Source organism: Leguminivora glycinivorella, chromosome 6 (assembly GCF_023078275.1).
Source record: "Leguminivora glycinivorella isolate SPB_JAAS2020 chromosome 6, LegGlyc_1.1, whole genome shotgun sequence".
Lineage (NCBI taxonomy): Eukaryota > Metazoa > Arthropoda > Insecta > Lepidoptera > Tortricidae > Leguminivora > Leguminivora glycinivorella.
In genome coordinates, this window is record NC_062976.1 from 14,069,925 (window position 1) to 14,142,013 (window position 72,089).

Below are 72,089 nucleotides of genomic sequence, written 5' to 3' on the forward strand. Positions count from 1 at the left end.
TCAGGTTGTTTTTATAAAATCGACTTGTTGATTCAAATAATATATTGCCGATTCAAATGACAAGTAGCTTGTTGTTTGAACCAAAGAGCACGTAGGCGCTATTTTAACAAAAAAACTTGTTGAACGAACATGAAAACTGGTTGTATTTTCTCTCAGTGTAATTGGACGTAGTTACGCAATAACGTTCCAAATGTTCCAATCCACATGAAATTGTCATTAAGTTTTAGACCTTGTATGAAAAACAAAAGTCTTTCATTTCAATGACAATTTCAGATGGATTGGAACGTTATTGCGTAACTACGTCCAATTATGTGTTCCTGTTACACCTACCCTACGCAATACTACTATTATATATTCTGTGGCAATACTTAAATAACAGTACTACATATGGCACTATACTAAATAGGCTACTAGACTTATATCTAATTTGGCACAATAAATGATTGTCTTCTGTAGTATTTGATATAAAAAATCAATATTTATAGATTTTGGAATTAAAAGTGTATAATGACTACGTATTTTCGATAAAAAATGTGTGTATTTTTTTATTTATTTTGGCTACCGAAAACGCTGTCAGCGATGTAGCGACGTCATCGAATTCGAACCTTACTGCATGTCAAAACAATCACTGACATATTGAACTTTATGCCTTCATACTTAAAAAGTCAACCAAAGTTTTTTTCGAGTAGAATGACCTGATGCGCAGATTAACATGACTGTGTTGTTTTCGCCTGGTTACGTAAAAATGCACTTTAAAAATATTTTTTACTGTGTTTAAGTCATAATAACATATGGTAATATTTTATTTTGGTTAATAGGACAGTACTTAATCATATAAGACAGACTTTAAAAAAGGGTCAAGTAGCCTATTATTAACCGTTTTCAATTAAATGTTATAGGTACAGAATTAGGTGAACCAATAAGAAATTGAAAACTATTTATGATGGGTGAAAACCTAGGTGCTTTAAGCTGATGTTTGTTAAAGATAGCTCAGAATAATTAACCTTATTAAGTTCATTATAATATTGTTCATCAAAGTATCAAGAGGTTTCGTAACCGGCCACCTCGGTCACGGTCCCTGGCCGCGCGAGACAGTTCGGCATTTAGCTCATTGTAACCAAGTTATTGACTCCTATCGAACCATCTTACGCATTTTCCTGGACGCTACGTGTTCTTCAATTCTAGCTTTCAAAGCAGTGTCTGTCAAAATCAATCTGTAAAAACTATGAAACCTTGCCGTAAAACGGACTTAATCAATTATTGCTTTTGTAATAAGAGGAGGATATTTTGACATCTATATAGTTTTTTTTTAACTTTGTTATAGAGTTGAATATTTGTTGCGAAAATATGAATATATTGCATAAGTATTCTGTCGAAAATCAAACTGCTACTCTTCTTCTGTTCGTGTCAAGGTTTTTTAACCGCCGCCCCAAATCTCAAGGAAGGTGGTTCTCAATTCGTCTGTATTTTTTTTATGTTTGTTCCACGATATCTTCGTCGTTACGGTTTTGAAAAAAAAATTTTTGATTGAATGTATATACATACAGATTGGTCCCATTTTTACCAAAATCCAGTTCTGATGACGGGATCCTAGAGAAATCAAGAGAACTCCTCAAATCTGAAAGGCATACATAGGGTGATTTTTAGGGTTCCGTAGTCAACTAGGAACCCTTATAGTTTCGCCATGTCTGTCTGTCCGTCCGTCCGTCCGTCCGTCCGCGGATAATCTCGGTAACCGTTAGCACTAGAAAGCGGAAATTTGGTACAAATATGTATATCAATCAGGCCGACAAAGTGCAAAAATAAAAAATGGAAAAAATGGTTTTAATGTTTTTTTATGTTTTACCCCCCCCCCCTACATGTAAAGTGGGGACTGATATTTTTTTTCATTCCAACCCCAACGTGTGATATATTGTTGGATAGGTATTTAAAAATGAATAAGGGTTTACGAGAATCGTTTTTTGATAATATTAATATTTTCGGAAATAATCTCTCCTAAAGGAAAAAAAAGTGTGTCCCCCCCCCTCTAACTTTTGAACCATATGTTTAAAAAATATGAAGAAAATCACAAAAGTAAAACTTTATAAAGACTTTCTAGGAAAATTGTTTTGAACTGGATAGGTTTAATAGTTTTTGAGAAAAATACAGAAAACTACGGAACCCTACACTGAGCGTGGCCCGACACGCTCTTGGCCGGTTTTTGTGTTTTTATAAGAACAGCATGCATTTACATACGGAACAGTGACATTCGGTGCAGCGGAACTGCTGATGATGGTCACAACGGAACTTCTCAAATCTGAACGACACACTTATAGTGACTTTAGTATTTTTATAAGAACAGTAGGTATTTAAGTTCAGAACAGTGACATTTATTTGTTAGGAGATTTGTTCTCTTTGTTATGTTTGTTAAGCATGGAATTGAGGAAACTTCTCAAACCTTAACGGTATACGTATTCGTGTTTCCATCAAATAATTAAAGATTTAAATTAAAAAAAGTTAAAAAAAATACCTTCACATTTCTACATAATCCAACATTCGCAAGTACCTTTCACCAGAACCCCATAAGCAGCGGTTTTTTTTTCTTAAAAAATATTTTCATGCAATTGAAACGGCATTAACAGGACTTACAGGACTGGTCAGCGCTGGCGCTGCTGTTGCTACGAGTATTGACCACTATGCAGGTATTTATTACATAAATCGAGTAAGCTATTTTATAGCTACCGTTGCCGTGCAACAGTTTTAGTCCTTAGTTAAGCTATTGCGCTGTCTACTTAAAGTTAATTTTAAATATAGCTATAACTATATTCTAAAGATATCCGAGCAAGGTTTAAGAATAAATTGCTAATGGTTAAATTACTTTTACATTACTAATGAAAGGTCGATAAAATCTGTTTATGAGAGAATATCTCGGTAACCAGTAGCGCATCAAAATCGATTCGATACGCCGCATAAAATAGTGGGTATTTTATGTGTTCATCAGACAATCTCAGTTAAAACTTTAGTGCAATATAACGAAGTCTAAGAAATCGAGAAATTATCATGTGAATGATTATTAATGTTGATCTGTGCATACGAATGGAAAGTAATACTTATTCATGAATAAATTAGCGCCTAAGAACACTATTGCTACCTACCTACACATAAAGAAAACAGGAGCTCGTACTTACTTCACAATTTCAATTTCCAAATGATTTGCTACATTGTGATGGTAGAAAAAATTAAAATAGATAGATAGATATAATACTCTTCATTGGCACACCTCAGCAAAAGATACAGTGGAGACAAAACAAATGAAATTAAAAGTTAGTATTGTAGCGGAACAGATTTTTTGGTGCTCGTTTTTTACTTAATGTACTTTGAATAAAATTGAGGTTGCTTCGGATTAGATGCAGATTGCAAAAATAAATATAGGTTTAGAGATTTATGCCACTGGAACTAATTTAAAGTCGACGTTAAAGTCTCATCTCACTTTTTTAGATTTTTCCGAACGAACCCCCAAAAAAGCCAAAATGTACGCACGAATAGTTAATAAACGTGCTGAGGTTTTAGCTGCTCTCAATAGTGTACCTGTTTGATCGGCATATCGTTGCGCTCGCTCTCGATTTAAAAAAATGATGGTCACGTCCCCACCAATTTTATGGGCCAGCCAAACGACCACTAGGAAAATTATAAAAAGCCATTCATCTGGTCTAAACGAATATCTTAACGTCGCCCGGAGTCGAACGAGGACGTGAGATGAGTTTTTATTTTAAAAAGTAGCAATCACTCAACGCCGGAATTAAGCACGCTTGGGTCATTGTACATAGTGATCTTGTAAAATTGGGATGCATGACGAAGCAACATCATTTTAGTATTGCACTAATTTACATCGTCAAAATCTATAGATGTATAGAAATATAGATAATTATCAAACATCAATAGTCTTAATCGACAAATTGCTATCGATGTATCCGTTAATAAATAATAGGTGGGTGCGGCGGGCGCGCTCGGACGGTCGCATTGTGTTCTCTATAATAAATGGCAACAACAGGTGAACAACTTATTTCACTCATAAATAGCTTCATGGGTGGAGTGCAATATGTATCAGTCGCCTGCCGACTTCCGCCCATTTGATATCAAATAATATTCCCGTGACAGATCGCGTCATACTGTGCTACCGGCCGCCATTGTTCAAGCGATCAGTCACTTGTCATCGGCAAACAATCACATAAATGAACATAAATATTAATCAGTACCCGAATTTAGTGATAGTTGTAGTAATCATGAATGACGGCCATTCAAATTACCTGTACTATTGCTGGTCTCAACATTAATAATGGAAAACTTGACGGGAAATATTTCGTGCGGTGAAAACCATTATATAAAATAATTATTCATGGCGGCAGATGCCTGAAAAAGCCATCGATATTCGACAATTCATTTATTGTAATGACTGTGGCTTTATTGGCGTAAAGTAACTGAATTCAATAAATATGCAATTTTATCTCTGAATAGTAATTAATATAACACTATCGTGCTTACTTAACTAACAATAGGATACATAAAGGCTTTATACATTCAACATGTACTTTTCTCATGTACTTTCGCAAAATCAAGTGGTTGACACATCTGTTAAACTTCACTATTCTTGTCCTGTAAAAGTAACGCAAATATAATTCTTGTTTTAAATAAAGACGGGAAAACAATTATTAATTTCTGCTACTAGACTGGATTAACAGGTTACCACAACTTGTAATTCTGCAAACCGTACAAAAAAATGTTTATACCAGCGAATTTAAAAATCAATATCCAGCACTCATTTATAAGTTAGTTAACTTGCAACACTTCCTCGTATGCATATTAGATAGATCCACCTAGCCCGGCGCCCCCCACAAGTGTTCAAAGCGGGCGAAACGACTAGTCAACCCTTTGCCGCTCACTCGCTCGTGAAATCACTCAAATACTGAATATTTTAATCTGAGCAGATAACGAGCTCGCAATTCTATTAGATGGAACATAGCACTGCGAGGTTAAACACATCCCCTACTGCGTTGCATCGCGGCCGGGTACGCCCGTGCCACTCGCACATCAAAGCGAATGTTGCGTTAAAATATCTTCACCCGGCTTTATTGTGTGAGACCTAAGAACGGGATTCATCATTGGGAATTAGAGTAGTATTTGACGCGGCCTGTATACGTTAAACACACACATGCATATTAGGTACACGTTTAGCAATCAGATGATTATTCATATATTTGTAATCTGTGTTTATCATATCACATCTCTGTACACTTCAGGGAAGTTCAAAGATCCTAATGGAATGAATTGGCTAACTTTGAACCTGTTAGTTTCATATGTAGTTGCTATTGCCTACAACATCATCTATAATTATCATTGAAACTGATCAAGCATTTTGAACAAGTAGCAGTAAGATAGACATATAAGCACGTATAATTTATTATTGAAAATATTACTTTACTACGCATTGGTGAGGATGACTTTGATGTGTTGTATTGCGAAAGCGAATTTACATATTATATTTTACTAATTTTTACTCAAATCACTGGAGACATCGCGTCTACTGTAAAAACAAAAGACAGAAGCAGGTAAGTAATTAAAGACAAAAATACCATATTACCCACAAAATGTTCAAGTCAGAAAATATCCCGCAATAGGACAACCACCCCATGCGACAATAAATAAATCTTTCCGAGTTCACTTCATTTTAAAAGCAAGTATAAATATATCACGTCGAGCAATAAAGCTATCAAATATTTACTAATCTGAAACGGTGAGAGCGAAGCGAACCCTTCTGGGGCCGACTCATAAAATAAATTGAAATAGTCGCGCCGCCCCCCAAATTAAAATATTCAAATGGGACGCACGCGCAAGAAAATTGAAAATTGTCGTCTATCGCCCGCAAATGAAACCTATAACTCCTCATGTGCACTGGCGGACAGTAAAATGGGTATGCTTACGTAGGGTACAACATTACAATTTATCAATGCTTATTTGTACAAGAGACGTAAAATAAACGTTGAGTAAGTAAACAGAATATTTTAAATAACCTAAGTGGGTTAGTTAATAGTATATATGTTACTAATTAAATACATACCTACGTAATATTGTGTTCAAGTTACCTGCCCTTCACATTAAGAAATTGTTTCTCATTGAAATGTGTTATGTGTATCAAATAAGATAGTTGATACACTTGAAGTTAACAAATTCCAGTAAATAGATGTATATGTATACACACTTACGAGAATATATTACATACACATAATACGTAGAATGCAGTAAATCAAATATTAAATTCTAAGGCAATATTGATAGAACCTAATGCTATTAATTTAATTTTAAATATGATATAAGAATCAGAAAAATAATAGGTAATTAAAAACATACAAAAGAAAAGATACAGAAATACCTGTTTCAAATTTTCAAACAGAGGTCCCAAGATTCATCAAAAATCAACTAAAACTTTGATTGAATAATAATTTACGTAGAGCTGTCTCCTCGTAATGCACTGATGTGTATTGTTGTAGAGGAACGCCTGTTCGATATCCTGCCGAATAATGCCATAAATGGTCTTCAGTTTTATGACTGCAATTTGGCTCGGATCCATGAAATATTTGTTTTATGCAAGAATAGGTTTAATAGATTCTTCGCAGTACAAATAAATGAATATCAGTTGAGATCGTATGCCTAATCAATTTTAAAATGTGTTACTTATATTAGTGATTACTTTATCCTTCTCTAAATTTAATTATGGAACTCATATCAAGCAGAAACGTTTGCGAGGGATAGGTTTTCATTTTATTTAATAAAGGGAAAATGAGAAAGATCTGGCAAGACGTCAACCTGTGACCGTTTGAACCGTTTAGACTGAACCGCTGTTCCAAAAGGTAGTACATTGGAGTCTTGCCAGCGGTGTGAATTTTTCTCTTTCCTTGATTTAAAAAAAAAGTATTATTAATTAGGGTATCATTAATGTGCCCTATTGGATTGTTACTGAGACTGCATTAGACAATGTAGCGTCCTTATATACAGAGTGGGGCCTGTAACAAAGGCGAAAAATTGAACTCTAGGCTATTCTCCTTATACTGATCAACATTTGTTCGGCGACTTTTAACAATAACTTGTATTTTGATTTTTATCACCCTTGAGACTTTTTTCTAAGAGGTAATGTATTGCGAATTCTGTTAAGTCTAAAGTGTGACAGACAAAGTCAATGACAACAATAATGGCGTACATTGAAGCTAATATTTATTTTGTATGAAAAATTAAAAATTTAAAGACATCATAATTTTTAAAAGTCACTGAACAAATGTTGATCAGTATAAGGAGAATAGCCTACAGTTCAATTCTTCGCCTTTGTTGCCCCACTCTGTATGTTGCGTCCGTATTTGTCACCAAAACCAATTTGTATACCAAGAAGCCAAGGGTGCAATTGCGTCAGCAATTGAACTATTGGCTACAGGCCCAGCGTAGGCAAGTCGCCAATCGTTCACAATCCGTAGCATACAGTTCTTTTTCTATCACTCTTCCGTATCAGTGCGTCGTGCCGTATCAGTCAAAGAGAAATAACTACGATACGGATTGTGAACGATTGGCCATGCACTGTTGCATAGCATCAATCGGTCATAGGTACCTAAAAAGATTCCATTTTCGGTTACGTTGATAATTATAATTATACTCCATTTGAAATAATTAAATTAAAATTATGTATTACAATGTGTTTTTTTATATTTCTCTTAAATTAGACACATCATCAGGCTCATAATAGAAGCATGTTGCTAAACTATCAATGATTCTAATCATTGTTATATTATGATTATAATATATTAAAGGAAAATAAGTAAAAAGTTTTCTCTTTGTCATTATGTATGTCGTACTTGCACGGGTATGTCAATAAGTCACAAGAATACGTGAGAACGGTGACCCCTCGGCAGCGGCTTCCGTTGTTTTGTGGCCGGCGCTGATTTTGTGGTTTCGCGTAACTTGATAGACAGAGCTTTGCTCGCACATCCTTAGTCAGTGGAGCGAGACGGGATCGGTAATGAACTTTCAATCCTTTTGTTAGGTATGAATGGTTTATTGTTGGTAATTAATCAGTCAAAGTCATATGCGTACTTGTCACAAACATAATGACTATTCTGAGATACTTCCGCTTTAAGTGATATCTATGGAAAAATAATATATTTTATATTAATATTGTCTTCGGTTACCGCGATAGTTACTCATGGAATAAAACTGAGGGATGAATTGTAAATTCATTATACGCGATTTAATCCGTTTCCATATTTTATATTATTTGCAGTATATTAACCGGTTACTAACACTGACGATATATCAAATAAAGACTAATTAATTAATAAGAACTTTATTTTATTAAAAGTTACAAAATCCCAGTCGGCCATTAATTTCTACTGTATGCAGTTTTTTGTTATTTGTTCGTTTATTTCAGATATGACCGAGCTATCTCTTTCATTTTTACAATGCCAAAGACTGTAATACCTTATTCTGTATATGTGGAGATTCGTTAGATCGTATCGTGTCGCATTGATATTACCTACATAGACTGAAGAGCGATATAGAGTTGCGTATCGTTCGCATCGGACCATACGCGACTGGTCTCTTGTCCATGTCGTATTTTTTTACGCAATCAGTGTTAATTTTCTAGTAGAGTCACATTACCTACTGGAATTTTCACGTTTTACAAAACGTTCTAGTTCACTAATATCGTTCTTACTCGTATTACTCGTATTCCACACTGAGAGAAATTTGCATTGTGAATTTAACAAGTTCGACTTGTTGCGGTTTATCCGTTTTAATCAGCCAAACGTATGTTTAAAACAATATGTGTCAGGTTGTTTTTATAAAATCGACTTGTTGATTCAAATATATTGCCGATTCAAATGACAAGTAGCTTGTTGTTTGAACCAAAGAGCACGTAGGCGCTATTTTAACCAAAAAACTTGTTGAACGAACATGAAAACTGGTTGTATTTTCTCTCAGTGCATGTTAAGTGAATAAATACAATATACATACTCGTACATATATCAAAATCTATGACTCGATATAATTCGATAAGGTGGCAGGTACAAGTGGTAGAGGTATCCAGCATCCGGTGTTTGTGCAAGCGATACCCTGGGAACCCGGCGTCTTCCGCCGGCGCGGCGCGAGCGCACCCTCCTTGCGATTTGAACCCGAAGGCTACAATACCCTAGCTAGACCGATATCGGTCGAAGCGTGACGGGCGAGCGATCAACTAAGAGCCGATATAAATGGACAGCAACTATTATGGGACCTAATACTTGCATGCTGATATTGCTGATGTACCTATAGCAGTTGGTCTCTGTCTCTATCATAGGCTCTAAATAATAGGAAAACGAATATGTTATTGAATGAATACTAAAAGAAAGACGGAAAATACTTGTGTCGTACCTCTCTTGCCACGTCGAATGATGATTTGATGATCCCTATGCATCTAACCAAAGGTCACTGCTTGCGCGTACGAAGTAGGTTGTGCATTTGCATGGAACAGACTGACAGGTGCCAAAAATCGGAATCGTCAGTGGTATGGATCGATCAAACGGATTAGAACGTAAATGTCATTGTCAAAAAATTGTTTCTTTTGAAGAAGGCAAATTGTTGTTAGAAATTCTAAAATGTGGTTCAGTCACCAACATTAACATGTTACTCTTCAAAGACCGCAAAAATATCTGACACGCTTTTATGTGTAGAACCTTAAGGTATATTTTTTATTTAATGTTATTGCTGGTGACTGTACTACTACTAATCGTAATTCTGCGTGTGTGTCAGTTTTAACATTATGTTGGATAAAATTGGCAAAATATACCTATATTATATAGCACAGCCAAGGTAAGAAGGAGTTTTATTATATATTGTCAGGTTTCTTCACCATTTATAGTTGAAATCATTTGCGTTGTAACTAGTTCAGAGAGGTTACGAATTGTAACAAAAATGTCGCTGCTTCATTGTTAGGCAATTTATTATACCTACTTAAATATTCAAATATAATGCTACTTCTAATTCATTGCATTGACGCAATAATACGTTCGCAACACGAAAACAACACTTGTTTAGCATTCCAATATTTTATAATGACTGACCCCGTTTGGCCTTTAGCGAAATAAAGTAACATCAATTTCTTCGCATTCGGAGATTAAAAACGTTTGCTTCCATTCATAAAATTATTAATGTGATCGTAAAATTGGGTAAATTTTATTGTCTCGAAGGCATAATGGGAAACTAATGTAGCGTGTTATTATTCAGATCGGCTGTAGCCGTAAAAATACGAGTGCTTGTGTGAGATCCAGGCGCGAGCCAGCGTTCCCAATGTTCCCACCGCTGCTCCAGCGGAACGGAAGCCCCTTCTGCTATTTGAATATCAAACATATTTCGGTCATATTTCATTACAACAGTTATGATATTCTTCCTCTTCGTTTTTATTGTACGTGAATTAAATACTATAAGGTAGCAGGGGGCAAAGTTCCCAAAATTTGGATTCCGGCGACGTGTACTGGCTATTGAATAATAAAATATTTTTTTATGCAGGTTGATACTTAGACTGTATTTGTATTGTAATCAGCCGTTGACCTCAATGGTTTTATTAAGTCATTGTAGAGTGGAAATGGATGCACATGCTCAATCTATTTAGGATGATCAGTTTTTAAAAACTGCATGAGTTTTTTTGCAAGTTTCTTGATGATATGAATAATTGCCTAAGGCCTTGGCTATTGGTTTTGTAGCCTAAAAAAGAATATAAATCAATTAGGTACATTACAAATAATACTTACTTTAATAAACTACAGACATCGACCAAGAGATTATGTAAACTATTTATTATAGTTAAATTTCGTTTAGTGCGAGAGATAAATTACAACAATTTTCAAATAAAATCTAATGAGTAATTTTTCAAATAGTTAATGAAAAGGAAATTCCTTAACGAATAAATAAACACAGGTACAAAAACCGATTGTATGCTAATCAAGCGTATGGTGTCGCGATAGCATGCGTCGTTATATTTAATCTATGAAATGTTAGAAATCGATTGCGTATCACATGCATGCACATGTATTTTACCATGCTTTACGTCAAAAAATGTGTTGAGCGTGTCAAAATCATAAGATTGATTATACTCTCAGTGTTTCAGTACTATCCAAGCCAAGGTATAGAATTCTTTTTGAAGTATCCAGAAATTAACTTATTTTGAAGTATTCAGAATTTAAAATAAGTATTTATTCTTAAACATAAAACTTCCTAAAGCTAAGTGCTTTGTAAGCTTTATTAAACAGCAATAAACATTTATTTCAACTTGTACATGTACATACTATTATTTTTATGCATTTTAGAAACCGTTCGTGCATAAATACTGAAAACTCATTTTTGTCCATTTCTTGAATTTTGACCTGGCCCACCGGGCTATATCAGTGTCGGCCAACTGGTGGCCCCCTTGGCGTCCAACGTGTAAAATATAAGGCACCTTGACAGTAAGTTAGTAATGTCCTAAATCTATACTAACATTAGTCACATATTTTGCATAAATAACTGAGCTCTGGGAATTGGACTAATTTGATGGCAATCGAAGTTTTCACAGAATCGCACAGAGCACTATGTGTTCTCTGATCAGGTTACGGTCAGTGGGTATAGCGCAAACGCTGATATGAAATATTATCATTACCAGATGCTGGGAGCCAATGAACAGAAGTGATCTGCTTACTCTTGTTTTTTTTCGTATTTAAGTCTTTAAATGATAATAATGTGATGTTTATATAGGTATACAAGGTACAATTAGACACCTGATGGGACCAATCATGAAATCACGTTTTTTCCTATACGTATGGAAATAAAGAAAACATCGAATAAATTAACAATACTTATACCTGAGTCCAGGACCCGTAGCCAAATGGCATTTCTGCGATGCGAAACGCCACCGAAACACTGCAGAAAGGTAGTCTGGCTCTGTCGCGCCAATACGCAAGAGCGATATAGAGATAGTTTCGATAGTTCGTTTGTGCATTCGGCTAGGAAACGCTGCGTTACAGTACCCAGTTTTGTCGCACTGTCGCGTATTAGTATTGACCATGCAGGAAAGCATTAGTCACGCGATACATTATATAACATGAGGCCATCCCTTTCGCACTGATGTTTTATCGTTTATCGCGCGACCATGCTATCGGTGCAGAACATTCGTTTTATTAATTATTATCGGATATATTTATGTAGAGCCAAGAACCTTACGACCGTTCATAGGCATTGAGTCCCACTGTCGTAATTGGTATATATGAGAGGTCGAAAAAGTATTTTGGATGCGACAAATAAATATTAATAAAACGGCGCAATGGTCTTTCTTTTCCGTGAGAAAAATACGCACGAGACAATATTCTTTTGTTTTTTCTTTATTGTTATTGCTGTAAAGCATTTAGTGAGTAGCGTTGACGATAAAACATGTTATTTTGTGTGACAAACCGTCTGGCTTCATGAGAAAATATCGACCCGCAGATAGTGAAATAAGCGAATTATTGGTCACTCTCTAAACGGAAGGGAACCAACAGAGTTATGGAAATTATTAGTACTCGTACTTTGTTAATGTTGACGCATTCCCATTTATATCAATGAATTGTAAATAGGTAAATATTTTTAAATTTTATCATGTTATTTTGTTAATTACTTGTCTATTACTAATACATAAGTAGGTTTAAAGATACTTAAATGCCTAATGTTAATGTTGTAATAATTTATAGGTATAGAAAATAAAAGAAGCCATATTCCGATGCCATTCTAATTTAAAAAAAGTTTTTTGCAAAAATTTCATTTTTGGCACAAGCTTTTATCGCCGACTCTACTTTTCTTTCAACAGTCATCTACTGCTCTCCGAGTGGTTTCTAAAAACCCCTTACTCGATGGGGATAGGTACGACGTTTCATGACAAAGTTCCCATGACCACCATTCTGCTCCATCATCAGATCAGCTTCATGATACCATAATATTGCATTGTCACGTGATTTACATATGTGTGCAAAATTTCAGCTCAATCGGAAACCGGGAAGTGGGTCAAATTTAGCTTCTACGTTTTGACGCACACTATAACATACTACAAGGCAAGTTGAATAAAAGCTTGTAATAATAATAAAAAATCGTCTTAAGTGTAATCTGCTACCTACTTAGTTTTAATTTAAACATTTCATGTAATATTAGAACTAAATGTTCGTAGTAAACGTAGATGTTCTAAATATGTTTCTGATGTTAACCGATCAAAACTTACCTATACACATTAGCATCACGCTGGTTCATTCAAACATCCACCCATCCGTATGATAATGTGACGAACGATAAATTGGCCACTAATAAGATAATTGGGCGCGCTCTATAGCGATGTAAATCAACATCTTAACAGCTGTGTCCGGACTCCCGTCTCCGCCATTGTGGCTAAATCATAGGCGCCAGCAGAGCTAGCATGATTGGCGCGAGATTTCGCTCGCGACATACATTATTCAGGGTAACCCGTCCTTATATCATTAATACAATATTAGAAAGAGACGTGTGATGACATGTATGTCACGACAAGATACTGTTACGCCAATGATATGCTAGCCCCATTGTAAGCGTTCATTTGGTACTATGTTGTGACTGCTATCGATCTACTACGTCAAGATCTGAACGCAATCTATTGCAATTGTCCTTTTCGGTAGGTCAATATCGAAGATATTTACTTATTAATATGGTATTTTAAAACGATTAGTGAATCATTAATTCTTCAAACGTGATCATGGTTAATAATTATAAGTAGCGTCTACTTGTTTATATTTAATTAGTTATTAGTATTCTTCACATAACTGTGGTGGTGGCGTGACAACTGTAGGTTAACACCATTATCAGATATTTATTTGTGTTTTTATTTTCAATACATTATTTAATATATTACCGTATGGTTACAATATGTTTATGTCGAATATGAATATTATTTCCGATTGCTTTCTAGTTTAATATTCTCGTCATATGTAGGTACTTACAACAAAATGTTTATTTTATTTAAACACAGTAGGTACCACAGTATCTGATTCACCGAGTTTGGAGCGTTCGAGGTAAACAATCGATTAGTCTTCAGGCCGATTGGCTATAGTGGACATTTTATTGTCTTTCGAACATTTTATAACCGTTTTATTTATTTAATTGAAATTGATGGGGCTTATTAGAAATAGTGTGGGTCGATAAATTGTCATTGAATTGATGGCAGTGTATTCTAACGAGGTGGAGTAGTCATTTTATATAATTTTCTTTTGGTACTTTTAATACTTATTTTTCAATATATTTACAAATATAAAATATCTTTATTTACATGAACATATTTATTTACATAATTATATAAGAAACTAAAACTAAACTTAAAAGCTAGCTAATGTCTAAAATAGGCCCTTGAGGCATTGTACCAAGGATACTGGCGACATTTCCTCGCTGTATCGCAATGCTGATACGTTGCGCGAGGAAGTCGCCAGCTCTTCGGTCACCAGTTACCTCAACCAGACGCTTCGCGATTTCTGTGAACAACTTGTTCGCGCTGGGACCCCATGGACCTAGAGTTTCTACGCCAAAGGGTACAAAAAGGTATTCTTTGCCAAGACTTTTGTATTTATTACGTTTCAAAATTTCGGCACTTTCTGCCGCTGCGCCCACTTTTATCTTGGTCCGTTGGAGGTGAGACGGTGCCAATGTGTCTACGCAGGGAGCATCCCATACTAACATTCGTCCCATACTCCAAGGGACCAAGGACACTCCATCAGGCCTCTTGCCATCATCTCTGATTATGCCAGTCGGCTCAAGGAGAGCAGGCACATTGATGGTTGCAAGGGACCGACGGATAATGTCATTAAGCGACGCATGTCTCGAAAAACGGCCTGCACTTTTTTGACAAGATAATCCATGGTGTCCCAGTCGGTCCACGTCCATGCCACAAAAGCATATGTGTGTGGCGTACACATCGAAACCCCAAGTCGCAGGCCAATCGCCAGTCTAAGGGAGGTCGGATCCAAGAAAGTACCAGTGTTTGGTGAGGGATGGGCATGTAGCCAGTAACCAGCTTCCCGGGCTCCGACCACCAAAAGCCTCGCGTGTTCTGGACCTGTGAAGTTGTTGAGAGAAGTTGTTTACAAATTAAATTTGTTATCTCAGGCTACAAATTTTCATAGATCCAAGGTTTTCCCTAACCTTTAAATAACCTTCTCCTGTGTAATTAAAGTGTTACCTAAGGTAGGTATAGGTACTATAAATAAATTTTCATAGATCCGAGGTTTTCCCTAACCTTTAAATGTAAGAATTTCATCTCCTGTTTAATTAAAGTGTTACCTAAGGTAGGTATAGATACTAGTACTTACTTAGTTACCTCTTAGTTGGGCATAGGCAGTAGTATATTTCCAAATTTTCCAATTATTTTTTGAAAATAATATAACTTTGACAAGTTTCGAAATTAACTAAATTTTAACATCCTCAATTCCTCATGGCCCTTAATTGGGCATACCATGACAGGACGGTAGCAATTTTGATGTCATCTGTTTAATATATTGAGTTGGCATATTTAGACCTGGGACTGCAGTTTAGTAAGCCCGTATGTTTCCCATAACACTAAACGTGTGGAACATCGGTAATAAGTAGGTATGATCGCCGCATGACAATCGGCTAAGCATCGATACCATCGGCATTATTTGTCAACGCTTCGCTGCGTTACACAAATGCTTTTTAGGTCAACAGTCGATTGGGAAACGACGATATGTCCATGTAGTAAAATATAAATAATTTGTTTGGATCGAAATGAGGGCCATTTAGAAACATGAGGGTAATAAAACTAGTGCGTGTCGTGTAAACTCGGTCGCAGGGTTTCGGACGCCGTATCCAGTTAACTGAGAGCTGCGGATCATCAGGCGTGTGTGCGAGGATCGCACAGTTTTGGGAGCCGTCTTAAGCAAACGTACAATCGTTGACACTCCATGTTGGACGACACGCAATTGGCACTGTCGCACCGTGATAGCGATGCGATAGAGAGAGAATACTACGAAACGATACAAGGCGTCAACGATTTCTCGCTTGGCTAGAGGGCCAGGGGGGCTCTCAATATAATTGGCGACGACATGGTTTCGTTAGCCGATATCGACGGACAAAGCATAACGACATTAGCATTCTAGGCCTGATGGCCGTACGTGTCCTATGAGTGCGGGTGATATTCATACTTACACAGACATGGCATTAACATATATGTACCAGTATCTCAGTTTAATTTTATACTTTCAAAATTATACCTACAAAAAATTTTAAACCCAACCTTTCATTGTGCCAGTAGGTACTATCAGCTGCAAAAGTGCATGGCGAATTTATCAATGAATTCATTCATTTTTGCTGCTGATAGTACTTAACACGCTAATGCGCAATACTTAGATGACATCATTTGTCATATTTATTGATAATGAGTTGAGATGAGTTGACATCGATTGAAACAAACAAACAATCCAACGGACACACAGACAGGCGCGTCGAGGGACTTTATTATATAAGGTGTAGTGATAAGTTAATATTGAAAGTGTATTCGTACGATCGTAGTACCTACTAGGTAATAGGTATGTACGTAGATCTGAATATTGTTTCAACTTCCCAAATTAATAATTAAGTATGCAGGGCGTTGGAAAATGCACAGATTAAATTACATTTTAAATATAAAAGCTTTTGGATTTCCGTTCCAATTTGTGCTGACGGCCAAATTCATTAAATTACAATATTGCATTATTTGCTTTCTTTATCCAATATTGAATTAAATGGCAGTTGAATCGCATAATGGGAAAACTAACTATAATCTAACTAAAGTGTTTTAGTAGCAGGTTAATTTATGAACAATAACAAATAAGGTCCTTTTGTTAGCAAATAACAGCGTTATATCAAAGACATATGTAACTCCGTATAGACGGATAAAGTCTGAGAAAAAAACGTACCTCGAAGCCCTAGAGAAAAAAGTACGGTGGCCTAGATGGCGTTACACCTTTGGGGAACGCTCGGCTAGATGGCGCTAATATTACCCAAGTAACAATTTCTGGTCATATAGTGGTCGAGAGCACCAAATTAAATCACATTAAATGGTCCTATAAATAGTCTATATTGGTACTGTAGAGCCGATTTGGCGCAATTATGCAGCCATTTAGTGATATAATAGGGCTATAGCAGTATCATATGTGACGTTTAAGGTCTATAATGGTGATGTGATGATGACTATTGTGCTAATTTGTTGACATAGAGGACACAGTAACGCTATTATAGTATCAATTTATGCTATATTAGCATTTGAGATTCCGTTATACAGGTTTTTTGTTCTGTAATAGCAGTTGCCGTCCCTTTTAATGCGAATGAATGAAATTTCTAAAATAATTTAATGTGTGTAATATTTAACAAAAACTGTTCTAAACGAGGAACTTTATGAAAAGTGGCGTGTGAACTTGTGAAGTTTAGTGTCAATCAAAATAATTTGGATTTCGTATAATTCCATCATTACTGCTAAAAGGTATGCAATGGAAATTTTACCGTTAAAAGAATATTAGTTTAATGGAGTATTTTAAGTGCGCCCTCGATTTATACCTGTTTTGAATAAAATAAATAAATATAATTTAATACAATAAAATTATTGGCACCATAGTTTCTACTATGGATCCAAGAAGTAAAACATACGCTTTTATAGTTCGACAATGTCACTTATTGTGCCCGCCATTGTGGATTCAATTAGGGTTGCATGAGACTTTAACTATGATCCAGTTTAACCCATAAGTTCTTTATATAGAAAACAATACTTGTTTTCAATGTTTTACTATAGAAAGATCTTCTAAACAGTTTTTTTTTTATAAAACATATAGTAAACTCAGCTATAACGTTATTGTGTTTTAAAAGAGATACCGAAACCATTATTCCACAGTTCAGTGATATAAAAGAGTAATTGTGACGTATACGGCGATGAGATATAAAAGGCATTAGAAAACGACTATTAACGCTTTTCAAAGCTATATAAACGTATCCTGAAAACTTCATTATACAGCAAAATAGCTCTATAATGGTATTCATATCACTACTACAGTGTTAAATACTGTAGCAGTGTTTTCCAAAGCCACTATATCCCAAAATAGTGGTATAGTTAGGTTTTAATTTCTGTTAAAATACGACTACTAAAAATACTATAAGCGGCTTGTTGGGAACCTTAATAGCGCAAATTGATAGCATAACAGTGATTCCTAACACTATTATACAATAATATTGTTCTTTAGTAGGTTATTTGATCCTGTTATAGACCAGGCCTATAGCGGCTCTATAAAATGGTGATATAAACGTTTACATCACTTCCTAATAACACCTTTTAGCTGTATAACACAACAACTATAGCGGCTTGTCGGGAACCTTCATAGCGTAAATTGATTGCATAACAGTGATTTCTAACACCATTATATAATAATATTGTTCTATAGTAGTCATATTTGATCCTGTTATACACCAGGCCTATAGCGGCTCTATAAAATGGTGATATAAACGTTTACATCACTTCCTAATAACACCTTTTAGCTGTATAACGCAACAACTAAAGCGGCTTGTCGGGAACCTTAATAGCGCAAATTGATTGCATAACAGTGATTTCTAACACCATTATATAATAATATTGTTCTATAGTAGTCATATTTGATCCTGTTATAGACCAGGCCTATAGCGGCTCTATAAAATGGTGATATAAACGTTTACATCACTTCCTAATAACACCTTTTAGCTGTATAACGCAACAACTATAGCGGCTTGTCGGGAACCTTAATAGCGCAAATTGATTGCATAGCAGTGATTCCTAACACTATTATACAATAATATAGATCTATAGTAGTCATATTTGATCCTGTTATAGACCAGGCCTATAGCGGCTCTATAAAATGGTGATATAAACGTTTACATCACTTCCTAATAACACCTTTTAGCGGTATAAGCTTATAGAGCTAAAAGGTGTTACTGGAGGCTTTTATACGACAAGCGGTCACGCCGAAAACCTTTATACGACATCTATAGTAGCTTTTGGCGTCGAAAACCAAAATTATAGCACTAAAATGTTACTTGGGTAATATTTGACATTTTAACACAATATATCATGCTAACAATATGGGACACATCGTCAAAACTGTGGTTCAAAAGTTTTAAGCTTGTGCCGAGAGATGGCAGTCCATGCACTGTGATTACACATTTTACTTTGACAGTAACTCTCTATAATACTCGATCCTCTTTGATTATATTATGTGTTTTTATAAAACGTCGGTGAGGCGGTAAGCAGTCCACGTAGCGGATGGCAGCCACGGTGCTCGAATGATTTCTGAGTAGAAATAAATAGTAATAGCAATTTTTTTTGTATTTTCAATATTTTCATACATAACAATTTGGTTCTACTCAGTTATCCCTAATATCGGTCATATTGAAAGTGTGCTAAAATCAGAAACATACTTGTGCCAAGTTTTATGGGGATCACTTATTAAAGTATTTTTTTCACAAACAAGTAAGTAAGTGTCATTAACACTGCTCACTAATTTAATTTCTAATTATTCCAGAAAAACTAAAAATTAACAATCGTTCTAGAATTTAGTTCCACAGAGATCTGGATATTTATGAAAGGAGCGTGTTACAAAATACTCATTCATGAATATGTTATGAAAGGTCTAATGAAAATGTAATAGGTGTGATATGAATTTCTGAGAGCGCTATTCCACGTTGGCGTCCACGTGATCCTATAGAATAGAATGGCACTGGCCACAGTACCAATAATTTTATTATGAATCTCTTGATCTACGATAATGCCTGATCACTTGAATATTTGCTTACTGATGTCTACAATGAATGTGTAGTGAAATAGGCCAAGTTGTACTACATTGTGTACGATTGAACTTCTCCGAATTGAACGATTTATGTACAGTGTTGAAGTGTTTACAGGTAACGGAAAGGTCAGCATAGGGTTAAAATGGAAGTCAATTTGGCCCTTGCAAATCGATTATTTCAATTACAACAGTAAATTATTTTCATTAATACCTACTTAATAAACTATGTTTTGTAATTAACCTTTCTCGGTATTGAACATTTTGCATATACCACGTATACCACTTACGTTGTGCCATCAAACAGTAAGTTGGGAGCTTATATAATAGCAGTTGCAACTTATAACTTTTTAGAACATCGTTGTATTTTAATTCATGGTAATTGAACAGCCATAAATTGTTACCAATATTTAACTATCAGTCGATTCTAAAATAATAGTCTATTTCTACTAAATCACCTGTTTTGTTACTGTTTTGCGATCGAATCTTGAAAAAATAACTTTGACTTGCCAAGTAGATAATATATTTGAGAACCTGACCTGAACTGTCAAGTGCGTTGAACTTGAAATACTTTATTTAGTGACAAGGTTGCTAGGATATTTAAAACAATACAGATATATCGCGAAATGCTTTTCCTTCGTATTTTGACGGAAACTCACGAACGTTTCATGCTATTTCATAAGTCCATCAAGCAAGATTTATTTAACATATCGTTAATATCTGCTTTGAAACAAAGCGATCGTACATCAAGTAATTATGTACCGTCAAGTTAATATTCTAACAGTGCAATATATTCCGAAATATGTATAATTAATTCAGTAGCTCCGTGTTCTCAATAAATTACCCGGGCCTCGTAGATCATTCTCTATGCATTCTGGTGCTAATTAATTTAACGCTTTCTTTCTAGCAAACAAGAGGGGAGTGAATGAAATTCCAAAAAGTGTAAATGAACGTGTAGTGTATAAGTTATCGCGGGGCTCATTAAACACATTCCGACGTGGCTTCATAAGCGAGCCAACAGGGCGCTCGGAAAACTCGCCACTTGACTAATAACGATAACATACCGGCTCCTAATAAGCTCTTTGATGCGCTAGTCGCATCAAAGAGTTTATAAGCTTTTTACCTCCCGAATCGCGATTCAATGTACGTCAAAAATTAGCTCTAAATGCGACATGGATCAGACATTTCAGCGTCAAAAATGATGTCTTTTGTCAAATAAAACTGTCATGTCATATTTGACATTGACATATCTGATACATGTTATAACTCCTATTTACAGATAATTGTTGACGTATATTAAAGTTCGAATTAGGCAGTTGGTCGCATGCGGTGGCCGACATCCTGTTTGCTGACGAGCTATGAGCGAAATGCTTTAATGATAAAAGCACGAAGGATTTTATTTAGCCTACGAATATTTGGACACATATTGTCAACATAGCAAAATACAACATACAGACAGTATAATTAGAACCCCTTTTGACACTTAAATGCAAGAAATATATCGAGCGGATTTTTACCCTTGTCATGGTAGAAACGCATATTATAATCATTTTGATGTTTATTTATTCTATTATAACATTATACATGTTTTTTGAAACTATACCGTTAAAGTAGCGGTCGCTTTTCGCTCTAGGCTTGATGCCTGTGCGTTTTTATACCATTATTAATACTCTTTAGCCGTCTAGGAACGTTCCAAGAAATATGTCGGCGGAAATATTTTTCTGATTGACTTGATCGAGTGGATTAACTTTCATGCGACGAGAGAAACTTAGATATATATTTAATTTTAAATATATACGAAACATGTGGATTCGTTACATGTTCATAATATTTATAAATTGATTATTTTTTATTGGCTACCTATAGGTGGAAGGGTAGATAAGGTAACGAACCCAATCATGGACAGTTTAAGAAAAAATTTCGCGTCTTTTTGATATTTCACTCATAAATGTAAAAATTCTACCGCTAAGCGTGTTAAATCTTGAATGTCCAATCCTTCTTTTACATTTCAAGCGTATTGCAGTATGGATACTTCTATTGGTTTCTTCATAGTTAACAAATTAAAAATAGGTGTTTTTTCTCCAATTATGGACGGCAGTTCTCCAGTAATGGATCCCCCATTATGGACAGTGAAATAAGTTTAAAATTTTACTTTTAAAGCCAACTGATACTCAATGAGTCAATATTATATACCATAAATGCAATTAGTTTGAGTTATTTTAACATAGGATTGTTTCTTGTAAATTTTGGTTTTGTAAATTGTTCCTTGTCCATCATAGGAGGTAGGCAGTTTTTCGGTTCCAGTAATGGACAGTCGCAAAATAACACCATTTCTTTATATCTCTGGAGCAACAAACTAGTATGTTTTATACCTTATCTCATGCCTAATGCAGTAAGTAAAACGCATTCAAGTTTACACCGAGTATTATTTTTTTATTCTTTTTTACATGAACTCAACTCTCTTAGCAACATTTCTAAGAATTCGTCTTGATATTTTTTTCAGTAAACTGATGAATTTTATCTTGTCGCCAAATCCTTCAGAAATAACCGAATTAATTGAAACTTCAAAATGAAACAGTTCTACAACTCTAGTTTATGGTACATAGCCTTCAGTTTTTAGAAACTAATTTTAGATACTTATTTTTAAGGATTTGTGTTTTTTTGTCCATAATGGCATCACCGTCCATTATGGGGTATTTCACCTTAAGTACCTGCAGAAATGTTTATAAAATACATATCAGCGGACACAAATATCTAAATCCTAATTGGACTTTAGCCTAAAACATCATAAGCTAGATCATAGGATATTATCATCATGATTATATTTATCATTTAATTTTTTTTTTTTTTCAAAATAAATTAAAATTTAAATACATCAAAATGGAGTAAAGATTGGTTTAAATTTGAAAATGTATTTATTTATTAGTGTTATTAACTAGAATATCCAAAAACAAATTGTTTATTCAGAACAAATCAGTTAAGATATTGCGAAAAAATCTTTAAAATCGAGGTCTGCTCTCGACTGTTTCCTCCTTTGAAACTTAATCAATCGTAACGAAGTTTGAGAATTTGAATAACAATGAAATAGTCTGTGTTGGACCGTTTAGTTTTTTTGGCTAATTTTACACTTATCTCACCCAGGAAACTGAATCCATCTTCATACAATATGCTCCCCCTGTATCTTGTGCTCGAGTATGACGAGTGGGCCAGCGTAGTGCGCGCCGTCATCTCATGATATACTCGCCACATTGTGTGGTAATTTCCTCTCCCCGTTTAATTGCCGGCCCACTGTGGTCTGACAGTTGTAAGATAATTTATTAAGACACCTTGATGGCGATGCGTACGAAAATTCAGTCAGTCTACGCGCTTATTTGGGTATGCCAAAAATAAGCTTTAATGTGAGTATTGCAGATTTGGAAACAGATTTAAAGAGACTCCCTCAATCGTATAATTATATATCTTGACAGCAAATCCATTCATAATATAAACCAACAACAAAATTGCCATGATAATTTAAGATCCTTATCATTTCATTGTGACTAATAAGGTACAAACATGAGACTGTTTGCCTTGCGTGCGCAATATTTTGCAATTATAACTTTCGAATTACATGTACATAATTGACGCCTCGCGATTATCGATAATAGTTCCATAATCGATTAAATCCCGATGCTTGGGCATTCGATTCCCGTGCGACTCTGTGACTAATCGTTATGATGACTCTTTTTTTAGCATTTCACAGAATGCATTCCTATTAGTACTGTCAGTTATAAAAATAATTCCGCAGGTGGCGAAGGGCAGTGGAATGTTCCTCTGCCGGCCTAGCCAAAGTCACTATCGTTAACACTCCTTGGCGATCGAAACGCATTTGGTTCAATCGCGCTTATACGGAAGAGTGATAGAGAGAGATAGCTACTATACCAACGTGATCGATTTGCAACTTGCCTAAGCACCCAGTTGAGATAGTTTTTACCATTCAGGAGCGCGCCAACAAGTGAACTCTCAGTAGCTTTCAAGTATTTTAATGGATACTTATAGATGAACGCAAAGCAAATGCTATGAAAATTACAGGTTTAATAGAGCTACTAGAATTTTAATAACTTATATAAGTTAACACAGATTGAATGTTGGTTTTGTATTTATACGTGGCAATAGGTGCTTAATATGATTTATGTTAACCTTTAATTTAAGTAATTATATGAGGTCGAATCGGATCAGAATAATAATATTTTTATATTAAAATTATTACATATTTTCTTACGACATAATATCCCTGGTTAAGAGAAGAAACGTTCGGTGCAATTTTAGTTTGCTCATATCAAGCAATATCCATACTACTATAAAATGGGAAAGTGTGTGTGTCTGTTTGTTTGTCCGTCCTTCACGGCGAAAGGGAGCGACGAATTGTCGTGATTTTTTAAGTCGAGATCGGTGAAGGGATGGAAAGTGACATAGGCTACTTTTTGTCTCTTTCTAACTCGAGCGAAGCCGCGGGCAAAAGCTAGTATTACATAAAAGTGTATGAACCGATTCACCCCGTTTTCCCATACGCAACAGTCTACCCGACTGCTGTTATTTAAAGCACTGTTCAAATCATACAATGTAATAAATTAGTTATGTTATAAAATTAAGTGGCGTCAGACAACAGAAGTCATGAAATGACTTAAGCCGGAGTTAACAACATAAATGCGGGCTTTTAGACTTTTTGTTGACACGACACAGCTACGGCATTTCCTGCTACCGTAAGATATTAAAAAACGACAGAGGGAACTTGAACCTTAGTAGTAATTATTAACGTTCTTTACTCAGTGACTCGATGCTACCTATAATTTTACTTTTTATTAACTGATGATTAATTTGCGTTATGAAGATTTAAATATCTGTTGATATTAAACTTCGTCTATGACGTCTATTCATGATGGTGTGACGATATAGCTTCTTATTCACCTAATAGTTTCTTAATGTGTTCGAAACACTTAAAATATCATCACAAAATCATATCAAATTTATACTGGATGAAAAATAATATCATTAATCGACCAGACTAGCAAACGGCATTTGAGTTATTAAAGCTTGAATATTCTGTTGATATTAAATTTCATCCACTCATAATAGGGTGGCGATAAAGAACCTAATAGTTTCTCAACGTGTCAAAAACACTTAAAGTGTCAGACACAGAGTTAAATCCACACAGATAACAACTGGTCTGGCCTACTTCGTAGTTATCCTGCTTGCTACGCCGAATGTCATGGGTTCGAATCCCAGTAAAAGCGTGTAATTGTGTGAAGAGCACAATTGTTTCCGCGTCAAGGGTGTTTTCTATGTTTGCAGCAAGTTGTATTTATTTGGTGATGGCTGAAAACTGCACCAAACATATGTTGGAGGATCCAACAGAAATTAAACCTTATTTTTGTCTATGTAGCGGTTGCTATGGAAACGTTTGGTTACAATATAAAAAATGTCTTCTTGAATTCCTTCTTGATTCATACGTTGATGTGAGTACATAAAATAAATGGTTGTTCACCCGGCCACACATGGAATTATTATTTCTCGCCCACTAGAATCAGCTGCACAGCTCTACAACATTGGTCCTTCGAGAGAGAAAAAGGACGAAGACTTAAAATTCCGTGTTGCTTTTGAAATGGTCGGCGATCGACGTGTTCAACATTTAAGCGACGCGAATAAATAGGAAATAACATACCTATTCGTCGCATCACATTCATCGTGCATCAGAAGATCGCGTGCGACGCGAAATTAATATTCGTCGCATCGCGCTACATCGCTAGCCCTGCGCTTAAATCCTCGCGGGCAGCGAATACCTATTGTTTTATACAAGAAGATCGCGTGCAACGCGAAATATATTCGTTGCATCGCGCTATTTCGTCAGCCCTGCGCTTGAATCCTCGCGGGCGGCGTACTTCTTTACCATAAAAGGAAAATACTTCGCGTGCGACGCGATTCCCATTCGTCGCATCGCGCTTCATCGTCGGTCCTACGCTTTCAACTCATCGTGGACCTACATCTTCAAGACACTTCACGGGCGGCGCTAACTCATTCGTCGTATCGTGCAATTTTATAGTGAATTTTTACAGTTTTTATGCGTTTTATATGCTTACTTTATATTATTTACTTACTCTTGCTAAAAATGTCATACGCCGCGGTTTGTGAGCTTTTGTATTCGCCGCCATTGCCGCCATCATCGTGAACTTGGTGCTGAGAAAAGTGGCGCAACTTCAGGGCGCAGCCGCGACGCAAAGCAAGAAGTCGACCAATCAGAGCACCGGTCATCGCAACGTGATTGGAGGACAGCTGATATCGTTCGTTCTTTCCATTCTTCCACTTCATTCATTATGCGCAATACTTCATTCTTTTATTCTCTTTGGCTTCGTTATTTTACAAGTTCATTTTAGAAAACGCTTTACGCCATTTTGATATAAAATGTTATATTTCGTTTATTAACGCTTGGAAAAGTTTTTGCGCAGATGAAAGTTGTGTTTTATATAATTATTAATATGTGAATCGTTGTTGTATGTGGCTGTTCAAAACCGTAGTCACATCTAAGTCTGCTACAATGGCTACTCAAGAGCTTAAGAAGTTACGTACAGCGCGAGGCTATACAAAAGCTTCCATTACTCGCCTGTATACATTTTGTAATAATGACAGTGATGTAGCTAGCAGTGCTTTATCGGCGCTCGATGCCAAAAGAGCGAGGGTGACGGAGCTCTTCAAAGAATATGACAAATGTAACAAAGAAATTCTGTCTTTGGACGAAGAGGATGCGGAGGATGTCGAAGACTTTGAGGATAAATATTATCATATACTGACAGTCCTCAACGAGGCAATTAATCGTATATCCTCGCCCTCGTCTGAATCTCCTGCCGCCGCATCATGTCAAAATAACTTTAAGGCTAAGTTGCCTACTATAAAGATAGATGTGTTTACGGGTAAGTACAGTGAATACACTGCTTTTATAAGCTTATTTAGAGCCATAATACACAACGATAAGTCACTTGATAAGGTTCAAAAGTTGTATTATTTGCGCTCATTTTTGACAAACGAACCTTTTGACTTGATTAAGAACCTTCCTCTGGTTGAGGCTAGTTATGACGAAGCTCTTAAGCTTTTAGAGGAAAGGTACAATCATTCTTTCAAAATTATCAATGAGCACATCAATTCCTTGCTTGACATAAATGCCTTGGTCAAATCAAATCCTGTAAATTTGAGACAATTTGTTTCCCAGATAAAACAGTCTTTATCTGCTTTAAAAAACTTGAATGTTAATACTGAAAACTGGGACCCCATTATATTAGCGATTTTGTACCGTAAACTAGATTCGTACACGTCGCGGGCGTACCAGTTGGAGCGAGATGACACCAAGGACCCAACTATCACCGAGTTCCTCTTGTACCTGGAGAAGCGAGCCTTGGCACTGGAGAATGCTGAGCCGTCCACGTCGGGGAAGTCTCAACACAAGGCTGTGGTAAATGTGACAGCGACCGCCTCGACTGTCTGCAACTATTGTAAGTCCAATCACAGATTATTTGATTGTAGTAAATTTAAAATGCTAACTAGCACTGAAAGAATAGCTTTCAGCAAGAACAACAGTCTGTGCTCTGTTTGTCTTAACAAACACAAAGGTAAATGCCGCTTTCATTTCCGGTGTAGTACTTGTAAGGAAGCTCATAATAGCTTACTGCATCCGGGCTCGGCTAACCAACCCCAAGTTTCTTTGATTTCAAACTTGGGGCAAAATGGAGTGTTGTTACCTACAGTCAAAGTTAAGCTATATTCGCGGACAGGTAGTGAGGTTCATGTGAAAGCTCTCTTAGATTGTTGTTCACAAGGTTCTTTGGTGACCACTAAATTAATAAAGATTTTAGGATTGACCCCAAGCAAGGAAAACACCAATATAATTGGTGTCAAAGAGTTGACTACTGACACACAGTATTCTATACCTTTAGATGTGTACTCATTGACCAGACCTTACCGAGTCACAGCGAACTGTAATGTCATGGATAAAATTACATGTAAGCTTCCACAAGACAAGCTTAATCTAGACGCTATCAATATACCTGATGGGATCACTTTGTCTGATATTGATTTCCATCAGCCGTCTGAGATCAATTTACTATTAGGCGGGGACATATTTTTCCAGGTCCTGCTTCTGGAGCCGGTCCCTGGGCAGCAGCAGGAGTCAGATGAAGACCCAGCGAGTCCTCATCCTACAATTGTAAATACTAAGCTTGGCTACATCATCGGTGGTGCTTTATCACGACAGCAAACCAGTGACAAAAGTAAGGTAACACTTTTATGTACTCAATGTGACTCAAGTCTTAACGAGAGTCTACAAAACTTTTGGAAAGCAGAAAGTGTTCCTGAACCCTTCTGTGAAGGCATGTCTGAGCATGAACAGTGTGAACGCTTATTTCAAGACACAACTGTTTTGAAGGACAACAAGTTTCAGGTTGATTTGCCATTAAAAATCCCTTTGAGTGAAGTCAATGATGTGCTTGGAAGTTCATTTGATATGGCTTATTACAGGTTCATTAGCCTCGAAAAAAGATTGCACAAAAATATAAATTTGCTATCCGATTATGAAAAGTTCATCGATGAATATGTTGACTTGAAGCATGGGCACTATATTGATTTCAATCAATTGGATTTTGAGAATGATCCTCTATATTTTGCATCCCACCATTGTGTAATTAATGACTCAAGCAAAACTACGCGTACTCGTGTGGTTTTTGACTGCTCTTTGCAATCCAACAAAAAGGTATCTCTAAATGATATTTTGCTAAATGGAGGTCCGGTACAAAAGGAGTTGTTTGACATAATGCTTTTGTTCCGGCTAGGCGACTATACTTTCTCCACAGACATACGGCGCATGTTTAGATGTGTTGATATTAATCCGATGCATGCCAAATTGCAAAATATATTGTGGAGGAGCAATCCTACCGAGCCTCTCAAATGTATACAATTAGATACTGTTACTTACGGGCAAAAAAGTAGTACATATTTAAGCACTCGATGCTTACTTGAGCTTGCAGATAGGTATGGAAGTGAGTACCCACTTGGAGCTTACATACTAAGAAATTGCACCTATGTAGATGATATGTGCTTTTCAAACTCTGATTTGAATGTTATAATTCAAGCAAAATTGCAATTATGTGAGTTGCTAAGTAAGGGTAGCTTCTATACACACAAGTGGGCATCCAATGATCAGCGAGTATTAGAGGGCATTCCTAATGATAAAAGGCAGTTTGATGACTTAGACTTCCAAAAAGATAATTTATATTTAAAGACTTTAGGTTTAAAGTTGAATATGCAAAAGGATTGCTTTGTTTTTTCCTGCCCTGAGGCCTTTAATAAGGAAAAGCCTACCAAAAGAGACATATTAAGTTATATTTCAAAGTTTTATGATCCGCTAGGTTTTATAGCGCCAATTATCATGAAGGCTAAGGCTTTCATGCAAAAAATATATGCTGAGAATATAGGTTGGAACCAGGTTCCTTCAGCTTTGCTGCTTCAGGAGTGGCGTTCATTTGCTTTTAAGTTATCTCAAATGGAGCCCTTCATTATTAAAAGGAACCTGAACATCCCCTCCAAGGCTCAATTGCAATTAATTGGGTTTGCTGACGCATGTAGCACTACGGGTTATGGTTGCTGTGTGTATCTTCGGGTGGTCGACGAACAAGGTAATGCTACGCTATCATTACTTTGTGCTAAGTCTCGCATCAACCCCCGCAATAAGGGTACTCTAAGCATAGCCCGCTTAGAATTGTGTGCTATGTTGCTGTTATCGAAATTAATCACTCGAGTTTATGATACGCTAAAGGCGCAATTAAATATACAAGATGTATATCTGTTTTCTGACTCGCAAATCGCGTTAGCATGGGCAAAAACAGAGCCTTTAAGGCTCCAAGCTTTTGTTGCAAATCGGGTGAGGTTGATTCGAGATCTTACAGATAGATGGCGCTGGCTGTACGTCTCCAGTGAAGAAAATCCTAGCGACTGCCTGAGCAGAGGTACAGATCCAGATGAGCTGCGTCGCATACCTATGTGGCTGCATGGACCAAGCTTTCTACAGGACGGTAAATATAATTTTGATGATAAAACTAGCCCTCCTGCGATCGATGACCTACCTGAATTGAAAAAGCAGCCCTCCAGTGCTAAGGTGACGCTAGTTACTCAAAAGTGTTCAGATCCTTATGATTTTTTGGAGAAGTTCTCTGATCTGAACAAAATGGTAAGGGTAATGGCTTATATAATGAGATTTTGCTCTAACTTGAAAATGAAAGACAAGAAAAATCTGAAATATCTCTCCGGTAAGGAGCTTCAAATGGCATTATTTCAGATTATAAAATATGAACAAGGCATTTATTTTAAACACGAAATTGACAGTCTCAAGACTAACTTAGAAAATGTTAAAGGTTCACTCAACTCGTTACATCCATTTCTTGACAATCAAGGTTTGCTGAGGGTAGGTGGTAGAATAAAAAACGCGAGTGTGTCATACTCTCAAAAACATCCTGTCATACTTCCGAGGGAATCTCGCATAACAAAGCTTATTGTAAAGCACGAGCATCTCAGGATGTTACATGCTCCGCCCCAGTTATTGATGTCAAGCTTAAATGAAAAATATTGGATTGTAAATGGTCTTAGCTATGTGAAACATATTGTTAACAAATGTTTACCTTGTTACAGAATGAAGGCTCAGTGTGCGAAACAGCTGATGGGTTCTTTGCCACCTGAAAGGGTCACAGCCTGCCGAGCATTCCAGAAAGTCGGCATCGACTTTGCAGGTCCCATAACAGTGAAGAATTCTCGCGTAAGAAGAGCTTTACAGACAAAAGGCTACATATGCGTTTTTGTTTGTTTTGTGACTAAAGCCATACATCTGGAGCTCTCTTCGGACTTGACCACTGACGCTTTCCTTGCATGTTTCAAGCGATTTATAGCTCGCAGAGGCCTGCCGACCGACGTTTTTTGCGATAATGGTGGATGCTTTAAGGGGGCAAAGAACCAGTTAGTTGAGCTGTACAATTTAAGTTCTTCGCAAAATCATCAGACTCTGGTGCAATCATACGCGGCACAGCAACGTATTAACTTTCATTTCGTGCCAAGCTACTCACCTGTGTTTGCTGGTCTTGCTGAAGCTGCTGTGAAGAGTTCAAAGTACCATTTAAAGCGCATATTGCAATCTTATGTACTGACGTATGAACAGATCAATACAATTTTATGTCAGATTGAGTCTACTCTTAATTCTAGGCCACTTTTGCCTGTAAATGCAACTGATATTAATGATTACAGTTATTTGACGCCGGGCCATTTTTTAATTGGCACGTCTATGACATGTCTCCCAGAAGCAGACTTGACCGAGCTACCTAGTAATAGATTAAAATTCTGGGAAATCTGTAATAAGGTCAAAGGTCACTTTTGGAAGATATGGCATAAGTACTATTTAAATGCATTACAATGTCGTCCTAAGTGGCGTGATAGCCAACCAAACGTCAGGGTTGGATCCTTAGTAATCATGAGGGAGCCTAACGCTCCTCCCATGACGTGGCCTATGGCCAGAATTGTTAAAGTGTATCCTGGTGATGATGATAAGGTGCGCGTGGTAGACCTTTTGGCACCGAATAAAAAGGTGTACAAACGATCATTAAGTGGTTTCGCTGTGTTACCTATAGATTAATTTTGTTGTGTGTATTCTTATGCATTATATTGTAATTGTGCAGGTTAAGTTTAAACCTTAAAAAGGTTATTATTTATTTCATTACAAACCCTCGAGTTGTAGGTACCTTATCTTGTTACAAAACTACTCAGAAGTTATGAGTGTTAATTCATTGTTTTTTCTTGTTTCTCAGCTTATAAGGATTTTGCTGTTATTCTTTTATGAATGATCTTTAACGCTATTAATAGCTTCTCTAGTTTGTAATTAACAAAATCATTTTAAGACTACTCTTTATTATTTAATTTTGATTGTAAACTTACATTCTGAAATGGATTATGCCATGATGCTGGGTTTACAGTCTATGCCTATTTAAGTAGCATGTTTTGGAACAACTTATAGTTATTTAAAGCGAAGGTTTTCGGCCCCGCCCCAGCATGTTGGAGGATCCAACAGAAATTAAACCTTATTTTTGTCTATGTAGCGGTTGCTATGGAAACGTTTGGTTACAATATAAAAAATGTCTTCTTGAATTCCTTCTTGATTCATACGTTGATGTGAGTACATAAAATAAATGGTTGTTCACCCGGCCACACATGGAATTATTATTTCTCGCCCACTAGAATCAGCTGCACAGCTCTACAACAGATTCCACGTCTGCTGATAGCAGCTGGATGTTGTCTAGCGTTATCAGATCGACGCGCGGTCGCCGACGCCACACGCCCGCCACGTGGGAATCGCCATTCATTACTGAGAAATTATACTTACAACATATTATATCGTACAAGGCTTATAAAACTGGCATTTACTTACGTTACGTTCATGTAAATCCTTCTGAAATTCCAACTATCCAGCGAAACTACTTACAAAACTATGATACTGATTTTAAAACGGAGGAAAACACCTTATTTCAAGAGTACCACTGTAAGGGGGCCAATGCAGGCATTTGTTTTGTACGTTTATAAGTACACCTGACCCTAGATCCAGCCAACCAACGAGAGTTTCTCTAGAGTCTTGTCTTTCTCAAGTTTTGGTCTAGAGTCTCGAGTGTCCGCAAAATAGACCAACGGTCAAATCAATACAATTGGGGCAGTTATCCCATGAGCTAATTCTAACTTGCTGTAGTTTTTCTTCTCGGCTTTCCGAAATTTTCATAACTGAATATTGTGACTTTGACAAGCAGGGTGCGTAGCCGAATGGCACAAACGCTCACGAAACGCAACTCTAGTAGATATCTATCTCTATCGCTCATGCGTCTCGGCGCGAGAGAGCCAGACTACCTTTCGCGGCGTTTCGTTTCGCGTCGGAGAAATGTCATTCGGCTACGGGGCCTGGGACCAACATCGCTGTTGTCTGTCTTTCAACATTTCGATCTGTTGGGCTTTATTGCCTACAATAGTTATAATACAGATTGGAGAACTGGCGCAGGACGGTACTTTTAGTCCGGACTTCATGGTAGTGGATAATCCGATAGGATACATAAGTATCGTACTTATCGTAAGTACATTTATATTGAGAATAACCGAAGATGATTCGTAAGTGGTAATTTTTGTACTTAGGTACACTATCTGTATTGTAGTAAACTCAAAGCACAATCCATGTTGAGTCACAAACAGACAGTCAGGTTAAAATTACCTGTATTTAAAGCGAAAAGCATTCAATTATGCTAATTTTTATGGGTCTTTACGTGGCGTATCGACTTAAAAAGTTAAACATATGCTGCGTCCTAGCTTCATATTTTACAACCATAAAAACGTATATGGAGCAATATGTGCATAAATGTCAATATTTATCCGAGTTGGCCGCTGTATTCAATTTATACGTTTGCGCGCCTAGCGCGGCGCGGCGCGGCGCGGCGGCCGGCGACCGCTCACAGCGGTATACCCGACTTATTACGTCCAGCATCGTAATTGTCGATTAATTATCCCGATTTCAATAAAACATACGACTCACAAGTGAAATTGTATAATTTTAGACCATAAATACTCACTAATATGGTATTACTGCCGCTGTGACTGTCGCGAATATTCTTCTATGCCGCACCCATTAAAATATACACATAAATGCATAGTCTCAACGAATCATGGTCACAAAATATGCGAAAACGTGATCGCATTTGTGATCCGATAAACAGGTCCTAAATGAAAAATGAGAGGCGCGGGTACGTGAAAGTATAATGTGGTCAAGTAGGTATTTTATGTGTTCATTAATGCAGGCCTGTGTTAATAACAAGGCAGCACGTCGTCGGTTCACAGGCCACCAGGATCAACGCACACATTTATATTCCGGCAGCCTGGTTGTGGCGTTTAGATTTGGATTATATTTGGTCATTATCATGCAGCAAGCAGTCCCGGCTGTTTGTCTCATTTGGAAAACAATGTAAAATATTACAATCATTACCGTCCTTCTCACTGGAAAATATCCAACCAATAAGCTGATCGATTATTCACATTCACGACTCGATTCCAACTTTAATATACATATGTCAAATATTAAATCCATATGCCACCTAGAGCAAAAGCTAATTAAACGTAGGTATTTTAAACTTCGAATGAAGCAGTGTCTTTTTTCCGTAATTCTCGTTACTTAACCCACTAATTTTAAGAAGCCTGGAAGGAATCCTAACAAAACAGTGAAAGAACAGTAGGTACAAGGGTACATACATCTATCTATCCAGCCCTCGCTCAAGTAGTTATAAAACCCTGAAAGAAAATAATATATATATTGAATGCACATTTTAAACAAAAGCTTTTTGTTTGCATGCAAGGTATCATAATGATATTTATTCTACTGATATGATACTGATATGATAAATTAGCACATTTGTTCATATTAAGCGCAATTTGACATTTGTTCCAACACAATTAGTCATCAACAGCGAATAACTACGGCCATTCCGATGTTAATACGCTCGGATATGGACAAAGTGACAAAAGGACATTAAATTAGAATGAGGACAAATGACAAATTATAATAATGGGACACACCTGCTATTCTTTTGATCCGGCATTTCTCTCATTTATGACGTTAATCGAGCGAGCTCGAGTGTTCACACACATAGTTGTGGACACAAAGCAGCGCACTCAGACAATGCTCTCGCTTTATTAATATTTTTTGTATCGCACAGAGATTCTCTTTCATCTCACTTAATTTTAGATCAAACTATAGTTCTTACATTTAGATCACGTCATTATTATGGCTGTTCAATTTGAAAGGAGCAAACTTAATTGAAATGTTAGTGCATTGTGATCGTTAAAGCTTAAGACAGCAAGGAAGAGATTGGTGTTAGTCGTCATCAGAGTTAAGTTTGATAATGTTGATGGTTGAAAGATAAATAATAAGCGGCATTGCTTACAGGGCGATGCGTGGTTGTCGCGTGGACGGCGGGTCGCAGCCGAATTAGTGAATCGTCGCGGCGGCGCGGGCGCAGGCGGCTTTGTCTAGCGGCCTCTCTCGCACATTAATCTCGCAGCCGAGATGAAGCGGTATGCATTTGTCAACGTGTCCGCGATTAACTCGGAGAAACTCTATTGTACTGAATCAATTCAATTATTAAATGAATGAAGATATTTATTAAGAATTAACTATAATAAGTAGGTATCTATTGATGGTAGAAGAACTAATCAGTGACAATGTAGAAAGGACGACAATGACGAGTTGACGACTTATGTTAGATAACAAAAGCTTAAGCCCACAAAACTATTCTCAATATCATACTATCCAAAATAGAAATAACTTTTTGTAATTATCGGTGTGGTAGTTGCAAGCGCTGGCATTTGTTTTTGATGACATGAGTGATATAGGCCTCCGCAATTCTTTTATGCCGACAGCTTCCTTAGAAGCCAAAACTATCAATAATGCTGCAGAAATTGGCATTCATACAAGTTAGTTTTAAGCATATTCTCTTTATTTACTTGTAGATGCATGTGCCGTACATTGTATTTTTCCCCTCACTAGCTCGGAAACACGTGTTTTGTCCTTTAATACCAGCGGGTAAAAACGCATTTTATCCACTAGTGGGTAAAGTACTTTGACCATGAATAAAGTAAAATTGACTGCTTTAAAATTGATAAAAGTAGGTGAATCTAGTAATAAAGATGATTTACCACCTGTGGAACTACTGGAAGCAGTGATAAACGCATTTTTTGCGTTGTAGTTTCCTCGCTATAGTGAGGGGAAAAGTTTTGTGTTACACTCGGGTGCAAATGTATTTTACTTCTCGTGTGTTAAAAAACTCGCAAGTTCAGGATTCTATTTTCGAACCACTCGCTTCGCTCGTGGTTCAACTATAGAATCCTTTCACTTGCTCGTTTTTCAATTCCACACTCGGCGTTAAAATACAACTTTGCCCCCTTGTATAACAAATAACTATTAAGAGGTTAACACGCACTGCTTTCGCAGATACAGATATACTAATGGGACAAATAACTCAACCTTTGCCAAAACTAATAAATAGGTATGTCTAATGTATTAGGAATGACCGGCTTTATACTTATGTAACTATCCTAATGTAAACCAAAAAATTGTGCTAGAAGTAAATTAATTGTTGTATACTGACTTGTTTCCTTCCTTTTTTGTTCGATATTTCACGATTTCTCTCAATATCTACATTGTGTTTATTTATAATTTATAATCCTTTGTATCGAAAAAATATTAAACAACACGGTCATACGACTAACTCCCCGGCTACGCCCCGAGACAAGCCGAGTATGCGAATAAATTAGTCGGTCGTTAGACGGTCGGCAAATAGCTATCTCAGAAATATTGCGTGCATGAATAGCGTCCCGTATGACGGACAGCAGAAAGGCCTGCCCTTAAACTCGCCTTGTATTATTTTGTCATTATTAAATTCCCCTGTCACCGGTCACCGGCGTGTTCTCATTTCTCCCTAAGAAAATATTGTATGCAAAATTATATGACATTTGAATGAAGATTTTAAAGGTCGTATTAAGATTTGTTTGCGGTCCGGCAGGTCTGTTTACTTAGGTACATTGTGTGTTTAACTATTGTTACAATAAAAGTATAAGTCCTTACTTATATTTTGTCCTTACATATTGGGTAAGCTTACGTAAAAGTATCTAGAGGTAATATTATTTTTATTTTATACTACTGCAAGATATTTGTAAAATATATTTTAGCCCAACTCTTGTAAAACTAACAACTTCTCGATCAAGCGAGGCATCATAATAATGACAATGATCAATATAATGACTTCAACAATAGTTTATCCAACCTCATTTTAATTAAAACTCACCAACCAACTATCCTCTAATAGCTCAGATAAAAATCCTCAAAATGCTGGGATTTCTGGGGGACTGCTAGAGTTCGTTCAATAAACCGAAGCAAGATACTTAATATTAAGCAAGAGACTCTTTCCTATTCTTCATTAGAAGTCACATGTATTCTTATCTATTTTTAATCGTTTCGACAAATATCAATCATTTAACTTCAATATCTGAAGTAAAATAAACAATTGCAGATTGTCATCTATTTAATCCAAATTCACATCTACAAATACCGCAAACACACCCAGTACAGCTATATTCAGCATAATTGAATCTAAACCCGCAACAATAGCCCAATTGCAAATCTCGATAAACGACACTCAAATTACCGATCACTCGGACATAATGGCGGAAAATGAACGAAATGAGCTGGAACAGAAGAGGCACAACACAATCGCACTTGACGGGCAATCCGCAGCGGCGTCGATGCGTTATCGACAGCTCCTCAACACGCCGCAAAATGAAATTTCTTGATGCTGTCAATCATTTTCCCCTCCGAATCTGAAGGGAATCCGTTCACTTGACTTGTAAAGAATGAGCGAGAGCGATTTGTAGTATCGGTAGAATGAATTCTGATTTAAAAATAAATGTATCACATCATAATAACTCAAGAAGAATGTGATGTCTAAAACACATCTAAAGCTACCAATAGGTATAAGTAATGGTGCAAAATGAGCGAAATGAGTTGGAACAGAAGAGGCACAAGACAATCGCACTTGACGGCAATCCGAAGCGGCGTCGATGCGTTATCGACAGCTCCTCAACACGCCGCAAAATGAAATTTCTTGATGCTGTCAATCATTTTCCCCTCTGACTCTGAAGGGAATCCGTTCACTTGCCTTGTAAAGGATGAGCGAGAGCGATTTGTAGTATCGGTAGAATGAATTCTGATTTAAAAATAAATGTATCATATCATAATCACTCAAGAATAATGTGATGTCCAAAATACATCTAAAGCTACCAATCAGATACGTATAAGTAATGGTGCAAAATGAACGAAATGAGCTGGAACAGAAGAGGCACAACACAATCGCACTTGACGGGCAATCCGCAGCAGCTCCTCAACACGACGCAAAATGAAATTTATTGATACTGTCAATCATTTTCCCCTCTGACTCTGAAGGGAATCCGTTCACTTGACCTAAGATTTTAGTAGTATAATTTATATTGACTAGGTTTATATTACGAGTATTTTGCTTCTAGCTAACCTAACGTTAATATCATGAATATTTAACCAAATCCACTCTAAAACTCCAAGGTACACGTATTTTCAGAATCTGCAACCTTGTCTGCCAACAAATCACATTGTTGTTTATTTATTTTTTCATTTGCCCTGCCATTTTACATTGTGATATGGCAGAATATATAGTTTTAACCATGATTCATGAATAGGTAAGGTAGGTAGGTAGGTTTCATCACACTCGCACACTAAATGTGCTATTGCACGCAGGCGGAGCGTGAGTTATAGAAAAATCGTTCTCCCTAGGGAGTTAAGAAATTTCTAGTACAGTATTAAATTTTTTTTTACCTTTTTGCATATTTTTTATAATGCAAGTGTGATGAAAAACATTGTGTGTAACTAGGGAAGTATGAATATTACTAACTAGAGTCTTTAAATTCGCTCCAGCAAGCCGTCGTGATTTAACTTACTCTCGTTAGTAATATTCCACTTCCTCCCCTTGTTGCACAATGTACTATTTTATATTCTCTAATCGCTCTCCGGTTATGACATGCAACACCGTCAGAAAGTAGTGATGAACGGATACTCCCTCCGCGACCCCGTTTTCACACTCGCACGTAAAAAACACTTACAATAAAATAACCTGTCGGGCATATGTCACATCCTTCGGAGTATTCTTTTCTGCAAAAATATAACATCAAAAAGGCCAAATACAACCAGATTATAGTACATTACGATACAAGTGCGAAAAAGAGGAAGTTCGAAACGAGTGGCGATAAATTAAAACACGACCGAAGGAAATTGGACCGAAACATGTCGAACGCTATATCGACTTAATACGTGAGTAACCCGCTTAAAATATTTTTTAAATACGACCGAAGGAGTAAAAAAAGCACCATCTGTACTGAAAAAACTTATACTCCTATTCGTGTTATAGCTTTCCTTTTACACGTTTATTTTTAAATGATTTATACATATATAAGCGTATTTAAAGCGTTATTTTAAGCATATTTAAACACAAATCTGTGAAATAGATGAAATAGAGCACTTATGTCGAAACGAGTACCTAAATAAAACATCAATAAACCTGTTACATGCCTTAGAGTATCGCACCTAAAGTAATGAATACTGTAAATTATACATTAATGAACATGAAGGACGTGTCCTGCATTTTGCGTTAGCTATGGTCATTAAGAATATTAGTATTTTTTATGGGTAGTTTAGAGATTAAAAGTATTTATGTTTTACTTTGTATCTCACTCATAATTATGTATAATACTGTAATATTAGTTAAAAGATTCTTTTCAAGTAACTAAAGAGAGAAATTGGTAGATAAATTCAGATCAAGCTGAGTTTACGACAATTTAGATACCACAGATTGGACAAGGGTTATTTTTAACATCAAATGTGTATTAAATTATGATGTTTACACTCATGCGAAGTCTGCCCGATTGTTGTTATCTTAACTTGGTCTGACTATACATTCAGTGTTGTTTTTTTTTTATTCATTTTCAAAATTACATTTAAATTTCCTCCTACTTATTGCATCTGTGTTGTCATCAGTGCCGTCGCGTCGTATCGGTATTTAGGCCAGCAGCACTTTATACAATGACGTTATAAAACATGCAGGTGCGTAAAACTTGGTTAAAGTCACTTTAAAATTGTCAATAAGTTACAGTTTAGCACCCAATAATCAGCGACGAATTGAAATGACCTTAATCTTCCGGAACGCGCAATTCAGATAAAATTGTTGGTAAACGAATGTGCAAGTAATGCGCGTATAGCGTATGGAAGTCGCTGCAATGAATTGCGCGCTGCGTACCGCGTACCGCTACCGCCTCGCCTCTCCACTAGAGATCCTCCAATTTGTGGTTTTGGCCGAATCATGAAATCTGTACAATGTACATAGGCCATACATTCAACAAATATTAAATAACTAAGTGGTTTGCATACATCTGTCGTATTTTCATATTAGATATTTAGGTGTAATAAATACCCAGTGTTCGACCGAATAGTAGATAATATTCGGCTGAATATCGAATATTCGACCAAATGGACGATAATCGAATAGTGGTCGAATATTCCTGGCATCCCTACTCCCCACACAGACGGAAAAATATTCCAGAATTGAGATTGATGTCGCACGCATGTGCAGACGGCCTGTCTGTATGCAAAACAACCATACCTAAATTTAGAAATAATTTATGTTCATACTCCGCGATCATACTCGTAGATAAAAATAACTACGCATTACCTTGCTTTAAGTCGTTAATTATGCCTTTCTAAAAATATGATACGAATACTTTTTAAAGTTAAATGTTTATACAGGAGGCAGTAGCAATAATATTAGCTTAGCACCTTTGCATAAAAACTTCTATGCAGGTGTGTATAATTCTTTGTAGCTGTACCTACTTTCAAAAATACATACTTGATAAATAGGGTTTTAATTACTTATAATAATTGAATTCTTATATTAAAACAAAACTAATTGTCAATTAATAATTAAAATGAAATCCCACTTAAGGGTTAGGTCCCACGCGATAAGAGCGTTATTTATACACCCTCATCTCACAAAGGAACCGCTGCCGAATATCACCCATAAATATTGGACTGAGGTGTAATTTTTCACATACCACGTCTCCCAAGCGTCGCACCTTTAAAATAAATGCAAACAAAATTTAATAGGGAGAGATGCACGGGATTGCGAGCTTCGCGTAAAAATAAACGATTGTCGACCGATCACTGTGTTATTTTGTTGTGTTACTATTGATTCATTATTGGGCTTGTCATGATACGATTATAAAAAAAAATAGGTTTGCAATGATCTCAGAAAGGGGAGGTCTATTTTATTTGTAAACTTAAAGATTTTTTTCCAACTATTATTTTCTTGTACCAATGAATTTCCTGAGTTACCCTGGACTTCTTAACCTTAAGGGTACCCTGACTATCAGTTCACCGGACGGTAATGGCCAGTTGAGTGTGTGACAGGCCGTTACTGCATTAGATATTTGGTACAGTAGGTAACGAACTAGTACTAAGCTACATGTACATAAAAGTGTCACAAATGATGAATCTACATCGTATTTGAAATGAAAATATCAGTGATTAAAACATGCAACAGCGTAGCGCCAAAATAGCTGCTACTCAAAAATCCGAATAATATAAATAATGAAGATATTATGATAGTCTACGGTAACTTTTGAAACTTTTTTTTTTTTTTTTTCAAATAAATATATTTATTAAATATTAAATTAAACACAAAACCATATAAACTAGTAATACCTAAAACAATAACATGAAAACTAAACTAAACTAAACTGTATCACACAGTTATTCGGTCAATGAAGCATTAGTGGGTACTTGTGCGGCACTCGCACAGTAAAAAAATGGAATTCACTGACGCGTGAATTTGAATTCAAGAGTCGTGTGGGGAGCCGTTGACACACGGTAGCATCGGGCAAAGAGAATGAATGTAGAGGATTGTTTCAAAGTAAAATTTGTGGTTAAATTGCATTGACTCCCATCAGAACTTCATTTTACCTTTACCTGATATGTGTTAGAATTATTAAAAAAATATATTAGCGTCATCTAACCGAACATCAACAAAAGGTTTGGCGTCATCTAAACGAGCATATACAGGCTGATTTTGTAAATACTTAGTCAAACTTTGTATAGTGACTTTTAAGGTCATAATGAACAACTTTTATTATGCAATAAATCGCAAAAAATATCGGCTGTTCCATAGAAATGAGCGGCATCACGTCCGACGAAAAGTATGAAACACCCAATTTTTTTCGGGATTTCAGCATTGGTCCCAAAATAAATGCTGTTCATTATGACCTCAAAACTCTCAAAAGTCACTATAATATAAAGTTTAGCTAGTACTTACAAAATCACGCTGTATTTTATCTACGTTCTTATCTTAGACTTTATTTGTCTTATACGGAGTTATGTTGTCTTCGCATCGGGACATTAACGTCGCTTAACCATAATGTGAAATTGCGGCTCCTTTGCGTTGTTTTTGTTGTTTTCCTTATAGGTGCTGCTCATCAATAAAACTTAGATCATTGTGCAAGATCTAGACGAGAAAGTGTATATATACTCGTACTTAGTTATGGAGTTGACTATCACATTCACCATAATATGAGTAACTAAGCATGAACACATTTGAGTTTTACTAGAATAGATTCTTGTATCCCAGAGTATTATCATCAAATTATGTAGTCACAGTCCTTATTATACTGCCATCTTTCAACACAGGATAAACATTTTAGAACCTCAGTTTTGACAATTTGATATATATTCTTTACCCGATATAAGTTAACATTGTTGTTGCCACCGTCGAACCAATTTTTTTTATGTTTACGAAGTTAATTTTTCTTATAGGTACGAAGTTATATAGATCATTGCCTACTTTTATAAATCATATCTCCTCGATCTCTGTAGTCCAGTTATAGATATGAAGCTGTCCAAAAGACAGAGCGGGGTCGTGCATTTATTTACGATTATTGGTTATAGACAGAGTTGAGCGACGGTTGGACTCCCGCGAGCCTCGTAACGCCTCGGACTTCGGGCTTTCACTGAGGGTCCGCGTTTGACGGATATATCCGTCTTCGGGGAATACTTCCTTGTTTGCAAAATTATACAATTATAAGTATATTTCAACACGAGAATAGCCACGGCAGAGTTATATCTCCATATGATTAAAATAAATACAAAATATCCAAGTCTCCAATTACGTACATTTCTCATATCTATGCCTACATTGTAACAGAAATAACAATATGGCTCAACAATTACTCAAACATAGATAATCGTTATTAAGGAAACCCTAAACTCCTCTCATGTCTATCATAAATCAACGCTGGCCTAAGAAAAACCAATATCAATTTCTTATTTCCCATCCCAGAACACAAATGTCAGGAAAAATGGCCAATAAATACTCCCGACCTATTTGTCACAAAATAATCTGAAATCCAACAAATAATACAGTATCAATAAAAAAGAGGATAGAGACATTGCACGCATTCGTAATAAAAATCTCACCATAAATAACGATCATGAAATATAATACACCTGCAATCTTCGGGAAATGGGAAAATCATTTTCCGAGGGCGGGCGCGGCCGCCGTGATATTGTTATAAATGTACTTTCTGAGGGCATCAATAATAATGCTGGCCACTCGGCTGGACGCACCGCGATAGTGAAGAATGCCGCTACTAGATACATATTTTCCGTTTTTTTTTGTGTTATTTTGTAAAGCATACGGAGTACTGAACTAATACGGAACTTGTACGGAGTACAATTGTACATATTACACGATCACTTATGTTGTTTTTTAGGTTTGTTTAGATTAAGTTAATATTGTGTCATGAAAGTCTCGATATAAAAACAAATATTTCTTATGATAAAATTACAAACGGTCATTATTATAGACTCCATCAGTTTTTCAGTGCATAAAAAAGAAAGTTATAGTTCAGTGCATAGGTACTAAGTAGACTAAGTAGACATTTCTTACACAATGAAGACACAGATGTGAGTAGCGTAGTTTTTCCCCTAACGCGTGTAGCCGCGGCCGCCGCTGGGAGTCATTTCGTCCCGACAGCCTGTAAATTCTCCATTACGCGATATGAAATATGCCGCCTGCGTTGCGCCCCGCTTGCGCCGTTTACGAGCCAAGCCATCATTTCTGATCCACCTTACTTCTATTCTTAGTACAACTATCTGTAGTATCGGTACATCATACACTAAGTTGCACAACGCACATTAATTGTTCCAATGTGAGTCACTTTGTATTCAAGCACATCCACGAGTAACAACGACCTCGTTTTGGCAGAATGCGTCAAGTAAAATAATTATGTAAACGACCCCTACATTACAATATTTTGTGATTTCAACACGAAATTCGGCTTTTGTTCTCGTACCGGTGTAACGACTTTCCACGGCCACTAAAACGATATTATTTCAATTAAGAGTCTGATTTAGCTGCGTCGGAAAAACTCAAAACAATGAGGTGTCGTAATTGTCGGCGAAATAATGCGCAATGAAGCGTCTGATTTGTACGCTCTCCACGTACCACGCGACAGTTTAATTAAAACTTATACCCATACTCATCTCTACGAAAAAACAACCATCGTTTAACACTTTACTAACACACACCTCGCACTCTCAATAATGGGTAAATAAATTGATATCAGTCAAAAATATTTTGACTAAGAATAGATGCATGATGACTGCTTTTAAAAGACACGTATTAACAATTAAACATGTCGTCGGTTGTCTTGTAAGACATCAAAATAAAATCACTACTATTTATGCATTTGAGAGCGTATTAACGACAGGCACTGCTCTTATAATGTAATAAATCGTCTGGAAAATATAACCGTCAACGCTCTGTCATACGCGCGTCGAGCGTTGCGGCCGCCGCGCTGCACCGCGGTCGCCCTGCATCCATACACCATAAATTGTAAGCACGTAAATAAAAATCTGGCGTTCCATATTTTAAAACTTTATTTTAATAGCTTACTATTCGAGGATAAATTAAGATGTGTTTATTAGCTGCACGCTCGTAATAAGTACAAGAGTTTCCTTCATGAGTTACTGCATGCCCCCATAAATCTGTATTCAAATCATCATTTTAAAACGCGTATTCATTTGATGACGATAAACACAGTTCTGCATTACAATCTAAAGTATAGAATTCATTGCCATTCAAAGTAGTTTTAACATTGACGGTAAAACTGATTTCAAAAAAGCTGCAGTAGGTATTGGTAATTATCACACACAGAAGCCAGTGTGAAACGACTAAGAAGAAGAAACTCTGATAAAGGAAACTGAGGCTAATTTCATTAAAGTATGATGGACTCAGTATCGGTGTCCTTTAGTTTATATATTTTGGCTAAGATTTGATAGATAGAGCCTGTATTTTTTTTTATAATAAAAAATAGTACCTATCTATACCTAAGTTCTTTTTGGGTACTAATGACAACTTTTGTGTGATGATTTTCTTCGAATTTACTTATTAATTAATTTTAGTTAGACACAATTTACGTGCATTTCTACAGAGATTATTCGTATTCATTTATAACGAAATCTAAGTACGCTGAAACTTTGGTCTAAACTGTAGGTACAGTACAATGGATTTTAATTTTAAACGAGAACATGTTTTACCATAATCTTATCTTATCTTAAATCTGCGGGGGCCCTTACGGATACACTTCGACCCATCGGGATCTTTTGTGCAATTACCCCCTACGATCCTAAGATCCTTCAGCTATTCAGGAGCTTCTCGACCATTTCCACGTATCGGATGATGAGGCTCATGGGTAGCTCTCTGAAGTCCTTCGGTGCCAGGTAGCCTGCTCCGAAGTTCTTCATTCTTTGTCTGGCGAGGGCGTGACATTCACACATTACCATAATACTACGAAGACTTTCGTCAAGCCGTAAACAATACGTCAGAATAAGCAAAACTACCATGCATACAATAATCAGAGCGGGAGTTTATGTGCCGGAAACAAAGTATTACAAAAAGTTTTTTACAAGCTTTTATTAAGCTTCACCGATGCGAAACAGTCGAGTCTTTTAAATCAGTTTTGACCTGTTTACATATTGACAATAATTCTACATCGCAGGGAAAAGTGGACTGTAAAAACAGCATCACGGCGTTTACCACAATGTATGAATAGAATATCGTATTTAATTACTGCTTTAGCTAGATGGGTAATTTTAATTTTTGTGGAAGTTTGCTAAGTGGTAGCTCACAACAGCTGCCTTACCAATCAATTATGTGTCACATATGAAGACTATAAACTTGTCGCATGTTATACATTCTTCCTGTGCCAAAAGTCAGCATCATCCCGCCACCTCTACTGGAATTTTAACAACAATATATTTCAACGTGATGTTAATCTCAATAAATTGCTTAAAATGAAAATATTTAATGTTGCGCCTTCAACAGCGCGAACGCGCAGCCCCAGATCCGCAGCACATTCGCGGTTTTGATAATTCTTTTGAAAACAATAGGCGAAATTAGACATAGTTGTAATTTGATGGAAATCTCTTTGACTCGCTGCCAGAATGACTAATTCTTGATAACACATCGTGATTTTCATTTCACTGCAATAATTCTCGTGCTGATAATTTTGGTGGCAATAATATAATGGATAACTGCGGTTGAGCTAATTAGATAGTCTTGATGCCATTATATTTAATCGGTCTTGACATAGACCCAGATTATATTGAGTGCAAGAGAGATACAGTAAATACATTTAAAACAATAGGTTTTTCATATGTGTATAATACCTTAAACACATATCTGATCTATCATGTAATTTTCCACGTTATTCAGTAGACTTTTTTTTAAGAAATGTCACTTTTGACATTTCCTGATTAGTATCATATAATCATATTGCAGTAACATCTTAATCACATCCTAGAAACATTGTTCGAATACGGCATACAGTGACCAGTATATTAATAAATTCCATCCCTTGCCTGACGTATCCATGTAATTTTGCAAACCACTATATTTAATAACTTCAGGTGTCGTAAAACTTTTAAATTTTCTTATTGTGTGAGGACTCCATTGTAGTTAACTGCAAGTCGTCAGGTCACTACAGGCTTCTTGACACATTCCAGCGACACTCGATAAAATGGTTATTGTACGGTATGGAACAAGGTTATCGTAAACCAAACAAATAGCCAGCTTTACGAGCCACTCGTCTCGGTTTTCCATTTGCATGATACGAGCACACCATGAGAATACCACGGGTAGGGTTATGTCCCGATATGTGTCTACAAAATGATTCGTCTGGTATAAATTTGTTTATAGTGAATTTATTTGCGCACTAGCGGAGCTCTTGGCGACTCCGCTGCTCCGTATTCAAGATGGATGCCGCACTGTGCTTTATCAAAATGGACTGGTCCATCATGATAAAACTCAGTGTTATTAGAATACAAATATAATTGATAAACAATCAAAAATGGATAATATTATTTAGAGAATGACATACACAGGCATTCTAGTGTTATGTCTTATGGGTGTTCCAGCGCAGATTATAATAGTTTCAGTTTGTCCAAAAATAAACAGGATTATTAAAGAGAAGCCATACGGATACCACATAAAGTGAATCGCCAGCTGCCGCTCACCGCCGTTTCATGTTAAAAGAAGTGATCCTTAATGCTAGCCCACTGTATCATGTTTCCTGTTATGACTTCAGGGTACCTAGCCACCGTCCACAATCGCTTACGCTTCATAAACGTATCGTAACTAGCGCTCCCTGTCAGTCTTCTGGTGTGGCGCGACAGAGCCAGACTGAGTTTGGATCGCCACGTATCGTCAACGATTATCATGTCGGCTACGCCGGCTGTTATGACTTCAGTTTTTAATGACTCTTTGTTGTTTAAAAAACTCTTACAACTCTAAATGCGTCGACAAAAACAGATAATAAAACACAACGTTTAACTTTTATTAAATTACGACGACGTAATGTCGTTCGTTACCTCGATATTTATGTGATGTTATTTTTATTGTGTATAATATTATTAAAATAAAGGTTACCTGTTTAATTACAGAACCTTAGTTGATACGGAAACTGGTTATAACAATGTATTTTCAGATATAAAGATAGAGTAGTCGAAGAAAATATCGTCACTACTTTTAAAAAAACTTGTATCTTCGTCTGTCAATGAAAAGAAAATTGTAGTAAGTATGTATGGAATGCATATAGACTTACTGCGTTTTAACATTGAGGAACAGCGAGAGATACGAGATTTTTTAAAAGTATTGACGATATGTGTGTAAATATCTCTATATTATGAAATTCATGAATTTCACCGATCCTCGAAACTACTCAGCTAGTTTTGATAAATATTAAGGTGTCAATCGTTTTATCACGAGTGTGACTTGGACTACAAAGTCTACAAACTTTAATCTACCTTTGAGAATGTTTAGTCTGTTAAAAAAACCTTGACAAGTTACAATTTACAACTAGTAAAACCTGATCTTGACACATATTCTGTTGGTGCATAATTTGAATAGGTTTAGGTACTTAAATCAAATTGAAAAAAATATAATAAACCTAAAAACGAAAATAAGCTTTCAGCAGGGATTTCCGTGCATTGACCCGACCGTTGATGAATATGTTTTGCATGGCCATTATTAAAGTAATTAAAAAAAACGCATGGATAATTTAAAATATATGCTTTACGTCAGTAAATAGTATATGTAACGTAACTAACAATAAATATGAATTATCACGATGAAACAATAAGGTATAAGCCAGATGCTAAGCAATTAAATTATATTTGAATAGTAGCATTGTCTTACAATTTTTATTCATGACTAGCTTTTACCCGCGGCTTCGCCCGCGTAATAAAAGTATTCTTATTGAAACGTTTACAAAAAATAAGATTTTCATTTGGATCCGTAGGTTTTTTTGTAGGTAAATCTGTCCGCGATTATTTCGATTAAGGTAAAGCGGGGCAATTGTCGACTGGAGGGCCATTGTAACTGATCTATTTGCTGTACGGTCAGCCAAGAACCTTACACCGCTTTTTGGCTGACTGTACCTTACACATATTACTATTGTTTTAAAAGAAATTCTTGCAATGATTGTAGAATTGTTACACAGCGACCACAGCGTAGGTAGTAGGTACGAATATGTATGTATTTTACCTATATAAATATTTATACTGGGGAAACTTCATACAACCCACATAGCCAGTATCTCGACGCTATGGTCGCTAGGGTAAAAATACTTCCTTGCATTATCGCTTACAATTTTTTCCATTTTGCTTATACTTATTGCAAACGTAAACACATAAAAGGCAAGCAAACAACGATCTTCTTACAGCACTTTGAATGTAATAGTTATTACGGATGCAGGACACTCGCCGATGCCTACTTAAATACTAATTCCTTCCCACTGAGCCACCTGCATTTTACACTGCCTATCTCTATCCTTGTCCCCGACCCCGTCCCCGTCCCGTCCCTACCCCCTACTCTCCCTATCCCTATCTCCGTCCCCGTCCCCTATTCCTATCCCTATCCCTATCCCTATCCCTATCCCTGAACTTTGAAAAATCCTTTCTTAGTGCTCCTCTAAGGAACTTCCGTGTCAATTTGAAATCTGTTGAACCAGAAGTAAAGATAAAAACTAAACCTATACTTATGGCTATTTTAGATATTTTAATCCCGTTTCACAACAACAGGGGGGAAAATTTCTTTTCCACCTCATTAGATTTTAAAATCGTTGTATTTATCGTGATCAGCGACCCGATAAACCATAAAAACGATACCCATATTGTGTTTTTGACTTTACCCCCTTTGCACCCCTTTAGGAGTAAAATTTTCAAAAAAAACCTGAAACATGTATTTAGTCATATGTCTTTAGGAATCCTCTTGTGAAGTTTCGAATAAAACAGTGAAACTAACATTGTTTCCCCATACAAACTTTGAACCCCCATTTGACCCCATTAGGAGGCGAATTTTGAAAAATCCTTTCTTAGAAGTCATCTACACTATATATAAGGAACCTATGTGCCAAATTTGAAATCTCTAGGACCAGCGGTTTCGGCTGTGTGTTGATATGTCAGTTAGTCAGTCAGTCAGTTTCTTCTTTTATATATTTTTTGATATTTAAACCCCATGGCACTATAACAGGGGAGAAGCTATTTCACTTCCACCTCGTTAGATTTTAAAAGCGTTGTATTTATCGTGATCAGCGACCCGATTAATCATAAAAACGATACCCATATTGTTTTTTTGACTCACCCCCTTTTCACCCATTTAGGGGTTAAATTTTCAAAAAACCTGAAACACGTCTTTAGTCATATGTTTTTAGGATCCCTCCTGTGAAGTTTCGAATAAAACAGTGAAACTAACATTGTTTCCCCATACAAACTTTGAACCCCCATTTGACCCCCTTAGAAGGCGAATTTTGAAAAATTCTTTCTTAGTGCTCATCTACACTATACAGAGTGGGGCCTGAAACAAAGGCGAAGAATTGAACTCTAGGCTATTCTTCTTATACTGATCAACATTTGTTCGGCGACTTTTAAAAATAACTTGTATTTTGATTTTTATCACCCTTAAAAGTTTTTTCTAAGAGGTAATGTATTGCGAATTCTGTTAAGTCTAAGGTGTGACAGACAACGTCAATGACAACAATAATGGCGTACATTGAAGCTAATATTTATTTTGTATAAAAAATTAAAAATTTAAAGACTTCATAATTTTTAAAAGTCACTGAACAAATGTTGATCAGTATAAGGAGAATAGCCTACAGTTCAATTCTTCGCCTTTGTTACAGACCCCACTCTGTATAAAGAACCTACGTGCCAAATTTGACATCTCTAGGACCAGCGGTTTCGGCTGTGCGTTGATATGTCAGTCAGTCAGTCAATATCTTCTTTTATATATTTTTTTGATATTTAAACCCCATTGCACCAAAACAGGGGAGAAGGTATTTCACTTCCGCCTCGTTAGATTTTAAAAACGTTGTATTTATCGTGATCAGCGACCCGATAAACCATAAAAACGATACCCATATTGATTTTTTGACTTTATCACCCCCTTTTCACCCTTTTAGGGGTTAAATTTTCAAAAAACCTGAAACACGTATTCAGTCATATGTCTTAAGGAATCTTCATGTGAAGTTTCGAATAAAATAGTCAAACTAATCTTGTTTCCCCATACAAACTTTGAACCCCCATTTGACCCCCTTAGGAGGTGAATTTTGGAAAATCCTTTCTTAGTGCTCCTCTACACTGTATAAGGAACCTACGTGCCAAATTTGAAATCTCTAGGACCAGCGGTTTCGGCTGTGCGTTGATATGTCAGTCAGTCAGTCAGTCAGTCAGTCAGCTTCTTCTTTTATATATTTAGAAGATGAAGAGATGGGTTATGGTAACTTGGGTAAAGGTAGGTAGCTTTTAAATCGATTATATTACCTATTTAGACCCCTTATTGGGATAATTACCTTTATTCACTTTTTGTTTTATTTAATTTTTTATTTTGATATGGGAATAATGAATACATTTACATATTTATACGAAGGTACATGGTATGTAAAAACTCAAGTGATTGCTTAATAGAGGTACAATATTCATTATTAACATTGTCAATCGAGTCAAGTCGATAAAGGTACTTACACGATGAACGTATCTACAAAGCTCCCCGTCAGCTAATAAGAACAGTGGCAATATCTCAATGTCCTAGATGCGAGCAGTTAATTAACACATGACAAGGATATAGAAATCCTTATATTTTACAGTATCATGTCAATAAAGGTACTTGCACAAGCCACGTATCTAATAGAGGCATGTTCAGTGAGTACAGTTAGCAAGCAATAAAGCGCCTCGTCAGCTAATAACAACAGTGGCAATATCTCAATACCCTAGGTGCGAGCAGTTAATTAACACATGACGTGGAAATAGAAATCCTGTAGCGGAGCGGGTGCGCGCGCGCCCGGGGCGAGTCGCACCTCCTCGCGTGGTGCACGCTGCCCGCAGTAGGTCAGCTAGTACCTAATACATCAACATTACGAGGCCAATAAGGTACATTATTTACAGATATCTAAACAAAACTTATTACCAGAGATCTGTCAACTGGGCGTCATTCTACTTAATCTAAATAACATAACAACATAAGGTTCATAATTCTGAAAACGTCATACAAATGACGTCCAACTGTCCGATCTCAGCTATTACATAGTTCTGGCATACCGCTCATCAGGTTCTTAGTTCTAAGTCACTTTTGACTACAAAGTCGAAAGACGATGGAATAGGTTAGGGATGTCAAAGGTAGCCGGTTATGTATTGTACATAAAATCTCATTTTATTTTATATATTTTTCTGAATTACATCTCCAAATTCTATTTTAAGGAACATTTTGTAGGTAAATAAGCTATCGTTCATTCATTTTAATAATTTTTATATTACAGAAAGTATATTACGAACCGGTTACTTTCAAACGGAACTAAATATTAAATAAACATCTGCGTTTCAATGGACTTAGGCCGATAGTTCACTATCATATGTTTATCATAGAAATATGATCATAGCCAACATGCCGTCCTTTTTTTCACGTTGGAGAAAAAGAGAGGCATACAGACCTATGATCATATTTCTATGACAAACATATATAGTGAACTATCGGCCTTAGAAAATACGTGTTATGCAGGTACGGTCTACTGAACGGTTTTGTGCGCTGCGGTTCCGCCGCCGCCCGAAGCCCGCTCTGTTTGTTTACAAGCAACGAGACTTCATTACGCCGCTGCCTAATGTATTCAGCTTCAACCTCCATCCACGTTAACAGCGACACTTCTCGGAATCAATATGTTCCTTGTATGTTTTGATTGGCTGCCACCCTCTGCACTAATCTAAACACATCTCTACCGCGCCCGCCATAAGGATCAAAACCGATACACAATCGTGACCAAATTTAATGACACAGAATACAACGAACGGATTTCAGTGTTATACCCGTAAGGGATAAATTTCCTATAGTGCTAACGACCTCCGTATTGAACATGTCCAATTTTAGGCTTAACGCTCATTTGTTTTATTAACAACTTTTAATGTTAAACCGTTTCCTGCTCGCCTGTTCTGGTTCGCGTCATTCCGATTGTCTGCTATTTGTGTCGAAACAAAACGATATTTGTACAATGCGCCTATATATAATTCCGTAAGTTAATGGGCTCGGTTTGGCTTTACAGTCCATAAACGTAAAGCCATACTAAAACCGCAAGCCGGCGGGTTAGCGAGGGAACTCGCTGCCAAATCCATAACAGCAACTTCTGATCTCGCAGCCCCCAAAAATAATAATGTTTCATCTTATAAAAATATTTTCCTTACGACTGTCGTTTGGTATATCAGGGTATTTGTCACAGAGGATCACCCTTTATGTTCGTTTCCAGTCAAACCCCTTAGATAAGCGAGCCTTTTATATGCCAAATATAATATATTATGCTTTACAATTTTGGCTAAAGCATAACATAGATGTGCCGTGCCGGTTATATTGAATACAGCTGAACAAACTGAATATTTGAACACAAAAGCTGAATTCAGAATCCCGGCATAGAATATTGGTTCTACGACAATACCTAATTTACATGTTCTATAGAACAATAGAATTTTTTTAAAGTTAGTATTAACAATGATAAATAAATACAAATTATGCTTTTCTTTAGTATGAACTTTGGTATATTGATCTATTAGATGAACTTGTTTATGTGGATAAATCAATTAAGGATTAGTTGACTACACTATATTAATGCTGGCGAGGTGCGAATGTAATGAGTGATGTACATATTTAACATATATTTACAGGTTTGCACCTACCTACCTTCGTACAATTTAATCTTCGAATAATCATTTCAATTCAAACATTGAACGTCGTAACTCAGTGCAAAATATAAAAAAATATATGAAAAAATCAACATATAGTAGTTTAGTAGTAGCCAATATTGTCCCCGAATATCAACACTAAGCGAACCAGCACGAGCTATTACTTCCGACATATGAGCAACGCAAAAATATCAGCGTATTATGGGTTATCAGCCGTCTCCGGCCGCCATCGCCATTCACGTCTTCTTTAATGGATTGCTCGCTTTCATATTCCGAACGTACAATGTTTGCGCTCCTATGATCACGTATAGTGATTTAACGCTTTGTAGTTCCACTACCCACTATTTGGTAGGGAATATTAAATTTTCAGGGCATTTGGAAATGTTAGTGCTGGGCAAATTTAGCCAAGTATGATTGAGATGAGATGAGATTAAAGGATTTCAAAAACCTGAAATAGCAAAAATACGTTTGCTTTCACTTTTTTTTTATATTTCTGAATTGATCTCATAGTAAACGTTGCTTAGTATAACCTATATTTTCACTCCTTAAATTATTTCAGGTATAAATAGTACTGGCACACCTCGGATACTGGCGATCAAATATATTGAAAGAGGCGCATTCCTAGCACACAGTCTTAGCTCGTGTAGGTGAACGCGTACTATGCTTGTATGAGTGAAATATGACAGGTCGACTCTTCGTGTTTTTGACAGGCGGTAACTGTGAGGTAACCGAAAGGGGGTGGGCGGCACTTTCAGCGGGGAGCGGGAGTGGCCATACTGTACGATAGTACTCTTTATTATACTGTGGTACTGGCAAAATATCTAAGTAGTCTGCTTCTGCTTGGGAAAAGATGTCATTAATAAATAACATATTACAATAGGCAACAATAATATGTTCGTCTGTGCCTCAATGTTTTTCAATTCCTACATTGCAGGAAAAATAAAATTTCCATTTGATAGCAGCAGCATTTCTCGATACTCGAGTGGAGTGCGAAGAAGTTTCTCACCCGGCTGTTTGCACGTCTATAGCTCCCCTTTCATATGAAAGACGAAGACAAACATAGAATGTGCCAAATAACAAACAATATTATACGGAATGCACAATAATATCAGTTCCGGAGTGTGGGTGCGGGCCCTGTTTGTTCCCGCAAATAAATATGAAATTCGAAGACGCGCCTCAGTCGAGCAAATATTATGGAAGGTTTGCTTTGCTTTGGTAAAATGATAACCACCGAGATTGAAAAGTTGGATTTAGCCGCGGGCCGGGAGATAGTAAAAGTGGGTAAGCTTTATTGAATATATCGACTTGCAATACGACACTTTTTTTGTTGGGGTGGTTTATGGATGATGTATTCGTACCTATGCTGGCTAGCTAGATAAGATTTGAGATTTTTGCTATTATCAGTTGTTTTTAGCTTCTTAGACAATCATCTTTAAAAAATAAGTTGAGCATAATCGCTTAGTTGTTCACAGTAAAATTCAATTTCCCGTCACCCCATGGAATACTTCGAAAAGTAGGTATATCAAGTCACAAGATAAGTTAAACAATCTGGCTTATAATGCTTAAGATTTGTTCTGTTAATATTCAAGGCGTATAAATGGTAGTTTACAAAGTTGGGGCAATCCGTCAGACCCTGCTGCAGCCCACCGCCTTATCATCCCGCGAGAATAACTTCTAGATTTATGTTACACGTAAAACTTTATGTCGTGCTTTGTTTCTGCGCCGGTGCCATGAGACCGTTTTGATTAAAGTATGGGATTTATAACTTAGTCTAGTGACAAGATGCCTTGATGAAATTAGCCTGTAAATTGGATCTGTTTGTCAAGTAACAGATTAATGTATTACTTAAACAATAACTTTATCAAACTTATTGTGATGTTTGAAATGATTACAAATTAACTTACTGTCAATAAAGTAGGCTTTGAATAAAACATTTCTTTACTATATTTTTGAACCTGAGGTCATGAAATCGCATCCGAGTTATTACTTAATCTCCACACTATACTTAAAATTCTACTAGAATGCTTTCGGGAAAATAAGAATTGTAGAATGTATTGATGATTCTTCTCTTTCTGCATAGACTCCAATAAATCTGAAAACCACTGGTCAAGTGGTCAATATATAATATAATATAATCTATCTCACGTAAATTAATTTTTATTAAGCAGAAACGTCTGCTAACGATTCTAAACATCATCATTTTACTATCTCACGTATTTCAGAAACTAATATTTCGTCTCTATGCTTACGTTGGTGTTGTGTAAAGATACGAACCCTGTAAGCATATTAATTTACAATCGCGAAAATCTATAAAACACTTAAGTATAAACATCCCGTTCTAACAAAGTGTCAACCCCGACAAAACGTATTGGAAGCCATCACGGTCATCGCTCGTCAATAAGCAGTTTGAGATATTATGCAGTGTTGGAGCAATCTGTAACGACCCCGAGGTAAGGGTTCTGGAGTGGACGGTAATAGAGGAACGGCTTTACGAGTGCGACACCCGCTCACATCAACACTACATCGATGGCGAGACGGCCGCGGCGGTAGCGAGGGGCTGGCGGTGTGACAGTGGGATATTGGGTGTGACAACAAAATGTATTTTCTGATTATATTAACTCCAATACCCAAATGTCTGGAATAGATCGCTCTTAAACGATAAGACCGCCTGTTGTTACCTCTGTTTAATTGTTTTTTGTTTCTCATGCATTACTTGTAAACCATATGAGGTGTGCAGTGCAATAAGGAGTATTGTATTATATTGTATTTATGGACAGTCATTTTGACTTTTATTCTATAAAAAAGCACTACCTATTTATTTTTAATTTTGCACCAACTTTGATGACAGTGCAATATTATGGTAAATGCAACTGCTAAATTATGATATGTGTATGAAGTTGTAAAATGTAGTAAACACACTCCAGTAGAGATTGGTGAAGGGGTAAGAACCACTCTAAAGTAGCCCAAGCGACACCCGCCACTTTCTGCAGTGTCATCGCTGCATATAAAAAGTTATGACCGCTGGCAATATTTCCTCGCGACGGCGCGCCGAGGCAAGAGGCCGCTAGGAAACGATATGCAGTAAACGGTCGGGCGTGCGGTCTCGTGGGGCCACTGCGTCCGCTGACCCGCCCGATTTTATGCCAATTTTCATAAAAATAAATCTGACTCGCGTTGATTGAACCAGTCGCCGCCCCGCGCTCCTGAGCCTTTCTATTTTATTGTTATTAGTTCAGTCGCGCAAGGGTACGAATTATTGTTTTGCCAGTTGTTCACAAAAAACAAGCGGTTTTTGCAAGGCCAAGGGTAGACGCAAATAAGAACCTGTACCTACCAATAATTTCCTTCATATATTTATTGTACCTAGTTTTTACATGCATTGTAGCCTTATGATCGTTGAAATGGTTATGAACTTTTAAGACAGTAGTAGTAATTAATAAACACTTAAGTGTAAGTTTTATTTTTCGAGATAAATGGATCAGACATGGGGACATACAGACGGAATGGACCGACCTCAGTCAGACGGACAGATTAAATTTAATGATTATGATTCAACCAATATGTAGTATAAGCTATCAGTTAATCAGAAACACACACAAACTCTATCTATAGGCAAAATTGTCTTGCGTTATAATTCAGCACGTTACTCCTGGCTAACAAGTAGCATTAACACAACGTTTGACTTGATACCATTGTTTAAGCTCATTGTATAGCCGTGCTCTGTTTACAGTATCCCCAAGTGACTAAACTTACCTAATGTGTATTTATGATAACAGCACAATGCGGCAAAAACTGGCGCAGGAGAAGTGGCGAGATGAGAACCGATTCGTCGCGTTAATAATCGTTCCGCCAAAGAGAGAAGCGGCCGTGTGAGCACTATCGCGGCGGACATCTGACGGAACAAGTGTTATAGCATCGTCGGCTGCCATATAAGATTGAAATTGCATTCTCTGGAAGATATTCCGATGGTTATCACGCTCGGCCACACACGGCCCACGAGCTAGTGTCAACTACTACACGCCGACTGCCCATTTCCGACGCTACAACGCTCATAATAAGCGCGACTGCAAAAGTTAAATCAAGCCTTATAATTGGACATTCAACATTATTAACAAAATTCGATCAGAAAATAATTCCGGTTGAAATCATTTAAATTTACAAAACGAACAGGGATGTGTCTGAACAAAAGTGCAGAGTGTAGTCAAAGAAGCGTATGGCGGGGCATCGTGATTTATCGTCGGCCGCTTTTGAATATTAAATAATCGTTAATGGGAGCGCATGATCGGCCCATTAGCCGACGCGCGACGTCGCTCCTTTCACGTTTAATAAAGAGTCATTTATAAGCGAGCGACGCTTTTCCCTTATCTGGATGAGTACCTATGTCGCGACTGAGAGGTGCCGCCCTATCACGATTAATTTTATAATTTTATCCCTTTATTTGTAGCTCTCGCAAAATGAAGAGCAATACTCAAGCTTTAATGACGTGCCTTTTAAGCATCCTGGATAAATAATGAAGTACTGCAATATTTTAACATTACAGGCATTACAGCAAAGGTATTATAAATTAAAATAAGGTCCAAAAATCATAATTATTGTATATGTAACATAGTTTGCATCAGGATCTTTCTGAATTTGTACATAAGTATGTCCGTGTTCAACATAATGTTTACGACGTCCTTAACTGCTAGATACTATAAGGACTTTTAGCCCGACTATGGACTATTTATCTTAATTCTGTAACGCTATTTAGTACAGTAAACAAATCATTATTATACCTATATCAACCCGTATGTCTACTCGTAAAGGTATATTTTAGAGGCAACAGACAACAAAAATAGTTATGTATCTATAACAATTTTAACTATAAAACTCCCGTGAGACTCATACATATTTAAAAATATTTTAAGCGGGTTACTCACGTATTAAGTCGATATAGCGTTCGACATGTTTCGGTTCAATTTCGAGAACCGCCTCAGCAGCCGCGCGCACCGAGCAAGCGTCCGCAGTATGCGTCGCGCTCTCGACATGTAAAGGCGGGGTCGCTACTCTTGAGAAAGGTTCTCGAAATTGAACCGAAACATGTCGAACGCTATATCGACTTAATACGTGAGTAACCCGCTTAAAATATTTTTAAATATCTATAACAATATTTAGGAAACATGAGTATCTTATAAAAGTTATAATATAAACCTAGAATGAAACCCATAAATCACAAATTAGTGTTGTTTTTTCGCACCGGTAGCAAGTTCAACCACCAACTAGAAGATGATGCAAAGAGTTTCCTTTAGATCATCTTCTAGTTTTTTTTGATATCTTATTAGAAATCTATGTAGCTGTGTGTGCATTTACCTCAACTGTCCGATATGCAAATCTGACTATTCTGTCATATTCGGGCAAATTTTTTTTTGTTGTATGGTACCAAATTTGGCATGTCCTACCTCTTCTGACAAAGATTGCACAAATTCTATATCACTTTTTTACAGGCGTTTGATATTTATGCATAAATAAATAAATTGTCTTTCAGAAATTATTAGTTTTGAATGAATATTAGTCATATTTTTAATAAAAACTTCTGTTTGAAGTCAACAAAAGTGTTGTTTTTCCCATGTCCTACCATGAAGTACTTATGTTTCATAGGCGTTAAAATATTATTTTTGTATCATAACAATATGTTTTTATTTACTTAAATATTTCTTTGTACATTAATTTCTAATTTAAACAACGCTTTATCTATCAAAAATAGTTTTAGAATACTAAAAAATCATTTCAAACATAAACCACAAAAAGTAGCTCTGTGGAAAATCCTACTGAGTTACGGAGAAATTTCGTCAATATTTACTTATTACGTCAATATTACTACTAAAGTGGTAGGTTATTTTTTATTCTGGCAACATAATAATGTCTTGCCGTGTACGCCATATTGGTTATTTGTTGTCAGTCGCACGCCACAACTCGTGAAGGAAGTATTTGTTCGAGCGTGTTTTAGAGGTCCGTTTCTGAGTTCCACATAGTGACTACGTTTTCGAAGGTATATTGTATATTTTATTAAGAAACTACCTGTTCATATTACTAGTTAGTTTATCTATTTTAATAATATATAACGTTTATGGGAAGAGTTTGTATAATTTAATTTACAACCAGAATTTTGTTTCTCAAAGGCGTAACCGTTACGTTCCATTGAGAAATATTGTTTCTCAGTGGATGAAAAAGTAACTCAGTGGAACGATAAAGCCGCGTTATAAGTACACATTTATATTTTCATATCATATTACATTAAAAAAAAATTATCGTCACTTTTTTATATGGAAATTTAATTATTTTCATGAATGTGATGCAATATACAAAGAAAACAAATTACTAAATTAAGGGCTTCAATTTTCATACATGAGGCGTAAAATGAGTCCAAAAAGTTAATATTTTGAAGACACTGAATATGTACACTTTTTCTGAAAAGGGCTCAGTTAATTTTTTATTTTTGTATTTGAGATATTAACATCCACGTAAAAAACAGTTTGCTTAATTGTTTGACGTAGTTAAATTAGCTCCATGTTAATCGCACCCTTAGTTTTATGTTACGTTCCACTGAGAAATTGTCCTAGCATTTTCTTAGATGTAAATTTAAATTTTTATAAGATTTTGTTAGCCTTACCTACCTGTGACTATGATATTATATAAATTTAACATCTTCTTTACATTGAATAGGAGTTTATAGTTAATTTTTCTACAGATTTTTATGTTTTTACGAAAAAGTTTTGAAGTTTTTTGACCACAATGTCACTCAGTGGATATGTAAAAGTGATTTTTAGAGGGTTCTTTTGTGTTTATTCTACTGTTTTTTTAAATTTAAGTTCATTTTGTTTTGATTTCTAATATTAATAAAAGATTTCACATATATACGTCTTTTTTTGTTATTTTTATACATTAGTAAGTTTGTAACTCAGTGGATCACCCAGCTCCAGAAACACCGATTAAAGTTCATTTTTTCTGAGTTTTTACAAAAATGCTATTAATTTCATTGAATTTTATGTAGATGAATGACTAATGAACACGAAAAAACAATTATTATCATGCAAACTAACAATATTTATAAAAACACAAGTTTTTCAAAACGCTACAACAAAATAAAAATCCGCCCATTCATATATTTTAGATTAGGTAATTGATTTGAAAAAATAAATGTACACGACTGCTGAATATCCCGATACCACAAAGTAACTAGTCGTTAAGGTGTCCCGAGAACAGTGTAACAAGTAGCCTCTGACTGGTTTCCCACGATGGGTAACTGTCACCTCATTGGACCATTAGAAAATTGCCCCGTTTTCCGCGCCGACTGATCGCCTCTTAATGTCTCTCCTTTGGACCTCCTACCAATGTCCCACAGCTATGTGAGCCATGAGAAAACAGTATTATGCAACTTTGTACGTTTTTATAGTAACTAATTGTTCAATTAAGTTCAATCGTATTAGTCCGGTAGAACGTGACATGCTGCTTTTACTTAGAACGTTAGCTTTATCTACCAAGTATAAACAAAACAAATGATGACGTGGACGTTGTGCGTATTTCTCTAAAGTTCAGTAACTAATAAGCAGTCATGTCGTATTAAAGCAAAAATTATTAGCTTATAAGCATCTGTACAAGTTTGACACCAAGATGAAGATTACCAGGGAACGTGCAATTATGAGCATTAATCTTCGTCTTGACCGACAAATAACATTACTTAAGGGCGCACATCGGCGGTTACGACTTCCTAATGACACTTCGATCGTGGCCGCCGCTCATTATCGCGAAACATTCGATCGGCTCTCTTGAGATATTCCTCTTAATATCTCGCCGGCGTGGGCCGAGCGGCCGGGATATCGTCACGTATGCGCGGCCCACGGCCGTAATTATATCGGCACAATTAAAGACCTACTAATATATTATAATCGTTCTGTTAGTAAGAGCAGTTTTTACAAAAGCATCGGAAGCCGCTCACTTGCGTTCACACAGTCCTGCCGCAACACCCCGCGATTACAACGATTGACGCCGATTGACCGACGTGATTGGGAGCCTTCTACGAATACCACTCTAATCTATTATGTACCGCCGGTAATTCCACCATGCCTACACAACCACACTGCGTACTGCTCTTCAGTAATCCAAGAAAATTGCACTTTTTCTATCAATTTACAAGTACTTGTGTTGTATCTTGTTGAATAGTTCCTGTCAAATACAGAATATTATGTGTCCTGCAAAAAATATGTTTTTGTGTGTCATTCTGATATTATTCCGGGAAGTTGTTGGGTAGTAGATTCGGTTCAGATCAGGAGTCAAAAGTCGCTACCTCTGCAAATCTTTTGCAAAACATTACTCTTAAAACATCACAACATGCTCCTAAATGCAATAATATTTTGGCAGCCTTTTGAATTCACTTCGGTCAGTTACCTAAATATAACTAAATCTGCACACTTTCACAATTTCAGGCAATTATAAACGTAGGGCCGATACTATCTTATCTCCACAAATTTCATGCGAAAAACCTAGCGTCAATTTCAAAATGTTTATAATTTAATCAAATTGCTAAAAATTTGCGTAACAGACTCATGACTTCAATTCACATAATTGTATACAATTAAGTTAACAGTGAGCAAAAAAGCTCACGAACATTACAATATCAAATCCTCAGACAATATGACTGCCTAATAGTTGGTTGAGATAGGTTTGATTTCCCTGCAGATCATGGGAAAATTATCCAACCAGTGAGGTCTTTGAGAGCATCCGACGGATAAGAATGATTACAATGATTGGCCCTTATAATCTTTTATTTTATAGTCGACAGATGTTAATCGGTGCACTGACTATAATTACGCTTCGATTTCTGACGGGAAAACGCTAACGCACGCTTCTAGATCGGCTCCGCGCAGATTTACTGCAACGATACGTCCGACCATCAACCCCGACTATTTAAATGCATACCTAATGGAAATCAAGAGACATGTCGACTTATGCTTTGCTGCGTAATATTTTCATGTCTTATATAGGTACCTACGTACAGTATTAAAACTATTATAAAATGTATTATGCACACGTAAGACCAACATGGGGTTCCAGTTCCACGTATCGTAAAACAGTCTATTATTTCATGGCGTGGGTAAATACGTCTTCTGGCATTAACATTTGCATGTTAACTGTATTAGTTTAATTACCAGCATAGATATACTACCACAAATTAGAACCGAATCCGTTCACTGCCCAATAAATTACACTAGAAATTTAACCTGTCAAGATATGGGAAGTTACAAAACGACATAAAACTGACATAGCGGTTTTAATTAGCGTTCATAGCAACGTGTCCGAGTTGTTTTTATTTTTTCCATTGTATGCAAAGCAGCAGTGGAGTTCATCCATCACTTCATATTCGCAGCTTACTGACAGCGCCGGAGTGCCCGTGCCGCCCTACTGGCCAGACATCCGCTAAATTGGGAGTAGCGTTGAAAAAAACCTCCACTACTTAGTCTATTTAAAACCAAATGCGAAAACGCTTTTCCCCTCGATTACATAATCCTTCGATGAGCCTCTTTTATTTAAATATGACAGACAATAATGCCATACGCGTATCTTGTTAACGCGCGTATGTAAATTCTAATCCTTGTTGCATTTAGAACGGGGCGGCCTAGTAATTATGTGCTTTCATTTGTCTGTTTCTCGGAACAAACGAGCGCGCCCGCGTGTAGCGCGCTCCATGTAAAACAGTTACCAGTAGGTACGTACTCTAATCTCGCTTTGCCATTAATTTAAAGAATACGTCTGGGTAACCAACTTTACCCACATCGTCGAAACACAATTCTCCTTCACATTTTCTTATTTGCATATTAAAATAATTTCGAGTAAGCGCAATACGTAAAGTCGCCTTCCACCCACTCGGGAGACGTTTCTAGAATGACTTAAAAGGCAAGTAAACGGCAGCTTAATCGTGCCCGAGTGAAGGGCGCATTGGGCACAATTTGTGGTGGCACATTTTTTACAATTATAATTGTATGGGTCTCGCGACGACGAGAATGATGACAGATAAAGGCGGGTTGTGCGCCCAAATAGATAAACTAGTGTGGAAATTAATGTCTACATTTACTGGTGCATGAAGTTGTAGTTAATTATAGGTTTATAGCTATTCGCTTTTTAAGTGTATATTATTAACACAAAGACCGAGCATTATCATTCTAAAAGGAAGTGTATAAATTATCTAGTTCGGGCTTATCACCAGACGTTTTCATGGACATTTATCAATTTAAATAGTGCTTACCCCCGAACCATGAATTTGTAAGTAATTTGAGCAGGTAGGCTTTGTGATACTAATTAGGCACTTGAACTGTTGAATCCAAACTGCTTATAAAAATGATATAATTATGTACATTTCAGTTCAAATAAAAGTTGTCCTGTTGTTTTAAGTAGAAAATACTATTTAAAAATTTGAAACTGAAATAATAAAAACAGGTCCGGAATTTTCCAGTGTAGATAGCCTTACACAGATTGACCTAGATCGAAACTAAGTGTGGCTTGTACCAACCATAGGTATATTGGGTATTCACAAACCAAGCTACGCTGCCACGGATGGGTATGGGTGATAATGTACATATATTAGGTATAAAATTAAACAGATAAATACATAAAAACAACCATGACTCAAGAAGAAATATCTGAGCTCATCAGCATCACACAAATAAATGTCCTAGGCCAGATCGGTATAGAAATAATAATATATTTCCGGTATAGAAATAATAATTTATAATAATTTATTTCCTAAAAAAAAAATTGGTATAATCATAGCCGGGTGACCTAGTAAATAGTAAAGTATTCTATTACCTATTCTAAAGAAACAGTAACCGATTTTTCATCGACAGATTGATAAACGAATCAATTCGTGCACGCACCTGCCAGTAACAAGGCGTGATTACGAGGGCCGGCACGTGCTGCACTCCATAACCTATTATGATTAGTAGCAAATTGTCGGGGGCGAGGCGTGTTGGTTTGTTTTACGGGCTAACTTTTACACCCTGTAAAAAACTTGACACTGTTTCGTGTTACAAAATCAATTTTAAATAGATATTGGGTGGCATTCACACAGATCAACCTAGTCCCCAGACTAGGCATAGCTTCTGCTTTGCTTGGGTACTATGGTTCATAGCAAGATGTCGGGGGCGAACGAGGCATGTTGGTTTGTTTTACGGGTTTGGATCTTTTTTTTTTTCAAACGAATTTAAACTCTTCTCTTCTCAGTCGTTCCTTCATGGCTGAGGTTCGTGACCAACAGTGATTTCTCTCCACTTGACGCGGTCTAGGGCCATATAAACTGCCATCTGAATTTATACTACATTCAGGATATTGTATCGATGAAGGACGATAATTTTAACAAAAAAAACAGATGTCACTCCTTGATGCTTTATTCATATTCATAACTCGACTACATAGTTACAAGGCAATTATGAATAACTAATATTACACCCCACCAATCATAATCATAACACATTAAAGTAATCGTGTGCTCATGCACCGTGGCGGCGTTTACTTTATGGGCAAATTAACTATTACACTCATCACCTGATACACCATCTAAAAACAACACTGTTATGAATTACTAATTTTATGAGCGTTTAACTCGTAATTGCTAAACGTTGTAAGTTTATGAAGCGTCCATTAATGTCGACACCTCAGCTTTTTACGTGTGGAAAATGCACTAGTAGTGTTCTATTTTACGCTTTGTGATGTAAGGTAATATTTATTGGCAAAAAACGTCTGAAATTTCATTGATTTATTTTGTGTAACCATCAGTGGCGGGGCGTGAAAATTTTCGTTGGTAAAGCTTTATGATCTAATTTCATACTGATTTATTTCGAGTTGTGACGCTAAACCATAAAAATATTAATAAACAAGCTTGTCAATTAAATATTACCTGTGGAAAATGCACATACTTATTCGTAATTTTGTACGTTTTGTGATGCAAGGAAATAATTTATAAGTATAGGAAAAAAACTATAAACGTAATTAATTTATTTTTCCCGCCACTAGCTCGGAAACACGTGTTTTGTCCTTAATACCATAAAAACGCATTTTATCCATTGATAAAAAGTCAAATTAACTGCTTTAAAATTAAAAGTAGGTGAATCTAATAAAGATGATTTACCACCTTTCTACTGGAAGCAGTGATAAACGTACTTTAAAAGTTTTGTGTAGTTTTTTCTTGTGTTTCAGTCATAAAAAATAACTAGTGTAAATGAACAAATCCATTGAGAAATCAGATTAATAACAATACTTTTCAATAAGTAGGTACTTTACTAATTTGTTCATTTAATGTGTAGGCAGATAAAATATAAAAAGGAAAAATTAAACGTAATTAATTAATGATTAAACGAACTATAATTTTCCAAATTGCTTACAAATACTTACATTTATTTTGTTACTCAATAAAAATATCAATAGATTACATTTAATCAAAATGCTTGTCAATGGTCTGGTTGATTGCCAATCGCAATAACAACATTTCCGTATTAAAAAAGGGATGGTTATGACTACTCATGACGATGTTATGATTTATTTCCCCTCCGTAACATTGGCGTGTTGTACTTGACTGCGTTTAGTGTTTGGAGTATCAATCAATTTAAAAAAGGGGTTGGTTTATCGTAGGTAAGTACATGTTACGTACATCAGTTATTATACGAGTATATTGTTTTAAACTAACACGATCTTCACTCATATTATTAAATTAAATTAAAACGGGACTTAATCGCGTAAAAATTTACGTTTATATTTAGTCCGTGACCACGGACGTAATGTCATGTCCGAAACGTCGGGTTAAATATAAACGTAAGTTTTTACGCGATTAAGTCCCGTTTTAATTTAATTTAATAATATCAGTTATTATTCTAAGAGTATTAAAGTACTTAGTTTTGCATAGAATAATCTAGAGATTGATGACCCCAAATGATGATTTTTGGTAACACTATTTTGCAAGACATAATATCGAAAAATATCTTAAAAGTAAAACAATTATACTAATTTTACTTGTGTCGTCGTACCATACACGGTGGGAACGAGTATACCGACAGACTTTAACAACAGCTTCCTGGTGACATTACAAGTAAATATTGTTATATCAACATTGGTCCAATACCGACATTTTAACTTAGTTAATTTCTGGAACAAAAAAAAATCAATTAACGATGGTCTTCCTTGTGAACAAATCCTAAGTCTAAGGAGTGATAAAGAAAACTATAGGTACATTTCACGAACGGCTCCGACAAGATACGAGATAAGAGACGAGTGAACTTCAGTATGACACTTGATTTTTTACGAGTTCAAGCGTTTAAGACAACAAACGTCGACTTTCGCCGCCATATTAGTGTGATCCATAGACTTAGAGACAATACGACGAAATTAATACGTTTGGAGTATGTAGAATGTTCCTGACAGCAGACAAGAACCTACGTAATTTGGTCGGGATGGTACATAAGAAATAAATTAATAGTTTAAAAAACACTATAAAACACGCTTTTATAAATGCACGTAAAAGCCAAAAATAAATTATAGATCGTTCAAGTTGTCTCTATTTGTGAGCTGAAGTTTAAAAACTATGTGCTTTTAATTATAATATTTGATTGTAAAAGCGTGGGGCGCTGGAACAGGAAAGACTTTTTGTATAACTTGCTGATAAATCAAATTATGCTATGCTACGGGAAGGAGGCTACACAGATTGACGCGCTAACTGGAGTTGCAGCATGACTAGTAGGTTCTACATTAAACAGTCAAATCAATTAAAAGTCAGTGTTCAAAGTAGGTACCAGTTTGTCGAACTCAGACAAAATATGCGCTAGTAGCGAGGAGAGTCGACAGTCACCGACACTTAGAACGCCGCTTTTTTCCGGTAATCAAAGTACAAAAGGGGAAAGTGTCTACAGTGACAGGATGCAGAGTTCTTGTTCGTGGACGAGATATCTTTGGTTCTTTTTGGTAACCCTTAGGCGGCATATGTAAACGTTATGTTCTTATGCAACTTCATTCGCCAGGAAGTTCGGATTAGTATTTGTTTACAAGAAAGTCTTTCCTGTTCCAGCGCCCCACGCTTTTACAATCAAATATTATAATTAAAAGCACATAGTTTTTAAACTTCAGCTCACAAATAGAGACAACTTGAACGATCTATAATTTATTTTTGGCTTTTACGTGCATTTATAAAAGCGTGTTTTATAGTGTTTTTTAAACTATTAATTTATTTTATACTTTTTAGTCATTAATAATGAAATACTTTTAACATTTAGGGCCGGTTGCATCAAACCGTCTGTCGCCGTTAAAGCATTCGTTAAATTTTATTGTATGGGAAGTTCCATAGTCGTCTGCTGCGTGACGATGATGTGTCTGTCAAATGTGGTTGATGCAACTGGCCCTTATACATAAATTTATTTCAAGTAGGCGGATTTTACATGCCATTTGTGGCTTAACGTGTACTTATTGCTAATTGCTACTTAATAATAACCAGCGGCTACCTTCTTATTACGGTATTATCATAAAAATGTTTATACCTAGTAAGTTATCCGTAAAAGATAGACCCCCTTTATTTGCTCTTAAGGGTCACAGGAAAACCATTACCCAACTTATTTTAAATACAACGTTGATCTTTCTTTTATACTTGTTTGCTCTGAAAGGTCACAAGAAAACGCTAACGAAACTTATTTTAAATACTACGTTAATCTTTCTTTTATGCGGGGGCTTCGCCCCCCGAGCCCCCCTTTGTTTGCTCTTAAAGGTCACAAGAAAACGCTAACCCAACTTATTCTAAATACTACGTTGATCTTTCTTTCATGCGGGGGGCTTCGGCCCCCGAGGCCCCCTTTTCTTTACTCTTAAGGATCACAAGAAAAAATGGGGAATGCGTTTACGCATACCGCCGGGTCTGAGGTGGTGGGCGACCCGGTCGGTTATGTGGGGGTCGAGGCTGTAAAGAGTCCCCCCTACCCACTAAACCCCACGGTGTCCTCTCACCGCTTTGTGTGCGGGGTCGCGGGAAGCTGTAAAGTGCATCCGCGGCCCCGCAGCGGCCATCCTGGATCAGAATCCCTCGCTGGTCGGGCCATGAGCCGACCGGTCCTCACTGTGGGAGCGCTTCCTGGACACAAGGGTCGCACTCTCCAACTCGAGAGCCAGCGTATTGGGCGGGGGCGCTCTAATGCATCCCTCGCCCGCTGGCTGTCTTTAGGGTGGCAGGTTCCGCTCGTGAGCGGCACGTCTGCGACCTATGCAACACAAGAAAACCTTAACCCAACTTATTTTAAATACAACGTTGATCTTTCTTTTATGCGGGGGGCTTCGCCCCCCGAGCCCCCCTTTGTTTGCTCTGAAAGGTCACAAGAAAACGCTATCCCAACTTATTTTAAATACAACGTTGATCTTTCTTTTATGCGGGGGGCTTCGCCCCCCGAGCCCCCCTTTGTTTGCTCTGAAAGGTCACAAGAAAACGCTAACCCAACTGATCTTAAATACTACGTTGATCTTTCTTTCAGGCGGGGGCTTCGCCCCCGAGCCCCCTTTGTTTGCTCTTAATGGTCACAAGAAAACGCTAACCCAACTTATTCTAAATACTACGTTGATCTTTCTTTCATGCGGGGGGCTTCGCCCCCCGAGCCACCCTTTGTTTGCTCTTAAAGGTCACAAGAAAACGCTAACCCAACTTATTTTAAATACAACGTTGATCTTTCTTTTATGCGGGGGCTTCGCCCCCGAGCCCCCTTTGTTTGCTCTGAAAGGTCACAAGAAAACGCTAACCCAACTTATTTTAAATACAACGTTGATCTTTCTTTTATGCGGGGGGCTTCGCCCCCGAGCCCCCCTTTGTTTGCTCTGAAAGGTCACAAGAAAACGCTATCCCAACTTATTTTAAATACTACGTTAATCTTTCTTTTATGCGGGGGGCTTCGCCCCCGAGCCCCCCTTTGTTTGCTCTTAAAGGTCACAAGAAAACGCTAACCCAACTTATCTTAAATACTACGTTGATCTTTCTTTCATGCGGGGGGCTTCGCCCCCCGAGCCACCCTTTGTTTGCTCTTAAAGGTCACAAGAAAACGCTAACCCAACTTATTTTAAATACAACGTTGATCTTTCTTTTATGCGGAGGGCTTCGCCCCCCGAGCCCCCCTTTGCTTGCTCTGAAAGGTCACAAGAAAACGCTAACCCAACTTATTTTAAATACAACGTTGATCTTTCTTTTATGCGGGGGGCTTCGCCCCCCGAGCCCCCTTTGTTTGCTTAATGGTCACAAGAAAACGCTAACCCAACTTATCTTAAATACAACGTTGATCTTTCTTTTATGTGGGGGGCTTTTTTTTGTTATTAATTAATGGGATTATTGTAATTTATAAATAACTAAAAACTATGTACTTTTTTTTTTCAATTAGAGTCAGTCCAAGATAAGTTGGCAAAGATTTTAACAGACCCGCATGTGTAAACGTAATAGTTTCATAGAAGTTTGATACCTATTTGAAATATCATTTGCACCGGCGGGGCTGTCAAAATCACTGCCAGCTTATAGCTTGATACGACTATCAAAATTTGAGTTCAAAATCGACACATTAGTCGTAACGCAAGATAACTAGACTACGTATGAGTTAGGAAAAAAATACGGTTAAATACCACATACTTTTTATTATAATTAATTTTCGATCTGTAATAATCGTAATCTGATTTGATGATGTAATAAGAAATTACTATTTCTTATTTCATCCGAAGCTGTCATGATCCGTGCCAATAATTCTTCTCTTGTATTTACCGGCCTTGCGTACACCTTGTCCTTCAACGTTCCCCAAAAAAAAAAAGTCTAAAGGGGTGAGGTCGGGTTATCTGGCCGGCCAGGCTACCGATTCACTTCCACGTCCTATCCAGCGGCGAGGATATGCTTGATCCAACCAATTTCGCACTTCACGGCCAAAGTGGGGTGGAGCGCCGTCATGCTGAAACCACATAGTGCGTCTGGTTTGCAAATCGATGTCTTCTAGCAAAATATTCAATTCATTCCTCAAAAAATTTAAATAATTTGCGGAATTCAAGCGTGGTGGAATCTCAATTGGGCCGATCAGAACATTATCAAGGATCCCAGCCCACAAATTAATGGAAAATTTGTGCTGGTAAGAATGTACTCACTTTGCCTTTGGATTTTCTTCAAGTCACATATGCATATTATGCGAATTGAATATTCCTTCCCTGGTAAAGAGGGCTTCATCTGTCCATAGTATTTTTCTTGTAAAATCCGGATCTTCCAAAAGCTTTTGGTGTATTATTTGACAGTAAGCCACCCTGGCTAGCCCATCACCAGGTATTAGTCCTTGAACTTTTCTGTAGTGATATGGACGAAGGCCATACCTTTTCCATACAAGTAAGACAACTCTGTAGTTTACATTCACAATTCTCGCTACTGCTCTAGAAGACAACGTGGGATCTTCGACAATTAAATTCATGATCCGGTTTTCTGTACGCAAGTCTAAATTAATTGCTCTTTCTGCATGCCCCGCTTTTAAGCCCTTTTCACGAATTTGTCTATGAATACTTGCAAAAGTAGTATGGTGCGGAGTGCGACGATTAGGAAATCGTCTCCTATATTCGGCAACTGATCTGCGTCCATTTCCGTTACAGAATCCATATACAAAATGAATATCCGCTATTAGGTTATTACAATAATGTTGCGGCATAATAACTTATTATTTTGACTTTGGTGACAATCGGTTATGATTTTATTGTCATAATATGTCAAGAACGTTTCCTAACTGATTAAAGGCCAGTAAACGTACACAACCAGAAAAGTCTGCATATCGTTGAGAACAGGTGGTAAAACATAAGACCAAACTAATAGTGATAATATTATTCTAACTTTTAAGGATATCTTGAGCACAGCTACGTTCATACAGAGCAATCGTTACGTTCGAGTGCTAAGTTATGGCAGCCATAAGTACTTAACACATAATCCTCAATAATTAAAACTCTTTGCTGTTGAAACTCAACTATTAACAAAAAGTTTCACAAAATGATTAGGACTGGCAGGCAAGTTTGCTATTACCGCATTTAAACTTCGTGTGTGCATCCTTGTGCGGATGGTTACGTCACATTATAAAGGCGTGGTACCATGAACATTTTTCAGCATGCGAATTACTGAAATATTTTAATATCTCGAAAACTAAGGCTTTAACTAGCAATGTTTGTATGAACTTTTTGAGTCGAAATGGGCCCTAGAAGCGTTAGTTAAAATCTGTCGGTATACTCATTCCCACCGTGTATACTCGTACCTATGTATGTATTCAGTAACATAGTACCCATTAAAAACAGCAACTTGAATTATTCCGTTCATCAACTTGACTATTTATCCATACTAATATTATAAATGGAAAAGTGCGTGTGTTTGTTTGTCCGTCTTTCACGGCAAAACGGAGCGAAGAAGAATTGACGTATTTTTTAAGTGGAGATAGTTGAAGGGATGGAAAGTGACATAGGTTACATTTTGTCTCTTTCTAACCCCCCACTTCCCTAAAATAAAAATTGGAAATTTGTATAGAGCATTCCAAAATTTTCGAATTTAACACGAGCGAATCCGCAGGCAAAAGCTACTGTATAATATTTTTAGCAAGTGTAATCCGTCCCTACATTAAATAATTTTAACTTATAACGGTACTACTATAGTAAGTGGACAAATAATTAACATAATATTGGTAAACTAATTTAAATATTACAGATAT

General features: G+C 36.6%; 1 protein-coding gene across 3 annotated transcripts; it reads left to right on the forward strand.

Moving 5' to 3' along the window:
- Positions 1 to 26,340: 26,340 nt before the first annotated feature.
- LOC125227606 lies at positions 26,341 to 31,820 on the forward strand. 3 transcript variants are annotated; one of them, XR_007177203.1, is made up of 4 exons: positions 26,341 to 26,806; positions 27,194 to 27,382; positions 28,018 to 28,156; positions 30,567 to 31,820. XR_007177203.1 is itself a non-coding variant. In XM_048131951.1 (3 exons), the coding sequence occupies exons 1-3, from the start codon at positions 26,392 to 26,394 to the stop codon at positions 28,062 to 28,064; spliced, it is 651 nt and encodes a 216-aa protein (XP_047987908.1). In that variant the 5' UTR covers positions 26,341 to 26,391; the 3' UTR covers positions 28,065 to 30,095. The 3 variants fall into 3 exon arrangements, 2 of the variants coding, with proteins under 2 accessions (XP_047987908.1, XP_047987907.1); XM_048131951.1 differs by lacking the exon at positions 30,567 to 31,820 and having other exon boundaries at positions 28,018 to 30,095; XM_048131950.1 differs by lacking the exons at positions 26,341 to 26,806; positions 27,194 to 27,382 and having other exon boundaries at positions 27,627 to 29,953; positions 30,567 to 30,585.
- The last annotated feature ends 40,269 nt before the right edge of the window (positions 31,821 to 72,089 follow it).

What these genes read in the sequence shown, in the direction of transcription:
- LOC125227606 (XM_048131950.1), top strand. Translation starts at nt 27,874, where the DNA reads ATGGATAAAATTACATGTAAGCTTCCACAAGACAAGCTTAATCTAGAC.